Consider the following 72,089-nt stretch of genomic DNA (forward strand, 5'->3'; position numbering starts at 1 on the left):
TCCAAAGTCCAGTCTTTATGCTCCTTAGCAAAGTAAAGCCTTTTTTTCTGATGGGTCTCCCTAACATGTGTTTTTTTCAAATATATATACAGTACACACTTCTGTTAAGTTCCAATCCAGTGTGTGTGAGTATGGAAATGTTCTCACTTTCACTATTAATACTGATCTTTATATATATACTAATCCTTTTTTTTAACTATGCAACTTCGCCAAGCGTTTAAGTGATCTCCCATCACACTCATTCATTCCTTCAGCACTATCCTTTTTGGTGACCAGGAATGTTGGTTGTTGACCAGGCAGTGTATTTCCTCTTCCCTGGTGTAAAGTCCCCAAACACTACTGCTATTTAAACCTGTATGTCTGCACACCTTATATTTGCGCAGGCTATCCAGGGGCCTTCAGGTATTTTTAAAGGTCACAGATCACTGAGTTTTATTTTTAAAAATATCAATATTGACAAGTTTGTCACATGCAGGAATGCTTCTAGAGATTCTGGGGTTCTTGAACACCTAATATAATGTACTAGCCCCCTTCACAACGTTAGTCATGCCAACACTTTTTAAATTTCATTGCATTTTTGGGGGCCCCAGTCACTCAGGGGCCATTGGAATCATCTTTATTAACCACCAGGTCACATGCACCCTCAACCCTCTACTGAACTGCCTGTCCTGAAATAAGATATAAAAGTATTTACTTACTGCGGATCTGACTCAACATTTGGTGCTATCTTTTACAGAGAAATCACATACACTTCATGTTTGTGGTTTGTAAAGTTATCACATGGCATCAGGAGAATGTGTCTGTGTGTGGGTGGGGTGGAGGGGTGGTATTTTAAGTATGGTATGCGACAAACCCAATAAAAACATGACATCCTGTGAATAGTATGTTAATTTTCTAAAAATAACACAGTGTCACGTGTTTGTATGATAATCATGTGAATAATGTGATCACATGTTCATTTGTTTTTCATTGACATCATGTAAAGTTCACATGTTCGGTATGTTTTTTTACACGGGTCATCATAGGAATATTTTGTAGATTGTCTAAAAAATCATGTCGTTTTATGTGTTAATGTATTTTTTTTCACATATGATATGATGTAATTAACATAAATTGTGCGTCTTTATATGTTAATCATACACACCATCATAAGAATAATATGTGAAATTAAAATTTAAAAATCACATTATTTCATGTCTTCTTCACAAGTGACATCATGCAAATAATATTCAAAATGTGTAAAAGTATAACGATAATAACGTGAAGTGTCTGGAAATCACGTACATTTATACGTGAAATTGTACGAATTATATTTAAAATGTGTAAAAGTAGCAGAATTTTATGTAAATCATATGTAAAGCGTATGGAAATCATATACATTTATATGTACGTATATTAACATGCGAATAATATTCAAAATGTCTAAAGGTAACACAATTTCATGTGAATGACACATGATGTGTCTGGGAATCATGTGCATTAATACGTGAAATCGTGCAAATGATATTTAGAACGTCTTAAGATAATGCACAATTTTTGGTACACAATTTATATATAAATATATAAAGTGATATAAGATTATATCAATATACAAAAATACTATTAATATATCATCATCGTCCGGTCACACACACACACACACACATGTTCTTTCACACACTATGCCAATGAAACTAATCTGCATGTCTTTGGACTGTGAAAGGAAACCGGAGTACCCGAAGGAAAACCACCAAGCACAGGGAGAACATGCAAACTCCAATGTACACACAGAGCACAAGGCAGGAATCGAACCCAGAACCTGGTGGTGCAAATCACTAATAATATAGTATAATAAAAATATAAATATAATAATATATTTATAAAAATATTTAAATATATACTGTATATAAACTATAAACAATATACAGTATATATAAACAATATATATATATATATATATATATATATATAAACCATAATATAATATAAAACATAGAAATATAATATATATTATTATTTTTATACAAATATTAAATAGATAAAAAGAAAACAAAAAATATAATATCCTAATAATATAAAATACGATAATATAAAACATCAAATGTTATATATAATGATAATATAAAAAAGATAACAATATATATAATACCAATATTATAATATAATATTATGTACCAAACATATAATAATATATTTATAAAAATATGTCAAATGTCTCGAATAACTCGTATATAATCGTAATAATCGTATCGTGGAACAGGTGAAGTTCTGTTGCCCGTTTTTGTTGCCAGCGCAGGTGATTTGCGCGCGCAGCACGCCGCTCTCTGGCCACTGCGCGAGAACACACACACACACACGCAAGGACGCAAACACGAAGGTCACGTGGTCCTGCAAATAGCAGCCGAGCGCGAGTCGTTGCTGCCGCCGGTCTTGTTGTTGTTGTTGCCGGTCCTGTCTCCTGCTGGGTGTTCGCTCGATCTCGCGCGCACCGGACATGTTCGTGCTCCGGCATGTGCGCGTGGCTCTAATGGCCGCCGCCGCCGCCTTCGGAGCCGCCGTGTTTATAACCATAAACCTGTTCTACAGGAGGAGAGTGTGGGCACCGGAAAACTACTGCGCCTTTAAAGAGGTCTGTGCGCCTTACTTTATTATCACAACAACAACAACAACAATAATAATCATAATAATCATAATAATAATATGTTCTTCACTCGTATTCAAATCGCACTATTACATAATGAACTCTATGTTAACACTGTACTGTTTAAAATTTATTATGTTCTGGACATCTGTTACACTTTGGCAGGTGAGTTTCACTTTCTGACGTCATTAACGGACCCATGAAATGGCTTTGATCTTTTAAATTTAGGAACAAATTTACCTTAAGTTGAAATGAATACAATTTTACCCCCTTTCCAAATCTCGCTGTCATTTAAAAATATATGATACAAGACAGTGAAGTGGGCGGAGCTTAAGCCTTCCTCATAGTTTCAGATACTGCTGTACCTCGGCATACGAATTTGGAAATAATGTAAATGCAGATAATTTGTTCCAGCCATCCAAAAATATTTTAAGTGTTAAAAATAGTTCCAACACTATGATCATATTTTTGCATATAAAAACAATCATACCATTTAGAAAATACATGTAAATGAAGTAAAATATGAAATAAATAGACATTAAACCTCACTTAATCTTAATTTATGATTCCTCATTAAAAATCCAATACATATAGAGTGAAATAGTTCAAGCTCTTTTTTATTTCAATGATTATGGGTTACAGCTCATGAAAATAAAAAATCCACTATCTCAGAATATTAGAATACTTATCTATCATCAGTCGATTAATGATTTACAGAATACAGAAATTTTCCTTTTGCATGAATTACTGCAACAGTGCGACATGGCATGGAGGTGAAGAGCCTGAGGCAGTATTGAAGACCAGATTGCTTTGATAGCAGCCTTCAGCTCGGATGTATTGTTGGGTCGGGTGTTTTTCATCTTCGTCATGATGATGGCCCACAGATTCTCTATAGAGTTTAGGTCGGGGGAATTGGCTGGCCGAACAAGCACAGTAATATCACGGTCAGCAAACCAGTTAGTGGTAGTTTTGGCACTGGGTGCAGGTGCTAAGTCCTCCTAGAAAAGGAAATCAGAATCTTTTCAACTGATGGAAGGATAAAGTGCTCACAACAGCTGCATTGACTTTGGACTTGATAAAACACAGGGGACCAACACCAGCAGATAAGCAATTGGCTTTGCTTGACAATCTTCCCTACGGATGCAGATGAATATGCTTTGATACAGAACCTTCTGTAGCTTACCATACTTGTGCACATACTGAACCACACCAAGACACAGTACTGTCTGAAATACTGGAATTTATAGTTTTCATTAGCTTTAAACCATAATCATCAAAATAAAAAATATTTCACTTTATGGGTAGTGAATCTAGAATATATAAGTTTCACTTTTTAAATAAAATTATCAAAAGTAATTATGTTTTTCATGATATTAAAATTTTTAAAGATGCACTGTGTACATACACAACAGCCCACTGTGGATAGCTTTCCTATTACAGCATGTCATCATTGTGTTTTATTTTCTTACTTAAACAATAAAGAAATTATAGTCAAGAAAATTTTCCTGTAAAAGGCACGACAATGTCTTTACAGTGGAATAAATATCGAAGACATTAGACAAAATACTATTTTTCTGGTTTTATTAAATATGTAAATGTATGCCTATTTAATTAGATGAAGTCAGAGTCATTGGCACAGATAAATTAAATTGAAAAAAAAGTTTCAGTACAAAAATGCTTGAAGGAATATCAGCAATCAGCTGCCAAGAATAATATTGTATTTTTTAACGACCCTATTTTTACTCTTTTAATCTTGTTATAAAATCGGGCCCAGCGCTAAATTCAGCACACACTGTAATCGCTGCAGTAATTAGCTGATGAAGTGGATCAGGCATGTTAAATTCAGTAGTGTCGTGACTCTGTTCTGTAAGAGTGCATAAGAGAAAGGAGCAGTCTGTAAATGAGCTGCAGTCTGCAAAAATGAGAAATAAAAAAAACAAACAAACCAGAAAGACATATATTGTGCTTGCTTCACTTCAGGAAAGAGGAAGTGAAGTACTTGCCAGTTGTGATTGTTGAAAAACATTTGTTCTTTGTTTAACTTAAAGCGATACGTTGTTATATAAAGTAACAACCTTTTAATAAACTTGCTGAAACAGAAATTTGAAACCATACGGTTTGACAAATCTAATTTAGGATGTAAAGCTCCTACGTGTTACACAAGGGAAATAAGGCTATATACTGTAACTGCTGCTTTGCTAAATTCAGTGTGGGTTGAAAAATGCTGGATGGGAGATTTGGGAATTTGGAGAAAATAAAGATTTTACTAGATGCACATTAAGGCTGTTTGAGCCCAGACTTTGTTACGACTGCACTGTTTTGCAAGGCTGGGAAAGTTCCACAAAACAGATCACAGCTCTTTTTGAAAATGTTGGTCTTGGGTTCATTTCAAACAAACCACAGCAACATGTTCAACATTTCATAGGTCATTTCTAGCACTTGCACCAAAGGCATCCTGCAAAGTGTTTAAGTTTTGGTACAAATGATTTATTATATGTACAATTTAATATAATGTCATGTTAATTAATGTATCGTAATATAATATGATATAAGGAATATTCCATGAGAGCGAGTGCTGTTGTGCTGGATATCAGCACGGCTGTGATGCGGTCAAAGACATGAGGGCACAGCCTGAATGCTGAAGTCATCACAGCTATGGTTAGAAGCTAGTTATCTTTGTAGCTCACCTTAGGCGTTAATAATACAACATAGAGGCAATTCAGGAACGGCTAAGAAGCGATTACTGCAGAGACGGCGTGTTAAGATGACATAACGTCATCAGACATGTTTTTTTTTTTTTTTGCTGGAAGTGCTGTGACCCACAGTTTGTGTATGACTAACTGATATAGTGTAATGACAAGTGATACGTATAGTTAAACATCTCTGTGCTGATTATACGTGGAACGGCTCTTGTCCAATCAGATTACTCTGTTGCAACTAACTGTTGTAAAATATTTCTTATGCAGTACTGTTCAAAAGTATTAAGCCCCCTTTTCATTTTTCCATATTTAATTAAATGAAAGTATGTAAATTGAATTAAATAAAACGGGAACAAATGTTTTACTGTGACAGGCTGCAAAGTGCCTAAAGATACAATTTAAAAACTGGTTGTTTATGCAACAACCTCAGCCGCGACCTCATTTCCCCTCTCGTCTGGTCCAACCACTTAGCATCAGCAGTATACTAATCATCCGCCTGATCATCTGTCATCATCTTTTTTTTTTTTTAGATTTTTCCATGATTTTTTTCCCTAATTTAGTCGCGTCGTCCACTAGGGGGCTCCACATTAAGGCTACTACTACCACTCAGTCGGGAGGGCCGAAGACTGTCACATGTTTCCTCCGAACTACGTGACGCCAGCCGGCCACATCTATTCGAACAAACTCGGAGGAAAGCGCTATCCGTTTCTTCCGCTTGCGAGCTCACAGGCACTCCTGATTGGCTGTAGAGCCATGATTAATGTGGGAGCACGAAGTACCTCTCATCCCTCCCCTCTGAGAGAGATCGGCCAATCAGCTCTCTCTAGACCTCCGGCTGCGAGAGGTAACAGCGTTACCCGGGAATCGAACTCACGTGGGATGATAGGGCGAGCACTTTACCACTGCACAGAGGCCAGTTAGACAAAAACCAGACAAAAAACAGCAGTGTTCCATTTGTATATTTTTGTCCCCCAGCTTAACCAAACCTAAAATTTGTCCATATTCTGTCCACCTCTGTGCGGGTTTCCCTAATGGCTTGTTTAACGCGTGTGTGTGTAGTAAATGGGATAAAGAATGAATGAATGACTGAATAATGTTAGAGTAACTTATTCAGGAGTTTTTATTTATCTTTAAACGTGTAATCAGGAGGAAGAAGAGCGCAGACAGAGGCAGGTCCTCGTCCTCGGCTTGGACGGTGCAGGAAAGAGCAGCGTACTGCAGCAGCTAAACGGGGCGTCTAGCAAAAGAAAGTGCACCCCAACGCGTGGTTTCAACTTCATCCGCCTCCACACTCCCGCCTGCGAATTCGACTTTCTAGAGAGTACGCTTCAAGTTTGCTTAATGATCATGTCCTACACCTTTTCCTTTTCTTAAATACTTATTTTACTGATCATTAGTTGAAAGATCAGGCTTGTGTTATCTTCTCAGTTGGAGGTGGTGAGGACTTGCGTGCGTACTGGGCCGATTTCCTGAAAAGAGCACATATCTTGATGTACGTGGTGGACGCCTCGGACACAAGACGACTCCCGCTGGCTAAAAACGAACTTCATCGACTTCTCAGCATCGACGCACAGCTTCCAGTTGTAATACTGGGAAACAAACAGGTAACCAGTGCAGCAGCATCCAGCAAATGTTTACATACATCACAGGAGTCTAAGGAACTATGAGGGGCGTTCAAGTCAAAAATTTCTGGTGAATGAAGGCGTAAAATTGATTGACAGTTGACAGCAAACTATGGTGGTGAGACTCTTAGCCGCGGTAAAACATTGGAGTGGTAAAAAAGTTTCAAAGAAGGCCATACATCTGTGGATTTTACTTTCATAACTCATATTATAATCATATAAATTATACTCACTTATAACATATTTATTAGTAGACACTCCGGATCTTAGGGGGATTGTGTATTAAACAAAATCCAGAGTACAAAACACCTGTACTGTCTCCTTCAGCTGTGATTTACACCTCCAACTAAAATGATACTGATTCCTGTCATAACTCTGTGATCCTAGTTTATCAGTCACATCATCTTTCTCCTTACCATAAGTCATAGTCCTGATATTTCCAAGACAACTTTAAGGCAGCATAACTTCTTGGTTGTCCAATAACATAACTAGTTACTGTAAGTAATTCACCTAGCTAGCTACCGTACATAGTCCAATGTAGAGGAAAGTATCCACTGCCATGTTGCATGTACAGTAGTAAAGTGCATTAGGACACTTGATTATCAATATACAGTACTGTGCAAAAGTCTTAGGCACCCTATTATCTTAAGTAGGCAGGTAGGTAGTTTTAACTTTATTGTCCATGCATAGTACAGTACAGGTACTCAGCAACGAAATGCAGTTTAGCATGTACCAGTAGGTAGGTATCAGTGCAAAATACAGGCATTGTGCAAATTATAAGGTGCAGGTATGTAGATACAGCGGTACCTCTGCATACTGTACGAACTCCCCGCCTTATCAATTTTCGCAATGTTTCGCAATGTTTTCGCAATTCCATTTTTGTGTGTGATCCTTGGAAAACAATAACATTTCCCAAGGTGATCCCAAAACCCAAAAGTGATCCCAAACTTTTGAGAGGTAGTGTGTATCACACTGTGTATATATACAGGGTGGGGGAATATGAACTAGGCAATATTGAATGGCTATAGAACTTGTAGAGTCGTAATAAAAGCTTTCTTTAAATAGGACTTAAAATTTCCAGTGTCGATAGTACAGGCATCGGCAAAGATGGCCAACCGGTTGACTGTTCATGAGCGAGCTACAGTACGATCGCAGCACGTAGTGTTGCATTCTAAAAATTGTCATGCAAAGCTGATGACCACAGGTGCGTTCAACGATGCAAGAAGAAGTGGCCGCCCATTCACATTGACCTTTAAATACTTGCTTTCATTTTCCTATGTAGTAAAGTACATGTACAATTTGTTTTAATTAACTGGTATTAAACATTTTGGACTTTATTGCTAGTTACTTTTCACCCACCCTGTATGCACAGTAAATACAGATACTCCAATGGTGTTACATATGTTTATCATGTCTGCGGTAAACATAACTTTAACATAAAGATGTCAAAATAAATAACACTACAGAAGAATATTTGCATGTCTGTAAAGAAAGCAACAAACCACATGACACACCAGTTTCCAAATGGAAATTAAAAAAAAAATGTTTAATGTAATCTCCTGGGTTTTGGATGGAAAATGAATAGAGTATACTTATATAAACGAATACTTAAAAATAATCAGTGATGTTAGATCCAGATGTGTGCAGTTGTATACTGTAATTAAAACAGCTGTTAGGTTTTACTGAGTGTGCTGGAGAATATGGCAAGGTTATTTCGGTAACTTTGCGTTCTATTCTCATGCAAAACCCAGGAGCCTACATTAGTTTTTTTCCCCTGTTAAAATCTGAAAGCTGGTCTGTCATGTAACATGTTGCTTTCTTTAAAGGCATGCAATTATTCTTCTGCAATCATTGGAAACAGTAAATAACGACGCAGACACGATAAACATATATAACAATCACACGTATTTACAGTATAATAAATGAAAATAAATCTTTAATGAATATCAGACACAATAATGAATTAGGCAGCTCTTTAAAATGACCACCGTTATAGATTGTGATTTGTTCCATGAGAAAAGTTTGAAAAAAGAGAATTTCTCAGTTCCAAGCTTCTCGTCTGACGGCTCAGCCCCAAGTGATCGCCGTGTTTCCTGTCATTTCAGGACAAGTTGGACGCTGTAAGCGTGTCTAAGCTGCGTGACGCTCTCTCTCTGGGCTCCGTACCAGATCAGAGGAAGCTCTTCCTTCTCCAGCTCAGCTCTGTGGGGGAATCCTGCAGTCTCCAAGAACTTCAAGATCTGCTCATCAAATTAGAGTCTGATCAGAACTAGCCTGATCTTACGGATAAGTGTGAAGTCTCAGGATGAAGAAGCTCGTTACAATCAAAGGGTTTGATATAATGAGGACTGTGAGGAGTGAAAGCAGGAACATTTTATTGTTCTCTACACAATACTGCAAACTATTATAATCTGTGTAATCATCTTGCGTGGTGGACTGGGAAAACCCATCGGATATTGCAGTGGATAAATTTTGGAAAGATTCCAAGGCTTTTATGTTAATAATATACTTTAATGCAGTGATTTAAAAAAATATATTATTCTTGACCTTGCTAACGGTCACAAATATGGAGGCTAAAAAAAAAAAAAAAACACTGGTCACATGACTGAGACAGAGCAATACTGGTAGAATGACCTTCAAATCGCTTCATATCGGATTCCTGGCCAGAAAAAAGTCACACAGTCTAATATTTCATTCCAGCGCCTCTAGCTTTGATTTGAGAACCGCTCTTAACACTTGGAGTGCTGAAATATGGCCGTGCCATCAGGGAAGAAAAACTCTCTAGATGTGATAACCTGGTCATTTAGTACATTCAGGTGGTCAGCTGACTTCATTTTATTGCCCCATAACGTTACTGAGTCTAGACCTGAGTAACTGATCAACCCCAGATCATAACACTGTCTCCAGAGGCTTGTACAGTGGACACTATGCATGATGGGAGCATCGCTTCATGTCCTTCCCTTCTTACCCTGACACGCCCATCACTCTGGAATAGGCTCAGTCTGGACTCATCAGGTCACATGACCTTTTTCCATCACTCCAAAGTCCGATCTTCATGCTCCCTAGCTCTCAAACTACAGCCTTTTTCTGATGAGTCTTACTAACCTCTTTATTTTTATGGACACACAGCTGTTTATTCCAATCCTGCGAGTTCTCATCACATTGTGTGTGTGTGTGTATGGAACTGCTCTTACTTTCACTATTAGACATAGGTCTGAATTCTAAGAACATTTTTACCATGCGACTTCACAGTGCTAAAGTGCTTTAAGCAGTGTTGGGGCAAAATTACTGTCATTTATAAGTAATCAGTTACATTACAGCATTAACTTCTGATAAAAGTAACTAGTTTGAGTACTTTTTTCGCTGCAGAAAATTAAAACTCATGTTGTTTTAGTCAAGACCTTTATAATTATTCTACCATCATCACTCAGCGAAGTTTGGCCCATAATTTGTTAACTACTAACAGCAGGAATAAGAAAGGGGGAAGGTTATTGGGGCGGGGTTGTAGGACGACTTTTACACACACACACAGACACACACTAACGGAATGACTGCTGTCTGGCTCACGGATTACATAAATTGTCTAAATAACGGATTACATTTTTGAAAATATAACTAAATAAGTACATAAATGGCGGACCTAACGCGTTCGATTACTCGTTACATTAAAAAAGTAATCCAGGTACTCTAAGGTGTTACTTTGTAACAATTTACACCCAACACTGGTTTTAAGTGATCTCCATTCATGATTTTTCACCGACCACATTTAAATATGTTTCAGACAGTTCTCAGCTATAGTGTTGTTCTGATTTTCAGGGGATGTTTGCCTGCATGCCCCTCCCATCCTGGCACCACTCCTAATTTTGCACCATTGTCCTGCAAGTTTCCCTCTTTGGAACCTGGGTGTAATCTGATTTTATGCATAAAAAAAGACCTGTTTCAGTTCAGGGACGATTGTACAGTAGCTACTGATTTTGAAACTACAATGTACATATAGCTATATTATGGAATCTGAATATTTGAAGGGTTTTCCCAAGCTGCCACACAAACACTTCCAGTTCTGCATAGCCGTATATTACATACTACAGGATCTGCATTTGTGGGACGCTCATATATATATGCACGCTATTTTTCTAGCTAGTTTTCTAGTTTATATGTTGCACGAAATCTGTTTTCACAGTTGATACCTCAGACACCTTTCTAATCTTTACTTTTATGTCACGAAGGAGTTGCCCTATTGTACAAATACCATTTTATTATGTAAGCTATAACAACTCTCGTCACACACAGTGATGTTTACCCTTCCATAAGCACAGTACTACTGATTTACAGAAACGCTGCAATATTGACCTACTGATATTATGTTAATATTTAACCAGCTACCAGTTTAACCAGTGGAAGCTTGATGACTCACATTTTGTGTGTACTGTAAGTCACGTTTACAGTGTTATGTATGTATGTATGTATGTATGTATGAATGTATGCGTGCATGTATGTATGTGTGTTATTTAAACTTTGTGATGTTGTAAATAGTAAGCACTGTTTTTAAGACGTTTGTAAGTGAATAGAATATATTTTGGGAATGCCTGGAGTGGAGTGCAGTGATTACTGCTCATAACAGATGAAAAAGAAATCTGATATTTAGCTCATAAGCAGACACTGAGGTGCAGACATGAACACTTGCTGTTTAATGCAATCATGCAATCAGCCAATCGTGTAGCAGCTTAACACATAAAAATACAGATCTGCTGGTAATGTTCATATCAATCAGTATAATGTGTATCATTCACTCACTCATTGACTATATCGCTTTATCCTGTATACAGGGTCCAGAAGCCCATCCCAGGAGACTTAGGGCACGAGGCGGGGTATAATCTGGATGGTACGCCAATCCATAACAGGGCAGACACAGACATTTACACGCTCATTCACACACCAATTGGGAATGCCAATTAGCCTAATCATGCCGCCCAGAATATTTATGATTTTTAGAAAAAACGTACTGAGCACTTGGGTTTCTGAGACACAACAGACTTCTGTGAAGGTTCTGGTGATACCATCGTAATCTCCGGATCTCAGTATCATTGGGATGCTTTGGCGAGATCTCAAAAAGTGTGGTTTATGCCAGACAACCCCGGGTTTTATTGGACCTGGAGGGTTTTTTGCGAAGAAGACGGGACGGATTTATAAGGAAATAAAGGGTCCCATTTACAACTATTACAAAAATACCACACATCGATGCTACACTCACAGGATTATGAACTAGGGCTATGCAAACTTTTGGTGGGGATTAACTAATAACTTTCATGAATGTCATATTTTGTTAAATGATTGTCCTGTTCTGTGCTGGCTTTTGTTGGATTTGAAACTCATTAAAAACTAAAGAAATGCGTTTGGCCTGGTCGCTAGTGTTTACTTTAAAGAATGGAACATATCTTAAAAGTCTGCCAGGGTGTGTAAACTTATGAACAGAACTGTACACACACAAACGCACACGAGGCTAAAGCTTGCAGTGACAGTTACTAACCGCTAGGTGGCAAAAAAAAAAAAATCAGATACAGTTTATCATCCTGTCGCACGCTTTTAACGTCATGAAGGGAGGTCGCGTGTTGATTACGTCACTGCGCAGCAATTTTTTTCATTAGTATTTTTAAAATTGCGATTGCGTTTACAATTTAAACAAATACATTTAAACAAATTCACCAGGCAACGTAAAATACATATATATAGTGGATAGACTGCATAAGGAGTTAGGAGGATAAAACAGAAATAAATGAATTTTTAAAACAAACAGAAATATAAATGGATAAAAATATAATAAACACAATAAAACTAAAGTTCATCTAAGAGATTAAAGTGGATAATGTAAGTCAAACGTTTTTTTGTCGTTTTTTTTAAACAAGTTTACCAAAAAACAAAAAGAAATTAATACATTTCTCATTAATAAATAATTTCCATAATATGTCTCATGGCTGACCCTGCACTCGACCCAGTTATGCTGTGATATGCAAAGAAAGAATTTCACTGTGCATTAATGTATATCAAAGACAAAGGCTGAACTTAAAATGGCAAATAAAGTCTTTCGAGTTCCTTTTGCTTTTTCTATTTTAGCTTATCTACCACACGATGGCGCTGCTGTTTAAGAAAAGAACCCATGCCCTCCTGTATAACCTAGTGACGCCACCCCTGAACCACATACAGTATATCATGCACAGTTGATGCTTTTTATCAACGACAAAAAAATTTAGGGGAAAACAGTATGTGCATGGTATATGAGCAGAAGCACCAGCAGAGGTGTGGATCAAATCCCTACACAGCGCCCCTTCTGTCCAAGTCTGAAAGGAAATATACATTTCAAGAGCAGTTTGAGTAGAAGCAATGAGAGATTGTAGGAGGAGAGAGATAGTTTGGAAAAAAATAGAAAGAACAAAAAATAAATGTGAAAAAAGATAAGAAAAGAAAAGGGAAAGAGAGAGAGAGAGAGAGAGAGAAAGAAAAAAGGATAGGGGAGAGTCACTCAGGGTTAGACTGCTCCACTGTGGGGAGGAGTCAGGGAGGACACACACACACACACGCACACACACACATAGAGAGACAGTGCCAACCCGGCGACGAGGTTGGGCCTGCAGTGCCCTGCTGCAACCCAGGACTAAAAAACACACCATGGAGCTGGAGAACATCGTAGCCAACACCGTGCTGCTCAAGGCGAGAGAAGGTAGGGATGAGAACTCATCTTATTCTGGATCATTTCTACACTTTTACCCCTCGTGCACCCGACAGCAGGGGGCTCGGAAACAGCTGCAACCATATAACACCAGGGTGCCACAATTGCATTTCGGGGTTATTATATTAGATATATAGAGATCTAGACTTATAGAGATATATTTCCCCCTGAATATAACACGCATGCGCTGTACGCGCGCGCCCTAACCTTTAGGAAATTATCATCAAAAGCCTGGTTAGGTCCGAGCTCGAGCGCTTTTGCATACATGCGCACTAAACAGTACGTCAGGTCCGCGCGTTAGGATGCGCACTATTTCCCCCTGCTCTAGGTGTTAGTAAGGAAGTATGTAGTATGCATATATACACGGTCTCAGTCGGGGCCGCTTGTCAGTCAGTCACACCGCAGCGAGCTCAGTGTTCATCCCAAAAGCTCACTAAATCACCCATTAAACAAATAAGGCCCCGTTTCTGTGACACTGCTAAACCATAAAACACTTAAAATGTTGGCATAAATGACAATACGAACCCTTCCTCCGTGATAGCTTTGACATTATCTAAAACGCCGTGTTTTTTTTTTTTTTTTTTTACACAGAATGTATATATTCATATATATACACCGTTCTTATTAGATTTCCCTTCCTTTCTCATTTTATTGCCTGAAATGTCAAACTAAAACATTTGTATTTGGGCGAGGGGGGTTTATAATCATTTGAAATAGCGACAGTTGTTATTAATTATCCGTCTTTCCTGTTGTGTGGTGAACGTTATGCTAGCATCATGCTAACAGTGAACGTTACAGTACTTCTGGCTGTTTTTTTGTTTTGTTATTTTCTTTCTTTTACTCTGCCGGAAACAAGTCATTTAATTTCACTTTCACATAATTTCGTCCACTTTTACTTGTAGGTTGCTAGTTTTGGATGGTTTAAACAGATTAAAAGCGGACATCTGTCCTCAAAACTGAAACTGCTAACGGAATATTAACTAGCAATATATGATATGAAGGAACAAGCAGAAGTTCATTATCGCTTCCTGCTTTAGCCTTCAGAAAGTGTGTGTGTGTGTGTGTGAGAGAGAGAGAGAGAGAGAGAAAGAGTGTGTGTGTGAGAGAGAGAGAGAGAATGTTTTTACAACTAAGTGGGGGATCACCAAAAGGCTAGAAATATCTGAGGACATTTTCCTTGTACCTAAAAGGAAAACTATTTTTTGCCTAAGTTAATATAATTTATAAGGATATTTTTACTAATATGTTTAAATAATAATAATAATAATAATAATAAAGCTGTTTTGTCTTTCTTCCCTTCTGTAGTTTTAATTTAGTTTGTGGTGTAGCATCAACTATATTAGCATTAACCTCTGTGTTGATACAGAAAAGTCCTCAGAATGACACCTAACAGCATTTGTTTTTTCTTAAATTAATATATTAGTATGTTTTCATAAGTTTTAATTAAAAAAAGTAGGGGATATATATATATTTTTGTCTTTTTTTCCTTCTGTGGGTTAGAATTAGTTTGTTGTGTAGCATTAACTATACGCATTCATAGTTACAGTATGTCCTCACAAAAAGGTCCTCATAACTACAACTGAGTTTGTTTGTGTGTGTGTGTGTGTGTGTAGAGAGAGAGAGAGAGAGAGAGAGAGAGAGTGTTTTTCTATCTTAGTTGGGGTTTACCGAAAGGCTAAGGATATAGAACATTTTTGGCAATGTGAGGACATTTTCCTTGTTCCTACATGTAAAAACAAATCTCAAGTTAATATGATTTTTATTAACTTGATATGAGTTAATATGCTAAGTATATTTTTACAAGGATTTTTTATTTAAAAAAAGGAATTTTCTGTTCTTCCTTTTCTTCTGTGGGTTAGACTTAGTTTGTGGTGTAACATTAACTACATGCATTAACACAAAAAGGTCCTCACAAAAAGGTCCCCATAACGACACCTGAGTGTGTGTGTGTGTGTGTGTGCATGCGTGTGTGAGAGAGAGAGAGAGAGAGAAAGAGAGAGATGTTTTTAGTGGGGATCACCAAAAGACTAGGTATATCTGTCTGTTTTGGCAGTGTGAGGACGTTTTCCTTGTCCCAATAAGGAATTTTTTTTTTCTCGTAAGTTAATAAAAAAGAGTATATTTTTGGGGGAATTTATTTTATGTTCTTGTTTCCTTCTGCAGGTTAGATGTAGTTTGTGGCGTAGCATTAACTACATGCATTTATACAAAAAGGTCCTCACAAAAAGTTCCTCAGAATGACACCCGAGTGTGTGTGACCACATGATAGGGTCGAAGCGATAGAAATATCTGACAGTTCTGGCAATATGAGGACATCCTTATCCCTACTAGGAAATTTTTGTTACTTTTCTTAAGTTAAGACAATTCATTAAGTATACTTTCACAAGAGCTTTTAATAACGATAATAAAAAACTAAACTAAAAACAGCTATTTTCGTCCTACTTTCCTTCAGCAGGTTAGACTTAGTTTGTGGTGCATTAAAACAAAAAGTGCATGTTACATCTTAGTGGGGATCAGCAAAAGGCTAGTATAAGTAAATTTTTACAAACGCTTTGAATATTAATTATTGAAAAAAACAAACAACTAAAACACCCATTTCCCCCTTCTTTCCTTCTGCACGGGAGATTTAGTTTGGTGTGTGTTACATGCATTAATACTAAAAGGTCCTCACAACAACACCTTAGTATGCATCTGCTTGCATCACATCCTCTTAATTAATCCCTGTTAGAACAAGAACATGAGTAACATCCTAAACCGGATGGGTCAGGGGTTAGGTTTCGGTTAGGGTTTCGTAACTAAGAATTTGCTGTGAAAAGAATTCCTTTATTACAAAGAACCAACATTTTATTTCTTTTTAACTATTAATAATTAGTTTGTGATTACATATAAGACAAATCAATTTGAAGTGCTGTTTTGTTTTTGCTTTGGTGTTTTACATCATCGCTCATTTTGACCAGTGTTGTGACCAGGGTTTTGACCTTGGACGTGGATAAACGCAAACAAACAAAGTCTTTAAACGCTTTATTTTTATTAACTTTATCCTTAAAGCCACTCATATTGTTGCACTAGCATACATTTGAGAGATGTACTGTAAATAAGTACATATGAACAATTTGAACTGTAAAAAACGTTTCTTTTTTGATGCGCTTACCCTTTAGCTATGGATCTTATATGTAAAAACACAATAAAAAACAAAAACCAAATAACTAACAAAATAAGAGTTAATAAAACAAAAGTGCTTGTCTTGTTTCTTTGCTGGATTTGTATTAGAGGTATTATTATTTTTTTAAATATTGTACAGAATCCTAACATCAGATGAGCTGCATCTGCTTTTTTTTTTAAGGACAATCTGTGTTATCTTAGAAAAGTATATTGTATGGTAACTTATTACAATATTGGCATTTTATTATCATCTCAACCTTTTCTAGCATCGAACCAAAACAAAATATAAGTGCTGCTATAAGTGTTGCTTACATAATTACTTCTGTGATTATTTGTTTGTTTATTAACTTAGTCTTCCCTAATTTTGTCATTTTAATTTTACATATTGAAATGTTTTTGAAATGTTCTCTCTCTCTCTCGCTCTTACACAAACACACACACACACTCAGGTGTCATTATAAGGACTTTTTTTTTTTTTTATTAATGCATGTAGTTAATGCTACACCACAAGAGCAACATTTCGAAAACATACGTAAAATTGGAATGACAAAACACATAATAAACAAAAACCCCCAGGCTTGCCGAGAACAGAGCAATCCATCCCCTTCTACATACATAGATGCTTACGATTGACCAGCATCGCTTTGATTGACGGATTAGATGGAGTATGCCCCACCCGCTCACTGGGCACAGGAATCAATTTTGCTTTCTTGCCTTTTCTTTCCTGTCCACAGATGACCGTAGCATCTTTAGGATGCAAACTCATAAACTCTGTTAACTCCATGGTTGACCAAACTGTAATTAGCGTTTACGTTAATGTTTAATCCGGCCATGTCATGTTATTAAGGGTAGTACATTTTTGTGCTGGGTGTGTTTTCTTGTATTTTTCACAGGGTCGCACAGGGTCTTCACTCTATTTTTCTTTTACAAAGCATAAAATAAATTACTAAAAGTATAAAAACCAATCACCACCTCATTTATTTTCTTTGTTTGTAAATAAGAGGGGCTTTCAAATCAAATCAGGACTGGTAATGAAATTTCTGGTGAATAAAGGTGTAAAAACAATTAATATTTACAATAGACTTCAAGCACAATGCAGGGATGAGGCTCTTAGCTGCTCATAAAATATTTGAATGGTGCAAACGTTTTAAAGAAGGCCGTACGTCTGTGAATGAAGATCCCGGCCGAGGTGGTCCGGAGACCCCTGCAGCCATGAAAATCATGAACTTTAATCGAGTGGAATGCCTGATCCCTGAACATCGACTGATGACTTGTCTGCACTTTGCGGAAGAAACGCATTTGTCTGTGGAAACTGTACGCACAATCAACACCACACGTTACAGGAACTCGGCTTGGAGTTATTGCCGCGTCCTCCATACGTGTCCTCCGTACATGTCCGACCTTTTAAAGGAGTTCCTTGGAGGCCAGAGCTTATGATGTGAATCATGCAGTCCGATCAAGTCTTTGGCGTACTGAGAAAACTTTCCACCTTGATGGTGTCCAAGCACGAGTGAAACACTGGGAAAGGTGCAATAGTGTAGCAGGAGATTATATAGAGAAATAAAGAGTTTTCACTCTAAGAACTGTGTTGTTATTCTGTACAATCAAAAGTCCTAGTTTGTCCTGAACGCCTCTCATCATTTCATCGTTGATAATTAGATTTTCTAAAACACGCTTCTCGCATACAGCCTCATGTTCCGAGTGCTCGATGTGGAGACGCTTTCCTTATTTAATCCGGTTTCTTAGCATGCGTAAGCAGCCCACGTTATTTGCATTATTGTCCATACTTTCCATAATGACATATGCGTGTGTCATTAGAATATTTTTGATGCGGACCATATTTTTTGAATTGCAAACCTCACACAGCATGGCATGTTCATCTGAATGATTTTCATAGCGCTTTATTTTGCATGGGTGGTTTTTGTTTTTTGGGCTTCATCTTCAGTTAGGGCTGCATGTGAATACGATATACAAAGGGTTACATTGTAAGATTGTACTGGGAAGCCGTAATTGGTGCGCCATCATCAATCTGACCAAAAATATTTGTTTGTCGTATCATGTGAGTCCGGTGATTCATCAAACACCCACAAAACACTCATCAGGAACATCTGAGATGCTCACAGCTCATAATGAAAACATTTTGTGATTGGTTAGGGGGGATATTTGCATATTGTAAATACGTCCATGAAGACCAATATTGCAAAAACGGTTCGAGTGATAGAGGATTATGTGCACTTTGAAGGATTATCCTCTTACTCTGGTTTTCCTGCAACGTATGCGAACACTTCCTTGTTTCCATCAGATCCCTTTTTTTTTTAGTTACAAGGCTTTTCTTTTGTCACGCACAAGCAACAACAACAGGGAAAATAGTAAACCCTTTTCCCAGAATGCATTCAAGCTCCAGGGCTAAATCGTAAAATATCACACACTCAGTAATGAGCTCTAATCTTACAAGGATTGTGCATGACTTTGACTTATTCATGTGATTTCCACTGAAAACTTCACGATGCTATTCAGGACATAACCTAAACTGATAAACCATTTTAACGTACTCTTTAGCACCGTACTAATGTGTGGTTTGGGACGAAGCCCCTGACCCTGTTTTTCCCTCTCATGCCTTGATGACAGGCATTTTTCCTCATGACAAGGCCACCGTGTCCTGCACCTGGACTGGTCATTTAAAAAGTTAGGAAAGGGATCTATGTGAAGAGTAAAAATCTTTCTTTTTTTTTTTTCCCTCTTTGAAGTAACCTCGATAAGATCCTTGGCTTCGATCTGCATAAGGTTTGCATCTGATGGGAAGTCTGAGGTGTGTGTGTGTGTGTGTGGAGTCGATCGCGGGTAACCCTAATCGACAACAAAATGACGTGACGGTTAAACAGTTAAACTGCTATCGCGGAGGAATAATTAATCCGATCGCATCGACTAGTTCGTTTGTAACGTGATTGTTAGGTTTGTAAGACTTAGTGCTGCGCGATTAATCGCAGAAAAATGTGCTATATGAACCTGGACAATAATTTAATCGCAAAAGGCTGCAATTTATTACAGGTGATATACACATAGTCAGGAGTTTATGGACATTTTGTCAATAATTTTGAGATAATAAAAAAATATATTGGCAAATATCCCCATAATGAGGATAATAATTTATCTAATTAATAATTTATCCACCTATTTGGTGTCAGCCTAGATAAACATGTTTGAATTCCAGATGGTACATTTAATAGTTAAAGATTACAGTATGTAAAACGTAATAAAAAAATGTTAAATCATGCAACCCTATTATTAATACATTCATTTTAACCCGTTAACTTTCTGTAGTAACAATACATTCATTCTTATACGTAATCAAATGTAATGTAGCTTTATTTAACATCTATGGAGTTGGTTTCTAGCACTTTGCAGCAGTAGGTAAGTTCATAGTTTTGTAAGCGATAACAGGAGATAACTTGTTCTATTGATGTTGTAAAACCTTAAAAGGGTTTAAAACCTAAATAATTAAATTGTTGTAATTTTCATCTTGTAAATTTGTTTTAATTTTTAGATTTGTATTAGGGCTGTACAAATGTACTCGGGCCAACCGGAAATAATTGGACAAATCTCACTATGAGGATAATTTTGACAATATTATATATATTTATCACCGCAAATTTATTTTACGAAATAAACAAACGCTTAAATTGTTGACTAACTCTACATAAATTTTGATCAGAAAGATTATAAAAAATAAAAAAGCTCAACCTGAAATGCGATACATAAAGAGTTATGGAAAAACACAACATTGGATGTTTAGGATTTTTTTCACAGCGACCACAAAAAACATTCATGTACTTTTCAAACTTTCCGTATTTAGCTAGGTTAATACGTTACTGTTACGTTTGTTTCGATTAGCTTGCAGTGTGGAGTTTATCTTATTCGCTACTGGCTGTGGCGTAAAAGCAGCCGAGCACGTCGACCTGCAGTCACTCTGACTTCCTGTTTCAAAAGGAAATGCATCAGCAGACAGATTTCACTCGTTCTGTATAAAAAAAGGATGCCCGTATATTCTCCGTTCAGTCTGTACAAATTACATATCATTTCTTCAGCTCAACCTTACGGTTGTCTAAGCAATCACGGGTCGAGTTTCGCAACACAAAGATCATTGTTACGTCGAACGCTTTGATCTTAGGCTTTCACAAAGCCTCCGGGGAAACGAGTTCGACCGAATCGCTCTGACTGGAGGAGATCATCAGAGGCTCAACAGGGGAACAATTACATTTCTATAGTCAGGGTGGTGTGGTACTGAAAAGATTTTGGAACGGTATTGTTTAAAGGTTCTTTGCTGTGGTTTGATGGAGAATGGGTTAAAATTAGTAACACGATGTCGTGTTAAATACGGGCTTTAAACCAAACTTGCTTGGTGCTCCAGGGTTCGATTATTCCTGAGCTCGGATTATCGTCTCTCTGGAGTTCCCCCAAGTTTTCCCCCGTGCCAGGTCGGGTTTTCTACCAGGTTCTCCTGTTTCCTTTATCCTTCCGTAAATATTCAATTAGACACTAAATTGCTTTATTCTAATCTATATTCTATTATAGTATGTCTAAGACAGATGTTTAGTCAGACAATAAGCTTTGTAGCAGTTTCAGCTTCAGAGGCTCCGCCCACAGTTTATTCTCAGACCTTTATTTGTCAATACATTACTACATCTGAGATTCTCGTGTCTGTTTCAAATCAAGTCCCGAACCGCGCCTGTCTTTCTCATCTGTATTTGTTAGTTGGTTTAATTTAAATAATGCATTCGTATTTAAATCAGACTTTTGTGCGTCACCAGGCTTCGGGTCAGCGCCGATTGGGTGGGTTGAGGGGCGTGTCCTGTTGTAAGGCTTAAAACATATAGTTTATCAGTTATAGAAATACAAACCACTTTGTCTTGTTTTAAGTCCTCTTATCTTGTGGTATTGTCTAAATTTTTCCCCCAAAGTCTATTGTTGCATGATTGTTTAAGATTATTTTACTTTTAAATTAAAAAAATACTTTTTATCTAGAAAACCAGCTTGCAGACTTAAGGGGTGGAGTAGGAGAGGTTGAGTCTGACTCTTTAATCCCGTCTGATTATTTATCCGCTTCTAGCAACCAGTCCACCCTGAGAGAAATTTCCAAATACAAAACAATAATAACTGTACCTGCAATTTATGCAAATGCTGTATATAAGAAATAGTTTTTATTTTTTATCAGCAATATAAACATAAACAGTTTAATGAAATCAATATCGCAATAAATTCGGCTATGTAATGCTTTTCTGTGATATTGTCAATATTGCAATGTTTTTTGTTTAATGTAATTGTGAAAATAATAAAGCTTTTTTATGAGCAGCTTGTTAGATGTTAAAAAATGTTTACAAATAAAAAAAAATAATTATATTCTTTTTTAAATTTGGGGACCAAAAATATCAAAATGATAAGAGTTTTTAGATTATATATAATTTTTTATATATATTTACATACATATTTTTATGTAATATAAGACAATTAAATTAATATATTTGATTTCATTATCAATAATGATATTTAAAATCATTTAATTGTTTTAATGTTTTTAGTGTACATTTATAAACTTTTATTAATGTGTATTGTACTACGTATGTAATGTTTTTTTTTTATTTAGTATTTTTTTTTTAATAAACACCTTTAAGAAACTTCTCATCCCCCCCAGCTCTAGCCTGAACGCTCTCCAGATTTAAAAGTTCTCAACGTTTTCACGTCCAGACCTCACCTAGACGTTTTGATGCCTGACGCCCCACTCACGTGTACCATCCTTGTATATGCATCGGCAAGGAAAAAGTCGACAGGGTGTTTTCCGAGGCCAAGTTCTCCTTCTCTAAACATCAGTGACATACACCGTGCCCTGTTGCGTTCGTGTTCCTGGAAACACGTGAATTATTTATGTGCAGCCAGCGCAGACAGTTGAATCACTTAGACGGCCTCGCTCAGACCGACGCGATGTTCCTCTGCATCGTCCTAATAACAGCTAGCTACACTTAACACGCTCCTGAATTCAATTATAGGCAGAACTGAATTGGAGCTGGAATTATGATTTGATCTAAAGGGGGTTGGGTCTGGCAGAAAACACGTGCGGGGCTAGTGTCGAAATTTGATGATGTCATAAAGATCAAAATCCTGCCTAGGACAAAAATGTATAATAATTATTATTAGTTTTTTCATATGATGGCACTAAATGCATGCAAAGAAAATCTGTGTATTAATTATTTACTTTAAAAAGTTTTTATTTATTTTAATGAATGCATTAAAAAATACATCTTTACCTAGGTTATGTTATTTACTATTCTGATTTTCTATTTATATTATTTTTATATAATATTCTTTAATTCGATTGCTTTTTTAAGTGCTCTACTCAGGATTTTTTTAATTATTATTATTTATTAATTAATTAATTTATTTATTAATTTATTAGATCACTCAACTGCCGCTCCTAATGACGGATATCATATAGTGGATTTATTGATTTTTATTTATGGTAATTTGTTTGTTTAGAAAAATTATAAGAAAAAGAAAGAATTTATTTTAATGAATTAATTTCTTTTAATTGAATAATAATAAATTATTTAATGTAAGTGTCATTTTGAATTGTAATTCATTTTTATTCTTTTAATTCTCAGTGTTTTATTATTTTCAGTTTAATATTGAGTGTATTTTTATTAATTGTTCTTTAATTTTATTTATTTTTGGTACACTGCTTAGAAAAATTGTGTTTATTTAATTTATTTAATTAATTAATATTTTAAAAAATTATTCTCGCTTTACCATAACAGGAAGTAAATTTTAAATAATAATTTTAAATTATTTCATATTAGAGGCAGGCTAATTCTCTTTACTGCTGCTAACGATATCTCAATTTATTAAATAGTGATTTTTTTTTTTTTTTGCTATTTATTTTTTGTTTTTTTTAAAACGCACCATCGAATAAATTACTGTATCAGGAAGTATACAGTACTTGTGTCGGGACTGTAAACATCAATACACTCTTTCCATCCAGTGTCTAACGATTTTAGATGTTTTCACGTCCGGGATCGCCATCGCGCTGTTACTTTGCTCACTACAGACGGTTCTCTTTTTTTTATTATTATTATTTCCGTCCGTTCCCGAGGCCGGTCGAACCTCTCCTCCGCTCCTAATGGCGGGCGGCCCGCAGTGCTGCACTATATTGTTCCTACTTACAGTAATATACACTACCAGGAAGTGCACATAGGCTGAAGTGTATTGATACGAGCCTCACCTCTGAATTCAACCCCCCTGCTGTAATTTCTTTGAAATGCGTTTTCTATTTCTAATCTAATAGTCTTTTACAGCCTATATAGTTCCTGTGTTTAATTTGATCTTTTGCTCTTTGCAGGAGGGGGCGGAAACCGAAAAGGCAAGAGCAAGAAGTGGAAACAGATGCTTCAGTTCCCTCACATAAGTCTGTGCGAGGAGCTCCGCCAAACTATAGGTAAAAACAGGCTTCCCTCAACGTCATGAACATGAAGATGAGCCGCGATTTTATCCGAATAATGACTCTTTACGGACGCGCGAGCAGAAAAGCATCTCCGATTTCTGTCCACTCGGATTCCTCTTTACGGCTGACGCTCAGAGGAATCCGATGCGGCCTGATTTTTCTGCCCACGACGGTGGTAAAGTCGTATAAAATCGTCCATATAAATCATCTTCATCTTTAAAGTCCGCTTCATCCGTCCTGCCTTGATGATGCTGTGACCCCGTGACCCCTGCAGCTTCAGGTTCTCAACTGTTCTTAACTGACAGATGTCTGTCTCGCCGTGTCCCGCCCGCCTTGTGGTTTCACGAGGATGCTTTTCTGCTCAGCACGGATGTACAGAGTGGTTCTTCAAGTGGTTAATGTGGCCATGCTTCTTGAGCCAGTCCTTCTTCTGACTCTGATTCTGGTTCATCACGAGCCAGGCCGTGACCCGTTTCTGCCTGATTATCACGCTGGCTGATTGGGTCGTCTTCAGGACTGTCTATAAGCTGCAGATCCTCACTCACGAATACAGTGTGATTAAACGTCCTGCTGCGTCGACGTTCGTACAAGTGTCGGTTTTTGTTATTTTAGGCACCGAGACGAAAAAAAATAAAGCGCGCACAGCGGTGCACACATGCACCGTCTCGTTATCTCTCTCTCTCTCTCTCTCTCCCTCTCTCTCTCTCTGAGGTTACAGCTTCATCACGCTCAGTTTTGCAACTCTGCACTGCCTTACTCAGGAAGATGGAAACTTTTTTTTTTTTTTTTTTTCTCAAGTCTTAAATGACTTTGTTATGATATGGAGACTTCAGATCTGTTTTTTTAATCATAATTTTTTGGGGAAAAAACAAGCAGGTTGTCTTGGGGTTAGCTGCAGGAAAAGACGTTTGTGGTTTTCTAACTGGTGGTGTGTAACGGCGAGCATGACATGATGTCTCTCAGCACCTGAAAATCCCTTCCGGCTGAAGTTTCCTCCATCCAAAAACAAAAAACAAAAAAAGAGAGAGATGGCACTGATATGATATCTGGTATCCGAGCCGGAAGAAAATCCTGGATTGTGTTATACTAGAAGGAAAAAAATAAAAATAAAAAACAGCGTATAACTTTAAGTGACATGAAGCTGTAGGGTTTGTAAATTTTCCATTCACGTGGGATGATACAAAGGATTTCTATGAGTCTGTGCGGGTGAACGCCGCTCTCCGAGTGCTCCAATGTAAATGTCCTGAACCCCAAAGCATTTACATTAAATATTAATAGATCATCATTTACATAACTCCTTGACGTCGTTGCGGTCAGACACTGACGTGTTTTTTGTTTTTTTTATTTTTAATTTTTTGGAACAAAGATCCAAACCAGATATTAAAGATTCGGGAACTGATAGCAACGACGAACTACTGTATGTACTTTTGAACGGTTTAAAAAAAACAACTCCACTCCGTATGCTGTGACAGCTCAAGTCTGCTTTAGTTACATGGAGAGGAAACTGCGGCGAGGCCGAAAAGAGGAAGTCGTGCACGATGCTGTTCGCTCTGCTGCTTGCAAGACATCATCACAGTTCTTCGCATGTGGAAATGAAAGTGAATATTTTGCATTGGCTTTCAATGGAGGCCTGGAACGGTTCCATGAATGGATGGCGCAGGTGCGGCGCAAAATACAAAAACCAAATCGAGTAGGAAAAACCCCGAACCACCTGTTTTGTTTTGAACAGACCTCAATCGATCTTCAGATTGGTTTATATCAAATTCATCGGCGCGCGCGATATCGAAGCGCGTTTCCGATCTAGAGCGTCGGCCGTCCGAGATCAAGAGACTCTTGATTAAACCAAGAGTGGTGAGAGGAAGTTTGTGGAAGAGGAGGTCGGTTACGTTTTCACAAGCGCTTCCTTGCCGTTAGTGTGTTTCTGTATGAATCATAGGACCCAGTGTGTGTGTGTGTGTGTGTGCACAAAGGGTCTGGGGTTTTCTTGAAAAAGTGAACTCCTAGAAAGAGGGCATGCCTTGTGTGTGTGTGTGTGTGTGTGTGTGTGTGAGAGTGTGAGAAAGAATATAAGGCTGGGTGCTGAGTATCATGATTGGATGTCTTTACTTCAAGTTATTTCCAGTTACAGGTTAAAGAAGGTACTCAGTCTCGGCGAGTTTCTTAAAAACAGGTCGTGTGTGTGTGAGCGAGTGAGCAGCCTGCAGAGACGTACAGAGATGTTCTATTTGAAGTAAAAAAAAAAACATGATGATGATGATGATGAAATAGACCCATAAAGTTCATAAAGTTCAGCCAATCACTTGAGCTGTCCGGTTGGGTGATCATGTGTTCGTGGTTGCCTCAGTTTCCTGTTCTTGTTTGAGAGGATTGTTTCCCGATGTCCGAGACCATCTCCAAAAGCACTTGTAGCCCACCGCCTGAATGTTTTTTAATTATTTTTGTAATAACTTCTTGAGATGCTTTTCTGCTCACCACAGATGTAAAGAGTGGTTACCTAAGAAGTTCTGTAATCTTAAGTAATTATATTCATATACCCGAGTATGCAGAACGAAAATAATGTGCAGGGAAAGTACAGAGGGCGCGGTGCAATTTAATCACGTTCAGTGTAAAAACACCTTAAATATACTGCAGGGTTACTTGCACTAAGAACCTGTTCCAGCATAATATAAAACCAGATAAGTGAATTTTGGCATTTATTACGTCTCGTGAATTTTCGCATTGAGAACTGACGGGTTTTGCTAGAAATTTTGCCTCGGTATACAAGCGTCGGCTAAGTTGCGCGTACGTCCGAGAGCTGTTTAAAACTTGTTCGCGTCAGTGGAAACCCTCGAGAAGCGAGTTTACATGTTTTTTTTGTGCATTTTGTGTAAGATTTAGTGAAGATGCAGTACCACGGGTCCCAAGTATGTTAGCAAGGAGGGTAGCAAAAGAAAAAGTAGTTTAGTTTGGTTTTTAAAGCAGCCGGTGTGAAGAGGAATCATAAATTGAGGTTAAGTGAGGTTTAATGTCTGTTTATTTCATATTTTACTTTATATTTGACTTTTCTGTTTGCCACGGATGTAAAGATCGGGTATTCGAGGGGCTAATATGGCCTTTGTGTCCGCTTAAGCCAGTCTTTTTTTCTTTTTTCTTTTCTGACCTGATTCATCGTCGAGATGTTCTGAGTTCTACGTGGACGTCTTTTATAAACGTCTTGATTGTTTTTATATGCAAAAACATGTTTATAGTGTTGTAAATCGGTAATATTGGTAATATTTTTGGGTGGCTGGAACGGATTGTCTGCATTTACATTATTTCCTATGGGAAAATGCGTTTCACAATACAAATTAAATAACATATTAAATCCGTATCCCGAGGTTCCGCTGTAGCTGCCAACTGTTTTAACTTTTTGTTATAATCGCAGATTTTGCTTATACTGAGACCTTCAACTTCTAGATTGTTTAAATTAGTGTTTAAGAGTGTGTAAGTACTGTATGAAGTAAAGAGGAATGGTGTGTGTGTGTGTAAGTGGAAAAAATGAAGGAGCTGTGTGTGTATTTGAGCAGAAAGCCTGAGGGGCGGCTGAAACATCCCTGTTAAAGTTAAATCTCCATCATATGATTTCCTCTAAATGGGAGTCGGGTTTATCTGGGAGGCGCACGGTGCGAACAGGACACGGGGTTTAGATGTGTATCGGCCCTCAAACGTCGCTCCTTCGCCACAGAACAAAAACGTGTTTTTAAAAAAAAAATTTTTTATTGTATCCGAATGAATGGAGTGCATTGATGTGGGAGATGAAAGGCCGAGGGCATGACCGAGTTCGAGTCTGGGGGCGGAGCTACACCCATGCAGCCGTTTATGCCAACCTTAAAGCGAAGTCTGGAAGTCAGCGGAAGCAGGAAGTGAAAACCAAAAGTGTGTCACTTACTGAGTAGACTGTAGAGTGTACTCGTTTCTGTTTTGCAGTTTTCGTTCAGCAGGGCTCTGAAGTGGAAAGTTTATTTTTGCGTTCCCTGTAATACCACAGCAGTGATGAATCCTTAAATCTGATTGGTCAGAAGTTGTTCCCCTTTTAAACATATCTAGTTATCGTGTGTATTAACTTATTCACAGGGACGTGAAGCTAAAACCTACAGAATTAAAATGTAAACTTTCTGTATGAAAGTGTTCAGTTAAGTCAATGTAAGGAGTCTCCATTGCGAACACTTTGTAACAGTCAGAACAGCCACATCGAACAAGTCGAATTTATGAAATTTATGTTTTATCAACAAAAAAAGGAAAGACTTTTTATAGCTGCTATAAAGTAAACTAATAAATGTTAATGTTTAACTTTTGTTTATATCCATAAAAATATGTTGTTTATTGATGACTAAAGCGATTGTAGCCTAATTTTCAAGATCTAAGAGATTCCGAGGAATCATATCACACCACCGCATTATCTTTTATTTTTATTTTTAAGCACGCTTTGTTGCGTTTAATTACTTGCAGTTATCCGTGCAGGTCTGTTCTTGCATTCCTCGCTCTCTCTAAGTATTAGTTTCACTTGAGCTACCTAGTAACAAACACCATTTCCTGTTAAGTGACTGAAAAGGAATACGTGTATAATAATGCAGGGTTCGACTTAACCCGGAACTGTTAACTCATGTTAACTGTTATTAATTTATTTAAAGTCATATTAGAGCCACAGAGTTGGAAAAGTTTGGACACCTCCATTAAGGCGTACGATTTGCTAGCAGTGATCATGTGCTACTTCAGTACAGTTGGCGTTATAGAATATATAACCAGATGATGTGTCTGTTGTAATGTCTTGATCCATCTAAAGTACTTGTAAACGTCTATTAATGTGTAAAGCGATGTCATATTTGCTGTTTGTCGTGCCGAAACGAAGTCAAAGTCGAGTCTCTGGACACAGGGTTGAGTGAGCCTTCTGGATTCTAGGAGTTAGTGGAAAGTTGGAAAATTTTGAGTTGGAAAGTTTAAGTCGAATGCCTCATACAGAGGAACCTCGGCCAGCGAAAGCTCCCATAATGAGTTTTTGCCTTAAGCCTTGAAATTTGCCTTACAGATCGTTTTTGGCATATGCGCGAACGAACGAACCGAATCGAACGACGGCTAAGTCGCGCGTACGTCCGGAAGCCGTTTAAAACCTGTTTGCGTCAGTGAAACGCGAAGCATGTTTATGAATTTAATGTTTTTGTTTTTTTTTTCAGTCTGCAAAAGCTATTTTAAAAAAGTCAACCTGCGATACCAGCGTTGTCTCCGACATGCGTTTAAAAGGTTTTTGTAATATTCATAATATTCATAATATTTTTGGGTGCCATTAGTTTCGCCTTAAGAACTCGCCTCCAGAATGAATCACATTTGTATGCCGAGGTTCCGCTGTAATACGACTCACCTTGAAAGTATAACAGGACTTACCTTGGAAATGGGAAGTCATAGTTTGGAAGTTCCTTCTCGTTTCAAATCCGACTTGAGAAGGTGATTGAACATCTGGAGCTGTTTTTCTAGTAGGAATTCATTTTTTTTTTTTACAACACCATGGAGCTGGCTGTTTGATTGAAGGCCAGGAACTGTTAGTTGACCCAGTTCCCACTTTCAGTTCAGTTCATTCTAAGTTTTTTTTTGTTTTTTGTTTGTTGCATATTGCTACAAATACGCATCATGAGTTTTGAGTCGAGACGAGTGACTTGTAGCTACTTGTGTTGTTTACACATCCCACTTGGTTTATTCGAGGTCTTCCGTAGGTGTTCGTACTGTAGTTGATCAAAGGGCTGCTGATACCCACTGAGATCTACAGTACATCTACGGCAAAGCGGAAGTAACCAGGAACTGGGGGAAAATTAAATGCAAAGTAGCACAAACATCAAAACAAAAGTGCATTGTAACACCAAAGTTGAAAAAAAAAATAAAGAAAGAAATGTAGTGCCAACGAGACGGAAACGGCTACGGAAAGCTACGAATGCCATTGGCAGCCGCCGTATGGGCAACATGTCACATGACGGGTTCGTAAGCAGCAGGATTGTGGATTTTTCATTTGGTTGTCATAGGCCGCGCCCTAGGGATAAGGAGCTGTGGAGCCTTGTAGCACATCATAGAGATATTTATAATTAAAGTTACGTTACTTGTAGCCTTACAGAACCAATGTTTCTCCATATTTTACCTTAACTCTGCTTTAGCTCTGCCAAAATTTAATAGTGTGTTAGAGCCATGGCAAGCTACAATTTTTAAACCTTAGCCATGAGGGACGGGAATCACCACGGACGCCCCGGTACGATATCACGATTCCGATTCGATTTGTATTGCGATTTTTTAAATAGACATTATGCTATAATAAACTTTTTTTTTTCCCAGATTTTGTTACAATTCCAAACAAACTTGGCAAATAATTCACTTCTATCACACAGGAATCTGTGCTGCCCGGCAACATGTGAACGGTTTACAGGGCACCCCCTGTAGGATCACAGAGGAACTGCACCTCAAATGCAAACGCATTTTAATGTAAACATGAAAGAATTGTAACTGAAGTATATATATTTTTTTCTCCAACATGTCTCTAACAGGCAGTCATAGCTAAGAGTGTAAAAGTGGGAACTGTGCATGATGTTGAAAGCAGAATAACTTTATGGGTTAAAACCGTACAGCTATTTAAAGTAAAATCAGGTCACTTTAATCGGATAAATCACCCGCCCGGGAGGATAGTTCATATCCCCCTCTTTCAAATTCCTCTCTCATGTCACTTTTTATCGTAAAACTTCAAAAAAAACAAACTACTAATACAGTACTATTATTTTTTCCGTGTCACGGACGTCAAATGGCTATCTCCACAATCAGGACTTTGTTAGTAGGAGTCGACCCTCTGGAGTCTCGGCGCTTTGACAGCGCCACTATATCAAACTTTTTCCTTCTGGATAAGAGCGTCCCTAATTAGCTCGACTAGGGCGCAGAGTGAACCTCGCGGAGGGCTTGGTGTCACGGCCCGAAGGGAGTTGAAATGTAATACTGTTTTAAAAATAATTTTTTTAATTTTATTTATATAATTATTTTTTATTGCGAACATAAAAACAGGCTATAAATATAACTTTATTTGACATTTGTTAGTAAAAGTGTGACGCGTTATAAAAGCGTGATTGTTTAGTAAAACAGAGAGGTTTTTTATTTCCTGTGCTCCAGAACGGATGAGTGATTTCGACTTTGTTTCGACACTTTTCTCTGTATAGTCGTCTTCCTGTGTTACAGTATGTGGCATAACACTAGGAAATTCCTGATAAGGTTTGTGCAATAAATGGACCTGGTCAGCGATTTTGCCCATTAATGGGTTTTCCTTCGTCCTGTTTACGCTGACCGACACATTTCCTCCTTCTACTCTTTTGGCACTAGTGTAAAATTTAGGATTAACATTAAGTACTGTGGAGAAATCTAAGAAACCCTCCCTTTATTTTATAAATAAATAAATAATGTTTCTTTTTTTATACATATATATATAAGGCCTACTACTTGAGAGAGAGCTTGCTGCAGTTCCCAGAAATCTCTCGGACTGCGTTCTCTAAAACTCGCTAAAGTAAACTTTCTTTATTGCAAAGCCTTTTTTTTTTCTTTTTCTCTTTTATAATGGATTTGAATATAAACAAGCTCAAGCAATCAAAGAGAACAAAGAGACGGATTGTTTACAGTCGGTTATGAGATGCTGTTCTGTATCAGCGGGTAGAAACAGAAGCACAATCATAACCGTGTCTCAGGTCGAGGGCGATTACATGCAGGAGGAAACGCATCAGTCGCTTCAAGAACAAAGTCACCAAATCACCAAAGTCACCAAACTGCCAGGACTGTGCTGCGGATCTCATGAACCATCTTTTTGTCAGTCAGTCAGTCAGTCGGGCAATAAATTAGTTTCCTAATCGGTCAGTAAGTCAGTCTGTCTGTCTGTCTGTCATTAAGACAGTTATTAAACTGGTGCTGGGATTCGACCCCACGACCTTTCGATCAGTAACCCAGAGCCTTAACCGTTTGAACTTCAGTCAGCGGGTTTGTCATTACTCCGCCGAGTCAGTAGGTCAGTGAGTTAAATCATAAAACATATTGTGGGATGTTTTAAGATTTTACAACATTACAGCTGTTTATTGGAGCCAGAGAACCCGCTTTTACAGTGCAGACGACGGTAACAAAAGCAGACACTCGCAGGCCCTCGGACGTCTCCGCACCGTACCTGAGAGAAGGACGAGTTTTAAATGCAAAAAGCAACATTTTGGCGTGATTTCATTTTAATATTTTTGTTGATGTTTGTTTGATTTAATTAGAATCATCGCTCCATATAGTAACTGTTTAGATACTTAGTAGATCCCCTTATTATCTTTTAACACTTTTTTTTTTTTTTTTTTTAATTAAAAATATTTGACGTAAAATCTCTAGGTTTACACACGGCCCTGTTTATCAGCAAAGAGCAAATTGCATTTTAGTGTTATAGTTATTGTTTTTTTCTTGTTTTGTATATTTTTCAAACTCCATAAAGTCACATTTATCATCAGACTTTAACGGGTGAATCCCTGTGATTTAATACAGTGTACGGATTATACATACAGAATACAGCTTGACATAACCACGATGCAGGATGCATACAGGATAAAAAAAAACAAGTAATAATAATAATAATGATGATAATAATAATAAAAAAAAAACATTTTTTTGTAAACTGGGAATTTTTACAAATGTAAAACAAATTCAGGATTTTTTTTTTTCTTTTCATCACTTATTTTTTAAATATTTGTAATCTACATTTTTTTATCAAAGAAGTGTGAAATCTGTTATTTATTATCTTATTTTCCCATTTCTATTTGGATTTCCACTGAACCACTACAGTCCTGAGGTTCTTCAGAAACATCCCGGCCACTCAGGCACTAAACCGAGTCACTGCTGACCTTTTTTTTTTTTTTCTGTTTTTTTTTCCGTCTGTTATGAACAGATTAAATTTCCTCCATAAAAGGCCCTCGGCTTCCAGCGAGGGCCCGAGTTCCGGCTCCTTCAGTCAATGTGTCTGTTGTACACTGTGACCCTTTAATGAGACTTTGATTTGTCGTCATCATCATACTGTTTTTTTAGTTTGTTTTTCCCCCGCCTGCAGCAGATTTGATTTTATGGTCATACAGTCAGACAGAGAAACAGATACACAGATTTTTACATGTTAAAGCAGTGTGTATATATAAGTAATATTTAGTTTTATATGATTTCCTTATTCAATAAGTGCAGAGGCGTCGTGTCTTTAATCGCCAGGATCTGCTTTCCAGAAATCCCCCTAAATCGAGTAAACCTGCGTCCTGATGTTGGTGTCGTGGAGGGGAAACCAAAAAAAAAAAAACATGCACCTGTAGATGTTCTAGCTGAGCAGGAAGAGCTGAAGAGCTTTCGACATATTTATGCAGCGCTGCTATCAATACCAGCCTCCCACACACGGCCGCTTGAGCTGATGTAGGCCCACACACATTCCCATTTGCCTCTGTAAAACCCTGGAACCTTTCACCGTCCACCTGAGCAGCGCATGCAAATCCGCCTCCAGCCCCTGATCCCATGCGTGCCGCTCTCTCTCTCTCTCTCTCTCTCTCTCTCTCTCCGCAAGGACCACCGGAGTGTCTCTGAGCTCGGTGTTAAAGTGTGTACTCGCAAGGTACACACTGACTGATGTTCTGGTTAAAAAAAAAAAAAAAAGTCAGGTGCTAATATTAACAACCATACGTTCGCGCTGTCCATTTTACGCTAACATCCGTGAGCTTGGAGACGGCCTGCGGAAGGATGTTGATGGTGATGGTGATGCTGTTGCTCACATCCGTTTTTTTTTTTTTCCCTTCTTCATTCGGAGACGTGTAATGGTCGTGTCCCTGAGGTTTCTTTTACAGGCAGAGAGAGAGAGAGGAAGAGAGGAGAGTGCTATTGATTTTTATTGCGTTCATCGACTGGCTGCGATGATATTTACTCATTTGCTTTGTGCATCTTTATACTACATACACTACCATAACTTGTGTGTGTGTGTGTGTGTGTTCGTGCGTGTCTAATAAAGCCTCCCTTTTAACATGCTTACTCACCCGTCCCCATCATGTTCCACTTCCTGCAGAAAAAGACTACAACAGCCAGTGCGAGAGGCAGCCGATCGGACGCATGCTCTTCCGCCAGTTCTGCGATACCAGACCGGAGCTGAGACGCTGCGTCAAGTTTCTGGATGCCGTGGTAAGACCGTGATCTTTGAAGTTTTTTTTAGAATGTCGGACGCAGATCTAAGAAAAGCATGAAGATTTAACAGTCCTGATGAAAAAAGAATGTTCATGTCAATGTCACGGTCGCCATTAACACGAAGGCCGAAGCTGTCTACAGGAAAATTTGTTTCAAAATTAAAATTGTTTCTAGATTACTTACAAAGCTAGTTATGCATCATCGGGCTGTATTAACATTTGTGTTTATTTTATTTAATAATAAACATTTCTATTTACAGCAGAACCTCAGCATGCAAATTTAATCCGATCAGGGGGCGAGTTCTTCTTAAGGTTATTAAAGTTCGTATTGTGAAACGCATTGTCCCATAGGAAATAATGTAAATGCGGTTAATCCGTTCCAGCCACCCAAAAATACAACCAATATTACCAATTTCCAACACTATAATCGTATTTTTATTGCACATACAAACAGTCAAAACATTTAGAGAAGACGTGTAAATGAAATAAATAGACATTAAAGCTTGCTAAATTTTAATTTATGATTCCTCTCGGGATCCGCTGCTTTAAAAACCAAACTGAAAGCGGCTCACTTTTCTTCTTGCTAACATTCTTAAGACCCGTGGTGCGGGGTCTTTACTAAATCTTAAACAAAATGCAAGAAACACCACACGCAAATATGTAAACTCACTTTGCTCGGCTTTTTACTGACGCTGACACGTTTCGTTTGGCTCCCGGACGTAGCCGGCGTTTGGTTCTGCTCGGTTCGTTCGCTCGTACGCCAAAAATGCTTCGTATGCAAAAGCTTTTTTTTTTGTTTTTAAGGCTTAAATTCTTAAGATGTGGCATTTGCATGCTGAGATACCACCGTACACACACACACACACACACACACACACCTTGCCTGGTCAGTTCATGTGGGAAAGTGATTCCTCAAGCTTCCAGAAGCACTCCCTCACAATGGCAAACCTCCACAGATGTGATAAACCTGGTCATTCAGTACATTCGTCAGCTGACTTTATTTTTTGTCACATCTCCGATCGCAGTCATTTTTACATTTCCTCTGTGAAGGTTGACTTTTCTTAGCTCTTAGCTTTTAACAATGCGTTGAGCAGATAATCAACTCCAATCAAGTTTCTAAATCTTCTTAAAAACTCCTTTTAGAAGGTTTAGTTTTGGCCCGGCGGTGTGTATTCCAGATCCTATGACTGGTAACATGACGTGATATGAAGCCAATGCATCTTGAGTTTCTCTAAGCCCATGTAGGGAATAACGCACAACTTTGATAAATGCCGTAATGATACAAAGCAGAATATCAGCACGTCTCAAATTTGAAGTTTTCGTCTTTTTAAACCAAACAAAAAACAAGACGACCACTTTTTATATTATTTGTTTAATTATGATTGGTCTTGGAATACTCTGCGTGTTCGGCTTTTAAGCCCTCGAGTCGGCATCGTGCTTGATTTCCGTAAAAAGTTAACGCAACTAAAAAAGCATGACGTGTCAGTTTATTAATAAATCTTAAAAATATTAATGTGATGAAGGACAGTAACAGGCTTTGTGTTCGGGCGTATCACACCACAGTTTACCAGCACAGCCTGAAGTGTGTTATTGTCACGCTGCCCAGCCCCAGGCGAGAGCTGAAGCAGGTCTGTCTCTTCTGCACTACATCTGTATATAAAGATCATCTTTTTGCCCGCTAGCTAACACCCACTCACAAACCACCGCTGTCGCGTTTCACTCCTTCCAAAGTGTAGCTGCCAGTTAGCGATAAGAAACCGGGTTAGCTGCAACAGTAAACATGTTATGAACAATGAAAAGTAGGGCTTTCTACAGTAGATGACTCTCCAACCCGATCCAACAGTGAAGCTCTTCAGTTCAGGCTCAGATTGATTTGATTTGAGTCTGGATGTCTTGAAGGTACGGCCGAGCTCGAGCATGTGTTTCTTTTTGCGGACAAATCTGGCTTTGTTGTGGTCGGGCGTGTGCGAGCGTTGTCGAGTTTTCGGTTGTAGTCAGCGGGTGAGGAAGTTGTAACGCCACGTTGACATTATGTGCAGGAAATGAGAAAGAATGTAGAAGACAAAGTAGGGCTGAGGGACACGAGAAAAGAGATGACATGCTGACACCCCGAAGGAAGTTCAACAATATTATGTTGGCAGAATTTCTTTTTTTTTTTTTTTTTAAGAAAAATTTTTACGGAAAGAAATGCATGTAAAAAAATTGACTTTAAATTAGTTGTGTCCAATCAGAAAATGTTTAAAAACAATGTTTTAAATAAAAGGAATTTCTTTCTCCAGTCGATCACAGATGGCTGATGTGTAAGAGGGCGGATAGCGCTTTGGTCAGAGTGTGCCACTCTTCTCTTTGATCGAGCGTCTCAGAGTTAACACATCTCCTCTTGCACTCTCTCAGTTCAGTAGCTGTGGGAAGAGATCTCAGGAAAGTGCATCATCACACAGTTGATGACCATATCCGTACGTCGTCGTTATTATATTCCCAAGCCGTAGTGCAGACATGTTTCAGGTCTGCGTCACGTTTCGTCTTTGTGAGGACTCCAAAACTGCAAAAATACTTTCTGTTGTTGTTTTTAAAGACATGTTCTAGTATAATGTCCCTGAAAGTGCACGTGAAAATATCTTTAAAAACATAAAAAAAAAAAAAAAAAAGTCTTTTGGCTGTTTTGTAGCACTCAATGTTCTTGATGTTCATGATGTTCTTGTTATCTTGTTAACTGTGAAGGTGTTTCTGGCGCACGGCACATTTCAACTCTTTCTGTGTCATTTGTAGGCTGAATATGAAGTAACCCCGGACGAAAAGAGGAAGGTGTGCGGACAGGAGCTTCTTGAAAAGTATTTAAATCCAAAGGTATTTCTTTATCAGTCCAATAAACTCAATATAAAGTGTAAAGTGGGGACTTTTGGCCGGTGCTCATGAGGAAAAGTACTTTTCTCATTTCATGTAAAAAAAAAAAAAAAAGTCTTATTAGAATTAGTCTTATAAAGAAAGAAAAAGCTTTTAGTTTTATTGCTTTGGATTTAAACACAGCTGCATTCTATGGACGGTCCTCATAATGTAAATCAAACCTGCCGTGTGTGTGTGTTTACAGTCAGAGGACCATGTCCCCGAGGTGGTGGAGGAGATGGTGTCTAAATGTGCCGAGCGCTTGGAACAGGAGCCGTGTAAAGAACTCTTTATGGAGTGCACCAAGTGAGTCCGGTACAAGAAGAAGAAGAAAACACCTTTAATGATAATGACCTTTTTAAATGATACCACATCTTGTGTGTTTGTGTGTGTTTGCGCTTTAGACTGATCCATGACTACCTGAGCGTGGCCCCTTTCGCAGACTACCTCGACAGCATCTTCTTCAACCGCTTCCTCCAGTGGAAATGGCTCGAGAGGTACAGCCTTCACCATGAAAAAGAAAAACGCAGAAATAAAACCTAATTCCCTTCGGCCGGCAGAATTCTCCGCGGAAAAACATCTTTGTTTCGTGTGTGTGTGTGTGGTACAAATGGAAATGATGTGACGCTAATTTCTCCTAATGTTCCTGAGAAGCTCTAAAAGAATTCCTCGGAGGTTTAGGCTGAAGTTTATTTACAAAGCCGACGTTCATGCAAGCCAGATGTGAACCCTGCACCCTGCTGTTTATTTGTTTTTTGTTTCCTCTGAAAGAAATCTTGAAGCTGGAATAAAGCGAGAGCGAGTCCTGGACGAAATCCAACCTGAAACGTTAACGAGGAAGAAAAATAGAGCTCAAACCTTAGCTTGGCTTTCCTGAAATGCAATTTCCGTACAGATTCGATGCACACGTGATGATCATGATAACGCCTGTTATATGATATCGAGTGAAAGCTCGAGTGCTGATGTCTTTTCTCTCTCTCTTTAACAGACAGCCTGTTACAAAAAACACATTCCGTCAGTACAGGGTATTGGGAAAGGGCGGGTTTGGCGAGGTGAGTTTCACTTCTTTATTTACACAACTGTTAAGTGTTTGATCTATAGGAAGCTCATGTATATCTCGTGCATGAAGCTGGAAGTGACACCTAATCACACTGTAATATCATGATTATTATTTTGGTAACACTTTATAATAACTACACCCTATGAATCATTAGTTAAGCATTGGTAAATAGTTAATCCATCATTTATAAAGCATTGTTCCTGCATTAATAGACATTAGTAAGCAGTTTATAAATACAGCTATACATGCTTTATTCTTGCTTTATAAGCATCTATATAATATGCTTAATAATTGTATTTTCATACTTTATTAAGGATCTGTTAATCATTTCTAAATTAAGCATTACATTATTTAAAAACCGATTAGTTAGTAATTGTAAGTGGTTCATGAGATCATTTAGAACGTGTTAGTAAATGATTCATAAACCATTTGAATGCACATTTATACATCTTATTATTCAGACATATATTAACAGTTTGTCAGTGTGTTAATAAATGCTTTATTAACACACATTCCTACTGTAACTCATAATTAATTTAGGTAGTTATAAAACATTTACTAGCTGTCAGTTAATGGTTTTTGTGAGCTCATCTAAAGTGAGGACTATTTATGCCTTGTAAAGGGTTTACAAATGAGATTTAAACCCACATTTATCTCCTAACAGAAAAAGGAAAACACAACACAGAGGGAAACATAGAAATATTTATTTCAAGATGCAAAAAAATAAATAAACCATACAACTGTACATATAAATTAATATAAAATAATTTGATATAATATGAAAAATAAACCTCTGTAAAAATGAAACTACAAATATGCACTTGATGAATGTTTGAATGAAATAAAATTTAAAATATACTTCTGCAGTGTCAGATATAAAATAGAAAAATTAACTAAATAAGCAACAAAAGTAACTAAATTAACAACAACAACAACAAAAAAGTTTGTTTCATGGCTGGGTGATTGTGCAAACAGTGAATCACAAAGAAGTGGCAAAAAAGCCACACAAAATTTTGATAAAAGCAAAAAAAAAAAATAAAAAAATAAAAATCTACATTTCAAACTATTACATTTCACTACTTGTACTTCCTTGAAATGTCATGAATCAATCTGCCAAATGCACCATCAGAGTGTTTCTTTGCCAGCCATTCATTCCACTCAATCACTGCAAGGTGGTCAGAAAGCAAACTCTCTGTGCGATTTCCTCTAAGCCTCCAAATCTGCTCCTTGTAGGATCTCCAGGCCCTCTCAATATGTTGGGTATGGGCACCAGTGTGGGGATCTACATACCACCTGCTGTGGTTGACAGTGTGATGGTTGTACCCTAGTTCAGGGAGTATGCGATAAGCACGCCACTCGTCACTGATAATTGATGACCCAGGCCTCACATGATGCGCAACCAAGGGCACTAGATCTCTTCGAGTTCTCCTCTCCAGAAGACGTAGGATAGGTTTTCTAGATTTTTGCTGCTGATGATATTTCACACCTAACATCCCAAAAACCCACTTCTTTCTTTTCCACCCTCCAGCCATTCTTCCTTTACCATACTAATGGAGAAAAAACACAACAAATACAGACATAAAAAAATAGCCATTTTACACATTTATTTACATTAACTATTGCTATAACATACCTTTCTTTTGTGACGAAAATGGCTTTCGTCGATCACAACAAACTCCCTTCTTCCACCGATTTGCTGGCCTGTACGCCTTCTCATCCTTTCAACTGCTGTGACACAGACCTCCCTTATTTTCTTTGCCATTTTAGTAAGAGTAGCTGAACTACTTGCAATTCTGTCATCCATCATGTCTATCTGGCGTAACCGTAGACCCTGACAAAACCTTTATGGGCAAATAGAACATGTAATGTAAATGAATGCCTTTATGTAAAATAATTGACATTATACGCATTATACAAATGTTTCTTCTTATTATTATTACAGAGATATTATTATATTATTATAGATAATATTATTCTATTAAGAGAATGGCAACAAAGCGAGTTTATGATATGCAGTGGTGGCCAAAATTATTTGACCACTAGCATTTTAACCAGCTAAAATGGTTTAAGGTCAGTTATTTGTATTGTTTGCTGTAGTGTGTCAGTAGGAAATATCAGATTACATTTCCAAACATTTATTCTGCCATTAATTGTAATAATCCAGTGTGATTTTTGTTTGCACAAAGAGTTTGACAACAGCCACACAGGATCTGTTCTCATTATCATCCAGAACAGAACAAACTGTATTTAGTCTGAACAAAAGACAGACTAAATCCAGAAGAACTGTGGCAATGTCTCCAAGATGCTTTAAGAGACCTACCTGCTAAGGCAAAAGTTGTTTTAAATGAATGAATGAAAAAAAAATTGCATAAAACTGTTAACAGTACTGCAGTATGCAGGTAGGTTTCTTGAAGCATCTTGGCGACATTGTCACAGTTCTTCTGGGTTTAGTCTGTCTCAGTTTGTTCTGTTTCTTCATGTAATTCCTGAAGGACTGGAAAATGATGATGATGGGATAAGATCTCTGAGTGGAGCACTGGCTGCTGTCAGACAAAACAAAAATGGATGGATCACTGGATTATTACAATCAATGGCAAAATTAATGTTTGGAAATGTAAACTGAAATTTCCATCTGACACTATTTTTTAGCTGGTAAAAAAACTATGGTTCTAATAATTTTGGCCATCATTGTACATATTTATATTACTACCTGTACATGAACTGCATCCACTTGCTAAAGGAGATCTTTGATCCACTGAAGATTGATTTGTGCCTGACAGACATTTGTTTTGCCCTTCCCTCATGTACTGCTTGTTGACAAATCCTATTGTAAACAATTAAATAAATATTGACATAATTAATAATTAATAAACTGTATATATATATATAATAAACTGTATAATAATTAATATATAATATTTAATAAACTAATATATATATATAATCCAAAAACCCACTTTTCTAGGGCTACCATGTGATATATATATATATATATATATATATATATATATATATATATTTTTTTTTTTTTTTTTTTTTACTTACCAAGCATGTTGATCTCCACTGTTAGCCCTTTTCTTCATTTTCATGTTCTGATGGCATATTCTGCATTTCATTTTTGTTTTTAGCAGTTTCCTTCTCTGAAGCCACTTAATAAGCTTCAGAGTGTTTTTTATAGAGCTGGGTTTGTTAATAAGCTTCTTCAGCCGGGTGAATCTGCTCATTTTTTTTATTATTATTATTATTATTATTATTATTATTATTATTATTATTATTAATTAAACGATTACTTTAGAAAGTGGTGAATGTAGAGCAATAGCTATTTTTTGATCTGACGGAGCGGGAGAAATTGCGCTCCCGCTTTCATGCGTAATCAATACGGGACAAGGGAAAAGTTCCGTGTTCACACGTCATCAACGGGGGACAAAGGAATTGTGCAGCAGCAGTGTTTTAACTAACATGGAGAACTCCGACAAAAGTCGAAAAGGCGTGCGGACCCGGGGCAAAAAGAATGACAACGTGGAGATGGATGCATTGGAGAAGACGTGCGTCAGTGGCACTAGTGGTGAGTATGTTACTCTGTTTACTGGCACACATTATTGATGGCTAGCAAGCTATGGCTAGATGCCGGTGTTATGCGCTAAAATGCCCCCCTGCCACGGATTGCCCCCCTACATAACCCTAGGCACGTGACAGCCGTCGAGACGATTAATACAAATCCCCAAAAATGATTATTTTATGGCACATTTCTTTTGTAGGGGTTTGTCAATGTACAAATAACAAATTATTTATTACAATTTACACTAAATAAATATTGTTTGTGGTGAAAAATGACAGGAACAAAAACAATTTTTATTATAAAATAAGCAATATAAAAATATACATTTTGTATATGAAAAAATATATCATTTATGTATTTTTCCCCTATACACATTTTTTTTATATTGCTTATTTTATAATTAAATTCGTTTGTTATCATTCGTAATTTGTAAACCACAAACCTATTAATTAATGTTCTAATATAATATTTAAAAAAGTGTGTGTGTGTGTGTGTGTGTGTGTGTGGCAGGGGGGGCATTTTAAAGCATAACACCGGGCTTGCAGGGGGATATTTTAAAAGGATATTTTAAAGAGTATTATAATTAAAAACTGTTATTGTTAAATTGTAATAATATTTATTTCTGCATTTTTGATCAAATTAATGCAGCCATAATGAGCATAAGAGACTTATTTAAGAAAATAAAATACAGTCTTACTGCTCCCAATTTTTTAATGGCAGTGTATTTTTGCTGTACAATTGTTTCTCTTGGCTGGTTCCAATAAAAATAAAAATTGCATTGGGGATTTAGAGGAATAACCTGGAAGACCATCTACATAAGCTTTAACACTTTTTGTTTTGTTAAATCCTTGTAAAAGACTTAAAACAAATTAGAGGTGCATTTTTATATATAATATAAAAATATTAGCTGCATTTACTGCATTAAATTATAATTTCATAAGGAACCAGTTACTTCACTCTGGAAGAACATACAGTAAACTACATAAAACAAATGCCTTTAAGAGAAGTATTCTTTGGTTAGCTAAAGCACTGTGTAAAAAATAAATCAGATCCACATATCAAAATTTGATCCCAAATAAAAAATAATACTATTACTGCATGCCGGTATAATAAACAACTTTGTGTCATAATGGAGATTGAAATAATTCATGAGTCAGGTGTGTGAGTGTGTCAATTGTTGTGTAAGAATATCAAAACCAAATACTAACAATAATTTTGTGTTCTCTGAATTACAGCTCAAACACCACAGCAGGTGGTGTCCCGTTACAAAAAAATTCTTCGGCACTTCAGTAAAGGAGGGACCATGTCAGCTGCTTTCAAACGTGTTGGCGTGGACCGGAACACAGTAGCAGTCAATGCTCCAATCGCAGAGCTATACATTGCTGCACCTGACAAATTTAAGGATCTTCTTAAAAACCACAGCAGTCAGGTTAAACTAAGTGCATTTGCCACACAGTGTGCTGCCGCAATTAATGATAATTCAGCAATTGAGGATAGAATTAAAGCCCTTAAGGCTTCTGGTAAGCTGTTGCCCCTTAAACGGAAGTGAACTCACCAAAATTATGTACGGTCTGCACTGCTGTTCGCTGATGTTTAAAAGTTAATACTAAAGTAGTTTTTTCAAGTTTTGAAATATTTTATATAATCATTATTTTTTATAAAAATATTATTTGTTGTATTTTATAATCTATTGTTGGTACTGATTGTTGATACAGTTGTACGGTTTCATTTCTTTTGCATCTTGAAATAAATATTTTTATGTTTCCCTCTGTGTTGTGTTTTCATTTTTCTGTTAGGAGATAAATGTGGGTTTAAATCTCATTTGTAAACCCTTTACAAGGCATAAATAGTCCTCACTTTAGATGAGCTCACAAAAACCATTAACTGACAGCTAGTAAATGTTTTATAACTACCTAAATTAATTATGAGTTACAGTAGGAATGTGTGTTAATAAAGCATTTATTAACACACTGACAAACTGTTAATATATGTCTGAATAATAAGATGTATAAATGTGCATTGAAATGGTTTATGAATCATTTACTAACACGTTCTAAATGATCTCATGAACCACTTACAATTACTAACTAATCGGTTTTTAAATAATGTAATGCTTAATTTAGAAATGATTAACAGATCCTTAATAAAGTATGAAAATACAATTATTAAGCATATTATATAGATGCTTATAAAGCAAGAATAAAGCATGTATAGCTGTATTTATAAACTGCTTACTAATGTCTATTAATGCAGGAACAATGCTTTATAAATGATTGATTAACTATTTACCAATGCTTAACTAATGATTCATAGGGTGTAGTTATTATAAAGTGTTACCTATATTTTTATTTTTTTGGTTGTTTCTCCATTAATATCTTTCGAGAGAGATGTAATCTGGACATTTCCTAGTGCATACACACAGTCGAAATGGCACTACGCTGAAATATTTTCCCCTCCACGCCACGCGTAGCCGTGAGCCGTTTCCTGTGTTGATGCGCTCCTACTCTCACTTTGTTTAAAGAACTTGGACAGACCCTAATGACCATAAAAGAGCATCTCTAGAAGAAACTTTCCAAAGCATGAACTCCTCATCCGCTTCCCTTTCATGTCTTTTTCGCGCTCCAAGGTCTGCGCCTGCCAGGTGCGGGCGACGGGGAAGATGTACGCCTGCAAGAAGTTAGAGAAGAAGCGCATCAAAAAGAGAAAAGGCGAATCCATGGCGCTGAACGAGAAGCAAATTCTCGAAAAAGTCAACAGCCGGTTTGTCGTAAGTATTTCTTTAGTTACTTTGGGGATTCGCTTTGACCACTTAAGGGGGACGTATCATGTAGAACCCACGTTGTCATCATGATGAGAAATTCGGGCAGGTCTCCAGTGTGTGTGTGTGTACCAAAAAAAACTTTTTTTGTTTGTTTGTTTGTTGTCATTTTTTTTCACCTTTTTGTATTTGCTGGATTTTAAACAAGATAAGATTTGTGACCTCATACCTGTAGAGCCCCTCCCACCAGGGGCGTGGCTTAGTGGGAGCTCATTTACATAGACACTGAAATGGTGCGTTCAGAGTAGGAGTGAAATTTGAAGTATGAAGTATTTCAGCTAGAGCATTAACACACACACACACACTTTGGGACCTGTTAGCTTTGTTTAACATGCATTTAAAAAAAAAAAAGAAAAAAAAACCACAACAAGTTCTAACTAGAATTTATCTTATCATGACTGCAGGAAGAAATAAGATTAAAGTTAACGTTTAATGATTAACTTTTTATAATGTAATTAAGCTGGACAATCTTCTCATCTTTATTTCATGATTTGTGTATCTTTTGTTCCTTTCCAGATCATTTGCTTTTATAACTTGACATAAAAAGAAAATCGAATAAAAAAAAAAACGTCTCCGATCTCGGGTGAAAAGTAAACCGTTCTCATTTCGAAGATACGTGCACTAATCCAAAAAGTCTGCGCCCCCCTCCTGACCGTGACGTCTTCCTCGAACCGTTGCGACAAGTCGTACCATAGATAATTGTCTAGCGTATATTTGTTTGCTCTAGTGTTAATGTTAACGTTTCCCTCGGAACCAAAAGGAGAAACCTGTTCCGGGTTGTCGGTGCAGCTGTGTACAAAGTGTGTGTGTGTGTGTGTGTGTGTGTGTGTGTGTGTGTGTGTGTGTGTGTGTGTAGTGTGTGTGTAGATCTCGAGCGCCCTCATACGCAGAGCCTTGAGTGTGAAGCATCACCTTCTGGATGAACCCGAGCCTCCTCACCATCAGTGCCTGAGCTCGCTAATGCTCTTGTAGTCGAACTGAACGAACGCTAATCCCCCACAGCCACGCCCCAGAATCTAATGGAAGGCCTTCTCAGAAGAGTAGCAGGCAGCAGACGTTAATGCATATCCGTCCAGTATAGGTTTCATTATATAACAGGGTGAGGATCTCCAGCAAAACACCAGGGTTTGATAGAAAAACCTGTGAGATCATCGATAAGATGAGTTTACTGCTGGACTGATTTTTTTGTTCTTATGTTGTTGTTTTTTTTGTTCCACCGTTGAAGGAAGCAAACGGGACGTGTCGCAAACGGGACGTCTTGTGGCTTTTTTTCAACAACTTTTAAAATTGTGAAAAGTTTACTGAGTGTGAATACTTTTGCAGCTCCCTGTAGCTGTGTGCTGTGGGTGTGTGGGAGGGGCATACTGCTTCTCCCTTGTCAATCACAGCAACATTAACCAACCGTATGTGGAAGACGGCAGATAGCACTTTCTTTGAAGTGCCTTATGAGCGGAAGCTTGAAAGACTAATGCGTCTCACAGGAAGGAAGCGTCTCACAAGTTTCGTCTTTTGTTTTGTTTTTGTTTTTTCTTAAACAAAGGTGAGTCTAGCGTACGCCTACGAGACGAAAGACGCACTGTGCCTGGTTCTGACGCTGATGAACGGAGGAGATCTGAAGTTTCACATCTACCACATGGGAGAAGCCGGGTTCGACGAGAAGAGAGCCGTGTTCTACGCCGCCGAGATCTGCTGCGGCCTGGAGGACCTGCACCGAGAGAGGATAGTCTACAGGTCAGGCGCGGCTTCATCCTCTAAACCTATTCATTTCAGGGAAATATATATTATAACCTGCCTTTTTTTTTTGATGCTTTCCAGGGATTTGAAGCCAGAAAACATCCTGCTGGATGACCACGGTGAATATTCATCCCTTTCTCTTATTTATGACTTTAGATCTTGTGTGTACATACGTACTTCATCTATTAAAAGAAAGATTTAAAGAAGAGCGCCTATTACAGTATCTGTTCCAATCCAATCAGTTACTCGAACACACCACTAGAGGGAGTAGAGTACACTGCATTTCACCCTCGGTCCTGTTTAACCGATGTAGGTCCGTGAGCGCTCGTCCAGGACCGAGCAGACAGCACAGCACAGCACGCGTCCCCTGTCCTTGGCCGTCACGGTGTCCGTCTCACGGGACGTCTCTGAAGATCAGTTTCCAACATCCGATCCTCCGTGTGGACAGTCAAGCAGGGACGCAGCTAAAAAGGGGAACGTTGTGACCTCTTTGGAAGCAGTCTATGCCGTTTTGTCTATGAATACGATTCCGCGGGCAGTATTTGCGTACTCGTTACGTCACGGTGGATTTATTTTGGACAGAAGTGCTCGATAAGGATACGATCAGGTTGCAGTTATCCGTAGTGTGTACAGTACAGTACAGTCCAGCCCCATTCACAGATCCCGATACGGACCCGAGCACGATCTCGGTACAAATACCTACCCGGCGTTTATGATTTGCCAGGAGATCAACGCAATAACGTGAATGACTCAAATAAAACTTGAGGTTTGGAACAGGAAGGATTGAGAAAGTTCTTATGTCATGATGTTTATCATGTACTGGCACATCTGACACTTCTGTTTTTTGTGTGTGTGTGTGTGTTTGTTTTTCTCCCCCCAGGTCACATTCGTATATCAGACCTGGGCCTGGCTGTGCACGTACCAGAGGGCCAGACAATCAAAGGGCGTGTTGGCACCGTGGGGTACATGGGTAAGAACAGGTTACTTAAAATTTTTATTTAAATCAGACATGTCTAATGTGCAAGGGGCGTTCAAGTCAAACCGGGACTTTAACTTTCTGGTGAATGGAGGCACAAAATTGATTGGCAGATGACCTCGAGTACAGTACTTTTAGCATATGAACGTTTTAAAGAAGGCGGTACGTCCGTGAATATGTTCCCTTGAACTATTAGAGGGTGGAACGTCGATGCCGCCGACTTGCACAAGAGATGCATCTGTGTGTGGGAACTGTACACACAATCATTCACCAACACCGCTCGCACATTACAGAAACCCGGTGGTTACAGAAATGGTTTGGGCCATTAAAGGAGTTCCTGGGAGGCCGGCGTTTCAGACGTGAATCAGACAGGCAGTCCGATCATGGTGAAAATAAGTGCATCAATGTAGCAGGAGATTATACAGAGAAATACTCTCAGATCTGTGTTCTGTTGTTTTCTGGATTGAAAGATTCCGGGGCTGTTATTCCACTTGGGGGCAAAATAGAGCCATAAACTCAATTCAGCTGCTGATACGAATCTGTGATTTCTTCATGAGCAAGTTTGACTCTGTAAACGTGTCTTATTCCCAAAAGTAATACGCTTTTACAGCAGGAGTTGTGAATACTTGTGCAATCAAAACTTCTTTACTTCTTACCTGGCAGACGAGGGCAGAAAAGTGAAGACTTTTTTTTTTTTTTTTTTTTTTTAATGCTTTAACGGTGTGTTTTTGCCAGGCCCGGTTTGCCAGGTTTTCACTTCTGCTTGTTTAGATCATGATGCAACCCAAATTGCACAATGATTACATTACAATACGTTACAGACTTGTGCAAGGACATTTCCATCCCTGCGTCTTACACATCCTCTGCCATGTTTTTTTTTCCTTTTTTTCTTTATTTTTGGTCTCATTAAATGTGTTCTAAATAAAAATCTTATTTATATTAATTGAGAATATTATTGTAATAAAAATCAGGGTTAATCTTGAATTAGGTACAGACATAAAAAAAAAAAAGTCTAAAATGCGTAAATATTATTTAAATATCTTTTAATTAATTTTTACATTTAAGTGTAGTAAAAAAAAGAAAAAGAAAAAAGCTGAGTGCCTGCTGCTTTCACCGTGAAGACGTGGAGGTATTTTTAATGTATAAAGCAATTTGTGGCAGACTTCCTTTCTACCTGTTTATATCTTTGCAAAAAAATAATAAACGCCCATGCCATTTCCGTTCATAAAGTCATATTTAGTTTCAGTTATCATCTAAAAAAACATCACGTGCTACTGTACCTAATCTTATTCGTCTCTTCAAAGGTCATCAAATTTCATTCTGTTGATGAGGAATTTTTTCCCTCTGTTACATGAATTAAAATAAAACTCAAGATTGCAGTCCAGTATTATATTATAGTACCCATATTTTCCCATATTGTACTATGTCCTTCTGGAATTTCCGTCAGGATCCATAAAGTATCTATCTATTGCTCTATCTATTGCTCTGTCCTTTAAACTCGCTCTGTTGCACTCCTCTTCCAAACATGCCGTTTCAGTGTTCATGTAAATGACCGAACAGCAAAGCTGAGACGAACTGGGCGGAGCTGAGCAACAACCAACAACCTGGGGAAGGTCTCCTCTCATATGAGGTCACAATAGGGGGAAAAATCTAATACGCTTGTTAAAGCTTATGTAAATATAAAAGGGACAAACAGGGAATGCTTTTCTCACAGTTTTTGGTGGGTACACTTACACTGAGACCAATGTAAAGGAAGACGCCCAAACACAGTTTCCTGTCCTTTGAAGTATTATTATTATTATTATGCCTGTTGACAGGTTTGTTGCGCTTAATTTTTTTGGAAAATAATATACACACAAGCTGTATGTTGTAAAAAAAAAAATGCTGTAAAGAAATTTAATTTAGAAGCCTGGAGAATTAAAGAAGAAATTAAAAACAAATAACAAACCTGACAACTTTTTTTTAATATACTTTTTGTTTGGTGGTTTGGAGACCCTGTGAAATTTGTCCTGTTCTGAATGTAACCTGAACGTCATCAAGCGTTAATGCATCAACTGCATCTATCAGTTATTCCAAAGTAATCAGTTCACATAAAAATGCAGCTTCCTACAGTAAATATCTTTGGACAGGAAACGGAGGTGTATTCTAGCGCCAAAGGGTTTAATGTTAAACTATATTAAGGATATCACACATACACACACATGCACGCACACACACCAGTCTCCTGATTAAATGTGCACTTTGCTGTCTACCTACTAACGACTTTGTCCTGCTCCTCAGCCCCAGAGGTGGTGAAGAACGAGCGGTACACCTTCAGTCCGGACTGGTGGGCTCTGGGCTGTCTGCTGTACGAGATGATCGAAGGCCAGTCGCCTTTCCAGCAGCGTAAGAAGAAGATCAAGCGCGAGGAAGTGGAGCGACTCGTCAAAGAGGTGGCCGAGGAGTACTCCAGCAAGTTCTCGGAGGACGCCAAGTCCCTCTGCCAAATGGTCAGCAGCTCCCCAGTCACTCCTTATACTGTACACCTCGCTTAGGATAAAATTTTCTTTAAAAGAAAGCAGCATGGATATTAAAATGACATTTAAAATGATCGCTGATGTGCAACGTGAGCAAGGAGGGGGAAAAAAAGTAAAGTAGAAACCTCGAGGAACCGGACACACAAAAAAAAAATGGAACTTCGATTCTTCTCGTTAACCAGATCCATCACTCGAAAAAGAAGTGTTAATAAAAAAAAAGTCTTTGCGCTTCCCCTTGATTACTGAAGTCCTTTTGTTTTAAGAAAGAAATCACACGGAGCCCTTCTAGACCATTTCGGCGCGTGATTGCCGGGCCCTCATGCTGGCACGCTGCTGATTGTTATGGCCTGAAAATAATTTCAGAGCTGGCAGCTAATCAGCTAGTAGCTAGGTGCATTTTTATTCAAATTGTCAGAGAGAAAGAGAAGAGGAGGGGAAAGAGATTGGGGAGGGGGGGGGAATGTGTACAGGAAATGTAGAACTGATCACGCTAATGAGAGTTTAAATTCGTAATTAGATTAATCGGAATAGAAAGGTGGTTAATAAAAAAAAAAGTGTCTGCTCATATCTTTGATCTTATCACAGCTTCTGGCCAAAGACCCAAACGAGAGGCTGGGCTGTCAGGAAGGCGCCTCGGAGGTGAAGGCGCACCCCATCTTCCGCTCCATCAACTTCAAACGCCTGGAAGCCGGCATGCTGGAAGCCCCTTTCATCCCTGATGTAAGTCTCTCATGGACAGAGCGCTTGAATAAGGGCTGGGGACCTTAGTGATGCTCGAATGAAATAGATTTTAGTTGTTTCACTCATCAGTGACCATTCTTTCAGTTTTATATCTTATTGTTTTTTTTTTGTTGTTTGTTTTTTTACATATCTTAAAAGATGTCTCTAGTGACAAAGTGGATCAGAAACCCAAACAGCATATACTAGATCTTTTTTTTTTTTTTTTTAAGCTTTCTTTTCAGCTGTCCATTCTGGTCGTAGCAGTGCTAGCAGGGTTTATTTCCCTTTTGGAAATGAACGTGGTCTTATTCATATTACTATTATTATTATTATTATTACAGTGCCTGTTAGTGATGGTATAAATCTCAGATCAGTTACAAATGTAGCTCTTGTCTCATTATGATCCTATCTATAAATATTATTTTGTTGCTAGACAATACACCAACCTGCCGCTGCTCTGGTTATTTGAGGTGTTCCTCAGGGATCAGTCCTTGGCCTGCTTCTTTTTTTCATTTCCCTAGCCTTGTTTCATACGTGGTTACAAAATCACTGATTACTCAAAAGTTTACTTTATCATTTTGACAGACTGTAATTTAAACTGTTGTATTTGCTCCAGTATTGGTTAAAACCGATGCTCTATACCCTATTGTAAGAACTTTCATTTGCTTCTGAGACCTACATTGAAAAATCTGCAGTTATATTTATATTTCTGGTAACACTTTGTCCCTTTCGCACCTCCAGCCTCAGGCCATCTACTGTAAGGACGTGCTGGACATCGAGCAGTTCTCCACGGTGAAAGGGGTGGAGCTTGAGCCCAAAGATGACTCCTTCTACAGCAAAGTGTCCACAGGAAGTGTCCCCATTCCCTGGCAAAATGAGGTGAGAGCTCCCAAAGTCCTTCTGCTAATGTGTTATCAGCTCTTGGCGATACTTCTAGTCAATATTTTTCTTCCTTCCTGATGGCACGCCCATGTTCCAGGACTCAAAGTGCGAAAGTGTGGTTCTGGGATCATGAGGAATGCCAAATATTTTGTTTTAATCCGCACACACACACACACACACGCACACACACATGCTGCAAAAAATGGGAAATGATATTCAAAAGTTCTCATTTCTAAGACTATTATATTTTTTAAAAAACAAAACCTTATTTCTAGACGTTTGCACAATTTCATGCTTAAAACGATCTTATTCTATTTATATATTTCAATTCTTTTATCCATTTGAAAAATAAACATTTAAAAGAAGCTAAATTATCTTGCAATAGAATGTCAAACATTTGAGCTTCCTGAAGTAGGTCTCATAATCATTTATTTGGTTTAAAGAGAAATATTACTTGGAGACTTGCGTGTATTTTCACAAGTCCTCCAGAAAAAAAATTATATAAAAAAGTACCATCTAGTGTTTTTGGATCAAAGCCTTGAACAACACCCAGTAATGAGCTCCAAGTCATTGCTGTTCACACCAAAATTCTGTGCTGAGACAAACAAAGGACTTTTTGACCCAGAAAAATAGCCCAGAGTAAAAGACGCGCACATTCCTCACGCTTCCAGTTGTCTGCTAGAACTGGGCAGAAACTGTAAAGACGATCACAGGCCACGGGATCATCATGAAATTCATGTTTCTTATGGTTTGCCATAAAAAACAAAAAAACAAGTCACATCACTTTTCGTGTGTACGTGTGCCTCCTTTCAGATGATAGAGACCGAGTGTTTCAAAGAACTGAACGTGTTGGCTCTAGACGGCTCCGTGCCTCCGGATCTGGACTGGAGAGGACAGCCGTCTCCTCCGCCCAAACAGGGTCTGCTCCAGAGACTCTTTGGGAGACAGGTGAGCACTGCGACGTCATAAACATCGACATCATCGAATAAAAAATATTGTGATTAAAGAAGTGCTGTCCATATTAACAGAGGCCTCACGATATGATTGCTGCTACAAGGAGTTTATCAATCGAGATGTATTCATTTTACATTGGTTAAAGGTTAATGTTTAAGATATTATAAAACTGCGTAATCTGTTTCCTTCAACCAGTTTCTCATGCATTTCTTTATTCCAACATTGCACGTTTGAATAAAGAAATGCAAAAAAAAAATGTAATTATGATTAATCACAGATTAACCAGATTAAATAGTTTTATCGACTGACAGCACTCGGTTAAAGACGAGTCAGAAACAGTAGCGTCGTGCTACTTGTTGTCCAGAGCACACCTTCGATGCGCATCCATGTACATGGTTTAAGTCATGCCATGTTTTCATACACACTGTTTCTACATACGTTAGTCATCTAGTGTATAACTGACCACATGATCAAACGTTATTAGTCCGGCATTATAAATAGTTTTATTATATTAAGAATATCACACAGCCGCAGGCCAGACGTCTCGATTAGCGAAGGAAGCTGCCGTACAGGCAGAGGTCATGCTCGGGTTATGGCTACGATATGAAAACTCAGCGCATGCTTTCATTTCCTGTGGAAACTTTCACACAGTACTAAAAAAAAAAACTTTGTCAAAATCTTGAGCCCCTAAAGGTCTGATTTAAACACTGGTCGGATTTTCAAGATCTTACAAAAATGTGTATGAAGTTCACGAATATAATTTTTTTCCCTTCACCTGGAGAAAAAAAAGGTGTCAGAGCGCCGTTGCGGTGTCTGTACAGTAGCTTCAGTCAGGAAAGTGTGGATCGGCGTGGGTGGAATGTAGTGTAACAGCAAGGCTAGGCCCGGAGTTCTGGAGTTCTGACAAGTTGTGCGGAATATCCGGCTGTAGCGTGAACTGATGGAAGTAAAAAAAAGTTTGAAAAGTCAAAACATTGTGGTGAAGAGATAAAGGCGAAATGTATAAGGTAGCATCTGTAGTGCGATCGGATAGGTAGCATGTTTCGACAGAACACAAAAGCCGTAGGTTAAAGATGCCACATTATATTCGGTTTTAAACTTCAAGTGTTCGAGGTCTTCAGATTGTTTCTGATAAAGTTTCAGCAGAAATATCACTGAGATTACGCAGAATCTGGCCTCCCTAGAACCCCCCCCCCCCTCCCCCCCACCAACACACACACACACACACGCTTCATTTGAGGAAGTGCATGTTTCTAGCCAATCAGGGAACAGGAAATGAGACTTTCATATAAACAATGCGCAGTACTCAAGCTAGAGGCGGGGATTTGCATTTTTTTTTTTTTTTTTTGGTCTGGACAAACTTTATGGACAGAAATTGAAAAAAGAAGAAACACTGGACACCTGTGCGAATGTTCATGGTCATAAAAAAGTAAAGAAATTTTTTTTAGATGCTTGTTTATATTAAAATGTGTATTCTAATGTTATCAAAATCCTACTTTTAAAAAACATTTCTGTAGCTACGATACGCGTGAAATACGTCTGACTTTTTTCTGTGTCCTGCTCCCCCTTCAGGACTGCTGTGGGAACTGCAGCGACAGCGATGAGGAGCCTACGCGGCTCTGAGGGCGTGGCCAGCCCCAGGCTCCTCCCCCCTGCCACCGGAGGATCTCATTTTGTTTACAACTTTTGCACATTTGTATTTTTAGGATAGCTCTATATAAACATTGGAATGTATATTTTCACTATATAGCCATGCGGTCGATGTTATTTAAAGTCAGCGAAACAACTGGGGGAAAAAACGGATCAGCGTCCATCATTACAGCAGAGTATTTCATCGACACGAAGGCTGACCGACCCACGCAGCCCTGTCTCGTCTAATCAGCCTGCCCACCGCCTCCTCGCGCCTTTTTTTATCATTTATATATTGTGTTTTTTTTTTTTTTTTATTCTTTAAGCAAACCACAAACATGTACAGTGTTCCGTGCTCGGCCAAATTATTTCAAATAAGAAAGAAAAGAAGGAAATTCAGTTCACAGATATTTTTATATTTATATATATATATCTATATATATATATGTTTGATGTTGTTGTTTTTTTTGTTTTGTTTTTTTTTCTTCTTGTGGTAATCTTGACAATCAAATGACATGAAATTTGTACAAACCTTTTGACACGTATGGGTTCAAATCACAGCGACGACACGTTCCTGTTTAGGCCGCCGTCTCCATCCGAGGTCTCAGACGTACGTACTTGTAAGGGTTCCTTAGCTAAACACAGACACCTAGTAAAGCCAATAGACGAAAAAGTTTCCAAGTACACGTATTCGTCCAAAAACGTATTAGGTTGTAAATAAGCGACACTCATCTGTAAAGCCCTCGGTGTGTCTTCCTGCTGATTTTTCTCTCCGGATGTTTGGAGAAATGATCATAAATTAGTGTTCTAGGTGTTTAGTATGTTGCATGGTGAGTCTATGCATTAAACCATCTTGCATTTATAATGCATTTATAACGCATCGTTCCTTATGTAGTCCGACAACCGCGTCATCGTAGCTCATAACTAACTCGTCCTACAATGCGTTGTCATCGTGATTTTGTACATACAAGTAGATTTGTTATGCATTACGTCATGGGCTGTTTAAAGGGTTATTGCTGCTTTTTCCCCAAAATTTGGGTCAAAACCACAAAACAAAACAAAAAAAATCTCTATTACTTGCCAAAAAAAAAAAAGCAACAATAAAAAAAATAAATAAATAAAAAATCGTACATGTATCAGTCAGGTTAAGGCGTTTTAACTCATATGGACGGCCTCGTATAGATTTAAACCTGTCGATGCACTTAAGACCAAACCACTTTAGTTTAGTCCTCCATCTCCATGGAAGGTGCCTTTAATGTTTTAAGGTACTCGTGTAATTACTGCGTGTTTTTCTATGGAATTGTGATGATGTTCTTGTTTGTGTGGCTTCGCTTTTTTTCTCTTTTCTTTCTTTCCTTTTTTTTTTTGCCCACATGATGTACACTTTCTTCCTGCGCTCTTCATTTTACCTCATCTGTGTCCGTGTGGATGTGCGTTTTTCTGCCAGCTCTTTCCTTTTTTTCCTTTTGCGTTTCTTTTTTTTTTTTTTTGGACTTTCGGACACACGATCTCAATCACGATCTCTCAAGACACGAGGGAAAGACGGCTTTTCGACCTCGGGATCGTAACTTGAACTCTTTTCAGCCTACCTGTCCATCGAACCCGGAGGTCTTTGTCCATCAGCGTTCCCTCGGTTCACCTTTCTGCTCGAAACTCAAGTACATTCCAGTCTCTACCGTACTGTACAGATGTAAAATTGATTTAAGATGTTTGGGTTTTTTTTATTTTATATTTGTTTGTTTTCTGTTTAATTTAGCAATAACAGGATTTTATAAATGTACCTACCACATAACCATGTATAAAGCGAACGACACCGCAAGACTGAACTCCAGCTGACTCTCGTCGATGTGTCCCTGAGCCAGGCTTCAACACTGTGAAGGAGGAGATTTGCTAATTTCTATCACAGTTGTACAATTTTTTTTTTCATTCATTCATTCATTTGTTTTTGTTTGTTTGTTTGTTTTTTTTCTCGTACGCAATGCACTGATGTATTTTTATGTGTACATATAAAGTGTTTATGTATGTGGGTTTGCCTAAACGCTGTGTGTGTATCTGGATGTGTGTGTGTGTGTGTGTGTGTGTGTGTGTGTGTGTGTGCGCGCTTGTCGTTGTTGTTTGTTTGTTTTGTTTTTTTTCATTATTATTTTGCACTGCATGTGCCCATATTGTTGCCCATAACCACTATGCCATTGTGTTAATTCCTGTATGATCGGGAAATGTTACCATACCACTGCAACGACAGCTGTGAGTCATATATTGCTTTCAAGAAATGTAAATTGGCCATATGGTAATACTCATCGTTTCAAATATCTTTTACGTATATATATATATATATACGCACATATTTCATTTTTACCTCATTTGGAAGTGGCGGAAGTGCAACCGATCGAAAATGCTGAAAATAAAGACTCCTCCTTGAACCAATACTTAAACACGACACACTGGTGCTCATTTAAATAGTCTCGGTGAGTCTTTTTTTTTTTTTTTCTCCTTTCTTTCTTAGGCTGTTTTTTTTTGAGCCAGAATAAAAAAAAACAAACATGCTATACACACTTCCTTTTTTTATATATTTCATTAGAATTTTGGTTATGCTGATGTACTATAATGTATAGTGAATGACACCTGGATAACTGATGTGCAAACAACGTCGTGAGGGTTCAGGAGATCCCGAGGACCCTGGGAACGACGCTGGAGGATGCTCGGAGACGCTTGCCGCCCGCGCACTCTTGCAAAGGCTCATGTTGAACTTGTAAAAGCCTGAGAAGGTTCATGGAGACCAAGGTTCTGGATTAGAAACAACACGGGTCCAAGGTTCATAATGAGAGATTTGCTTTTACAAAAGGATTCCTTTTAATCCGTGGATTGATCCGTATGTCAGATTTGTGTATGCAGGTTTATAAAATGGTAGGTTCATCTGTGTGTGTCTTTTGTGTGTGTGTGTGTGGTGCTTTTACCTTCTCAAAAAGAGCCGTGTTGGTGTTTTAAGCCATGGACTTTGTCACATGGCATGTGACAAAACTCTCACTAATGCTCTCATCGAAAAGGTGAGATAACTATTATAAAAATCTGGGTTTATCTGACGAGCTTAAACGCTTCATGCAATGTAACAAAGTCTTGGGTAAAGATGCAAATGTGGAGGTGATGCATCACAAATCTCTGCCAACTAATCATCTAATTAACAACCTTTCCTGAACTTAAGTGTGTAACAAAGCAGGGATAAGGACAGACGCTAAGAACCGGCATGGTGAAGTGAAAACATCCAACTAATTTTCGGTTATTCTCAGAAAGTCCAGTGGTTGGTCCTGGTGGTACGTACTGTAACATTCAGGGGGAAACATACTGGTGACCAAATTCAGGATTTGTAGTCCAGAACTGGTGCTGAGTATCAGGTGATTCTCCATGTGCGTATCCAGTTTTGTTGGAAAATATGTCTCATGTGTATATATATATATATATATATGTGTGTGTGTGTGCGTTACATGACCATAAAAAAAGTGTCGAGTCTATTTCTAAAGAAGCTTTGGTGACATTCAGGCCCTGGGTTTTATGACACTGCAGTGACTTTATTGTGATTCTTTCTTGTTCCGCTTCCATACAGTTTATTGTTACGGAAGTGGTTTAACTATTGATTTTCAAACTGGCTTCTTTCCTCTCCTCCCCGCCATGCTCTGTTCTGGAATAAAAGTCCTGGAGGCTCAGACTGGAAGATTTCCAACAGTTTCAGAAATGTTAAATTATTTCCTATTTTACTGTGATGAATGCCAATAACGAGTTTTACGTGTTTTGCAGCCTTATATTTTTACATTAGGGGAAACAGGACATGATTGTAAAATCAGAGTTCTTCAGCATGGAGAGATTATTTTTCTCCCAGAATGACAATTTAGATATATATTTTTACATTTTTTGACATTAAAATGTTCCTTAGTAAGTAATTATCAACTTAATTATGGGGGAAAATTGTGGGGCATTTTGGTAAAATTATTATAAATATTCTTAATAAGAAAATCTTTCTTTGTATTATTGTGATTATATTTATTTTGTAATTTTTTTGCCAAAAGAATATTTTGTAAAACAAGCAAATATTTTTTTTACTCTTTACACCAGTCCTTTTCTTACTTTTTTTTCTTTCTTTCTTTAGTTTCTTTCATTTCTTTTATTATTATAATTAGTTTTTTAAAGTTTAATTTAAGTTACTATTATTATTATTATTATTATCATACAAAAAATACAGTGAACCATTTTTACCTAACATTCCTGTGCTTTCCCCATTCACATCCATCTAAATCACATAAACCTCCTTTAATCCGTTAATAAAATGCTAATATAAAATGTCCCGATGCTGTCGAAAACATTTACCTACACAGAATTATTCATACAATACAACATTTCACCTGAATTCAACTAACAAAAAACAAAAAAAAAAAACAATGTACAACCCCTTCATATCTGGTCACATCATGTCCAATTAACCCTAACCCTAAATACACACTTTTTTAAAGGGTCCTGCAAGTTAAATCAAGACTTTTGATTGTGCAGAATAACAGAATAACATTTCTGAGAGTAAAAACTCCCTTTATTTCTCTATATAATCCCCTGATACACTACTGCACTTATGTTTCACTAGAGCTTGGACACCATCAAGGTAGAAAATTAATGACAGGACTTCCTGATTCACGTCTGAAACACCGGCCTCCCAGGAACTCCTTTAATGGCCCGAACATGTGGAAATGGCTTCGAGTGAGGTCGGGACTATACGGGAGTTGTAGCGATAACTCCCAGCTGAGTTCCTGTAATGTGCAAATGGTGTTGGTGCATGATTGTGTGTACAGTTCACATAGACAGATTCGTCTCTTCCACAAGTTGGTGACTAAATATCCACTGATTTTCAAGGATCAGATGTTCATGGGGACGCCGGCAGTGGGCTCCAAGCCTTACTGCGGCTAGAGTCTCTTCATAGTACTGTGGCGATCACTTTTATGCCTCCATCCACCAGAAATTTCATCATGTCCCGGTTAGACTTGAACATAATTCAAATTAAGCTTAGTTTTACTTATCATGTATAGACCTAATGTATAAAATAGTTTATTTACTTTACGCCTCGATATCTGATTTCTTTTTTGGAGTTTATTAGACCAGGCTTGTTCTTTGTGCTCCTAGTTAATTTTCTTCATCACTAATTGCCACACATTACAGTATCACACTTTAATAGAAACTCATTCTGCATTCTGAAGTACACTGCTGGCCTGTAAGACAACAATCCAGTGAATAGTAGGTTGTTTTGTTTGTGTAATTTTCGAATGCTCTAATTGACCTTTTCCATGTCTGTCCACACACACACACACACACACACACACACAAATGTTGATTGTCATAAACTGTTCTGAAACTTTTTCCATAAGAACAGGGCAATTGAAGTACTGATGAAGAGGATGATAAATGTCAGTGTCAATTAATGTCAGTTTTTCTCACTTTTTTCCTTATTTTACAATTCTTGTTTGTTTTCAAGCATTTTTTTTTTCACGAGCTCACGTAGCTTTTCCAAAATGCTGCCTTTTTTGGAAATGTTTCTCAAAGGAATTTCTGGCTGAGCTCTTGTGCAAAAATTCCTAAAGTACTCCTAACTTTCAGATTATTTAAAAACATATTTGGACACACACACACACACACAAAATAGACATAACCATATTTAGACATACACTATGTCATGGCTTTTAAACTTTTCTTTCTCATGAATGCTTTCCTTTTTTAACACCCTGTAAAGTCTGTGTGTGCTGAATATATTTATCATCTAATCAGCAAATTAGCTGCATACCAACTGGAGTGTTAGAGCGTAAGATAATTATCAAGCAGAACTATGCATCTCCTGTATGGATAAAAGTATTTGTCCAAACCTGTTAAGTATTGAATTCAGGTGTTTTTATCAATCCCCAATGAAGAGCAATCCTTGAGCATACCATGACATCTTGGACAATGCTACGCTTCTATGCAACTTTGTGGCATCAGTTTGGTGTTTTTTTTGTTGTTAGTTTTTTCTTAGATTTTCTCCTGTTCAATTCCTCCCCGTCACTAGGGGGCTCACACGTCAAGGCTACTACTACCACTCAATCAGGAGGGCCGAATCAGTTGTTTCCTTCAAACCATGTGACGCCAGCCAACCGCATCTTTTCGAACCGCTTGCTCACGAACCGTTGGTGGCGGCGTATCACACGAGCTCACCGACGCTGATTGGCTGTAGAGCCGTGATCGAAGTACTTCTCATCCCTCCCGGCCAATCAGCTCTCTCTAGACCTCCGGCTGTGAGAGGTTACAGCATCACTGGAATCGAACTAGCGATCTCCGGATGATAAGGCGTGCACTTTACCACTGCCCCACTTGGAGGTCTGGGCCGTTTCTATTCCAACACGACTCTGCCCCAATGCTCAAAGCAAGGACTATAAAGACATGGTTTAATAAGTTCGAGCCCGGCCCGAACACAGAGCCCTGACCTCAACCCCATCGAGCAGCTTTGGGATGAACTGGAACGGAGATTGTGAGCCATCAGTGCCTGACCTCATAAATGCTCTACAGAATGAGCGAACAAGAATTTCCACAGAAACATTCCAACATCTTGTGGGACGGCCTTCCAAGAAGAGTGGACGCTGTTATAGCTACTGTACAAAACCTCATATTTAAGTGTATGTATTTAGATACAATTTCACTGCAGATTTGGCCAAATACTTTTGTCCATATAGTGTTGCTAGAAAAATCAGCTTTTAACATTTTCAGACATCTTAATACAAATTCTACTTCAGTAAAAATGCAGATAGTGCGTCAAAGTCTTACTCGGTTACTCGAAAAAAGTGTAAAAATCCTGAAATCATTTTTAGCTTATGCAATTAATTTTGTAAAAAGTAACTTTTATTATGTCGTTAAACTGACATTTTCATTTAGAGTCTGTACGTTTCTGGGCTCAGGTGCATAGCTAATGCTACATAGCTTGCTAATGTACTATTATATTGTGTAAATCCATCCATCCACCTACAGTTTTTCCAAACAGGGACCGTTGAGACCAATGGTGACCGTTGTATTTATTCCCATTTTTACGACTGTGGTCGGACATATTGTATTGTGTAAAGCAACCAATATTTGCTATTATCTACCAGTCTGGAGAGCCCAATCTACTGGATGCTACAGTAGTTTACCATGGAATTAGCAAAAGAAACATGCTAACTAGCTGTTAGCAAAACATATCCTAATATGCTAGACCAGAAGCGCTCATCGTCATCTTTAACACTGCAGGCTAGTGAATTATCCATCTTCAGATGCACAGGGATTAGCTATAGTGCTAGCTATGTTTTGTAGCCTCGCATTGCTGTGAGTATTGCAGGTGTATTGATCGATACTTCTAGCTGGTTCTAGCCATAAATAGCTGATTAGCCCAACTGTGTGCATGTTAACATTTAAAGTGTGTTTGATTCGCGGTTAACTTAGGCTTTACTCAGGGCTTTGATTTGAAATTGTGTGTTTAGTTTTATAGTGGGTATTAGCGTTAATATTCAGATGCTAAGCTTTGCAGGGCTTGTGGCGTTCAGCATGGCCTCACGTCTAGTGCTAATATAAAACATTTTCACAATATACTGATATTCTACGTACAGCGCAGTCTGTCAGGCGCCATTTCAGGCTTTGCTCTCGGCAGGCCGTGCTCTAAGCTGTGTTTTTCCTCACCCTCCTCACACCATGTCTCTCTGTTCCTGCTGTCTCTCTCCCTCGCACCTCTCCCGCTTTCCCTCTCTCTCTCTCTCTCTCTGCTATCGGTTGCCCAGCAACGCTCTTTAGAAGGAATTTTAAAAAGAAATAAAGTAACGGCGCAAGCATATTCTTTTCAGTTTTTGAACCTGGAACGAGAAGAAAGAGCATGCGCGTCGACTGTGCTGATGTACGCACACACATACGCGCGCGAGCAGTGATTTTAGCCTTAGAGACCGCACACCTCTTCACGCTTAAGTGTCTTTCCGTCTTACACACACTCGATAGCGCATACTGTGAAGCGCCTCGTAAAGAGCTTGGTAGGTTGGTGACGATTTGTATGGAAGTATTGTGGAACATTGCCATTCTCTTTCTGTTTATTTGCACCTGGCGTTACTCATAGGAGGACCGTACAAGAAAATGCGAGGACAGTGGACACTACGGCATATAGTCAACCTTGTGAGCATGTACTGTATATATCCAGCAGAGTCATGAAGCAGCTGAACAATGCGTAAAATCATTCAGATACAGGTGAAGACCTTCAAATAAAATCAACATTTAGTATAGGAAGTAAAGAAAAATGTCAACTGTTTGACTTGGACTTGCTCGATGGTGTTAGATGGGCGGGTTTGGGTATTTTAGGTGTGGAAAACCAGACCACACTCAATAACATCATGTCTGCTACAGAAGTTTTCTACTGTGATGTTAAACTGGGAAACTATTTAGATTGCATTCTAGCTAGTTATACTAGCACTAACTATTTGGCGACTACTCACTCATTGTCTATACCGCATTATCCTGTGTACAGGGTCGCGGGGGGCGTGGAGCCTATCCCAGGAGATTTAGGGCACGAGGTGGGGTACACTTTGGACGGGATGCAAACTCCATGCACTTAGACCAAGGCGGCAATGAAACCCGCGCAAAGCGCCAGTGCTAACCACTACGCCACCGTGCAGCCCATAGCTAGTTCGGTACAACATTAAAAACAATTTGTCAATGTACCTACCTCTGAATGGTTTGTATCCTCCACTGACATCACGCAAAGGTGATAGAAAGCTGTGAAATGGATGTTTTACCTTTTTCAGCTAATTTTATTATCTTCTTGGGCTCAAATATGTTTGATGTTTGTCTATATTTCAATAAAAAAAGATTAAAAATATAAATAGTAATTAATGCAATTAAATACAATTTTCTGTGGTATTTGATAAATTAACATTTTTGCAATTTTTTTTTCTGTTTTGACCTGAAATTTGCCTTTAAAAAACATATGATCTGAAAAGACAGAATTTACAACCTTACAAACAAATCTTCTGGGATTTCCAGTTGACATTTTCAGACTTGCTCGATGGTTCTAGACGGGCTGGTTTGGATATTTTAGGTGTAAAAAACCAAACCACACTTATTAACATCATATCTGCACAAGAAAACACCTTGATGAGATGATGAGAGAGGTCAGAGGCAAACAGCCAGACATGTTCTAGTTGATATGAAGCCCAAAGTAACTCAAACAGCCACTCTTTACAGCCACGATGAGCAGAAAAGCGTAATTTAAGTAACTGGAGCGAGTTCAGTGCGGTGAGTTTTGTAGGTGATGTGTTTCTTCTCTCTCTCTCTCTCTCTCTCTCTCTTTTTTTAGATTCCTAAGGCAGATTGATAAGCATGCTTATTTATTTATTTATTTATTTATTTTTTGCAATTGGACTGAGTGTAACGCTACTCATTGTCTAAAGCAAGGTGACACCTCTGATCCTGACACAAGCCAGAACAACACCATTAACTATATTTCAAACTTTTACCACCACATTATTAATGCATGTGGCAAAAACACAAAGAAAGAATGCCAGTGGAATAAGTGGAAATGAACAGATGATGGTGGTACAATTTACAGGCACAAATCATTTGAGTCAGATGCATGATTATTTATTTATAATTTTGAATTCTTTTGAAATACAGACAATCTTGTGCTGCTGTGTGCAAATAGACACTTATTTAAAAATAGAGCAACCCAGGGATGATGGAGGACGGTGGTCACAGGGCGCGTGACGCATTTTGTACTCACAAATGATTTCTCATCTTCATCACGCACGCATATAGAGAGAGTCTGAGTTTGGCACTTACTCACTTACACAAAAGCTCTTCTTGTCTCGAGTGTGTCGCGCTGCGTCACCTATTGTATCTGAAGTACAATGTCATGAAATTTGAGTATTTCACTACATGTCACAGTGAGAGAGGGGTTAGTAATGTCTGGTTACACCTCAACAAATCCGGTGTTAACTGGAAACCAGTTGGGTGAAACTGTGCATTCAGGTCCTTGTCGAATTTGTAAGATTTGTCTGTGAAAATATATTGTGTGAGCTTGTTTGTACTCGGCACTTGGCAGTCGATCACACACAGGGGAGGGGCGTGGCCTTCTGCGTTCGCTTGACGAAACAACGGGTCACATTTTCCTGAGTCACACAAGGTTTTCATTCAGACTGAGTCATGTTCATGTAACATGCAGCGGCTGGGGAAAATCCTTCATATGCTCAAATTTGGACATTTTCTCCTCTTATGAAGTTATGAACAGGACCGAATTTCCTGGACTGGAATCTGTTTGACTTTTGCACATATACCAATGAAAAGACACATCATACGCATCATACATAAAAATCACATTATATGAAATTTATAATAAGTGATAAATATATATTAAATATGACCTAAATATTAAACTCAAAATTTCCAATCACAAAAATGTCCTACATGATGTAAATCCCATGTACAGGATTCCTGGTAAATAGTTTCAGAGTAATCAGATTTTTACATGCTGTTCAAATAGCAGGTTTTCTAATGTGATAACTGTTTAGCTAGCACTAGTCAGCTAGCTGCTAAATAAAACATGAAAAAAAAATCTATTTACCTAAGGTAATGATTTAGCTAATTATTTAGCTAGCCAGACTATGCTAACAAATGTTAACAAGACATTTAGCTGTTTCAGTAGTATATTCAGAAACAATCCTGAATGCTTCACTTTTTGGTCTAATTTATAGATTTATAATTGAATAATAAATAAATAAATAAATAGATTTAAGGGTTCACATTTTTTTAAAATCTCAAAATTACCTTTTATTGAATACATTTAAATGATATGACTTTAAACACAAATCTTTCCCTTAGCAAGTTAAGTTCTAAACAAAAGAAAAAAAAACATTTTAACAAATAAATAATTGCATTAAATGCCACAGAGAAGATAAAGTGTGACATCATTGATTTAAATTTGTGAAATTAATCTTTAAATAACTTTGTCATCTTTCAACGCTGTGGCTTACTGGTTAGCATTGACACCTTGCACATTCAGGGTACGGGTTCGCTTCCCATCTCAGGGTCTCTGTGTATGGAGTTTGCATGTTCTCCTCGTGCTTGGTTGGTTTCCTCCAGGTTCTACGGTTTCCTCCGACAGTCCAAAGACATGCAGATTAATCTAACTGATGTTCCCAAATTGCCCGTAGTGTGTGAATGTGTTCTGCGATGGATTGGTGTACTCCGCCTCGTGCTCTAAGTCACCTGGGATAGATTCCACGCTCCCCGCGACCCTGTACACAGGATAAAGCCGTATACCGCAGATGATGATGGTGATGAACTTTCAAGCAAAACTAATTTCCAGTTTTTATTAGGTCAGATATTTTACACATTTGTCACTTATCTTTTGTACAGCACGTACTGTATATACAGTACACTCTTGTATATTTTGAGGACAATGTCACAGCATATGAGCACATTATGGACATTTTAACAGGTACCTGATTAAATCAATCAATTGCACTAGATACTTTAACTTTGCCAAAATAAATTGCATTAAGGCTTTCAACATCCTTAAACTGTGTTTACTGCTGCTCTTCTTAAACATATCACGATCTTATCATGATCTTAGCAGCCTAGGCAAGATTATGTAATTCATTTATAAAACATTTCCATGTTGACTAGTTGCTAGGTCAAGACATTATTATAGGCAGAGAAACCCTAAGACCCATTGGACTCATTTGACATCTGATGGGATTTCCCAGAGCATCACACATAATCAAATCATTCCCAATCTTTTTCCTGGGGGAGCAAATATCTTGATCTCCCATCAGTTCTGGAAATGTTAGGAAATTCAGCTGGCACAGTGGAAAATCTCATGACGTGTGCTCCGGGTTAAAAAAAATCCTCCACTGCTTCAGGACGTAGTAGATGTGCAACAACTTCCCCATTAACCTCAGCCCCAGCAAAGATATTGGCAATATTTTTTGGCCTTAATTCTGGATACAAATCTTCTTGAAATGGGGAGATATTGGTAGGTAACACCGCTCCAGGGTTTTTACAGTTTAATCCTGAGGTTGGGTTTATTGTCTGGGTGAAGTTTCACATGTTCTTTGCTTGTTTTTTCTAGGTTTCCTCTGTGATCTCCAGTTCCCCCCCCCCAACGACATGCCTCGCGGCTAAATTGCCACCAGATGTGAATAGCTCTGTAAATGTGTGTGCGCGTGTGTTTGTGTGTTCATGGTGCCCTGTGATGACTGGGTGGAATCTCTCTCCTTAAGCCTGGTGTTTCTGATATCCAACACTGCTACGTTACTGAAGACGAATGAAAGATTATACTGTATTAGTAGCTGTATTTGGCTGTAGTACTCCTACTCTTGAGAACAAAAGCAGCAGAAATAAGAATGCACCAGAGGAAAAAAAACTGAAGTGGAACAAAAAAAAAATCCAGGTTCTTATATTCTTTGAACATAAAAGATTTCTGTTCCAAAAAGGAACTCAGGATTGAGCCACTTTTTACCTCTAAACCACGAGAGAGAGAGAGAGAGAGAGAGAGAGAGAAAAGGAAATCAAAACAACCAGAGGGAACAAAAGAGCTCAGTGAAGTGAATATTCTTACAGTGCATGTGAAGAGCCACTACTCTTGGTATCTACTGGGAAATAATCATACACACACACACACACACACACACATACTCAAGCACACTCACAAAACAGCTCTCCATGACTTGCTGTAAATTAATACATGAGTTGGGCCAAAGAAACCTGAGGTTTTCTGCTTCATAACCAGAGCTCAAAACATAAACAATGTTTAATATTTGAATGTTTAATGAACTCTGATGTAAAGCTTTTCCAAAGCATGATTTGTTTTGACGGATTGGACCGGGTAAACAGGCTGAACTTTTAATTACGAGTTTCATTCGTGAATAAGGCAGATGTTTGTCTGTTGCAGTCTGGAACAGTTTGTGTTATTATCTCCATGCTCTTATTTGCTTATTAGTGCATCATGATTAATCGAATCGAGCTGAAATGCGTCTCACAGACTCGTTCTAATCATCAGCTCGGTGATGATAAACGTTGCTAAGGTCACGGAAAAAAGCACTATTTTTCGTGTACTCTTTCGATAAAGGGTTGTCATGACAAAGCTTTTCAGGACATTCAATAAAAGTAGCAACTCATGTGTGCTTCAGTTTAGAAGCACATTTTGGACTACCTTGATGTTTGCTAAGATTCTGGCCTAAGTGTGATTTTCATGAGTCACGTGTACACCCACGTGTGCTAGCAAACACAGTTTAGTAATAACACATGCAAAACATTGCATCTAGACCTCCCAGAGTGAGCAGGATGTACGCATGGGACTCAGGAAGAGGTACGAGCATTGCACGGCGGCTGTTTTCAGGGTGGAGCTGACACAGAAACGAAACAGGAAACAAGTGAACGTTTTGCATTTTTACAAATCCTCCACAATGCAAAATTGCCAAGCCATTATCAAACTCAGCAGAGAAAGAGACCAACCATCAACTGTTTGCCCTACTCAAAGTACTAAAACCAAATTAGCCACAGGAATATAATAGTGTACATAATATAATGCTAAATGGATCAAATGTGCTTTCTTTCTCTCGTACAGGGCATCCTAGAGGGCACTTTATCGTATTTTGGTCTACAGTAAGGTCATCATAAAGGACACGACACCTTTTCCTACAGTAATGCCATACTAGATGTCACTTTATACTTCTTTATCTACCATTTGAGCCCTAGAGGGCACATCATGTCTTCTCCACTGAATGGCATTTCATTATGTTTAATATTCTTTGTCACATTTTATTAACGCCAAGGCCACATTATTACTTATTCTGCACTGTGGGCACTGTTTTATCATGTTTTATCAACAGTGGGGTCATGTTAGAGAGCACCAATTCAAGGGCACCCTAAAGGGGACTTCATCAAAAGTCAGATGTTGCAACATGAATGCCTTTTTTTCCTTCATGTTTTCTCCACGTTTAGTGTACTGTATCATGTTTTATGTATAATAGGACACCCTAGAAGGCATTTCATCACATTTGTCTACAGTGTGGGCACTATAGTGTGCCCATCACTATATTTTCTTCACTGCACTACAGTATATTATTTTTTCTCTTTTTTTACAGTAGGCCTCGCCTTTAGGGCACTTAGTCACATCGTTTTCTAAAATCTTACTGTATATTTACCTTTGGGGCACCCTATAGGGTACTTTATCTATTTTATTTATATTTGAGGCACCCTATAGGGAATTATCACATTTTACTTACCTTTGAGGCACCCTATAGGGAATTATCACATTTTATTTACATTTGGGCATTTATGGGGAATTATATTACTATTTATTTATATCTGGGGCACGCTATGGGGTTCTTTATCCATTAGCACGTTTTATTTACAGTCAGATATGTAGAAGAACCATGGAAGACTCAATCGTATTTTATTTACAGCTAAGACACCATAGGCAGCATATTATATCAATAAGTGGGGCACCCTACTGGCCACTTAACACATTCTATTTACATTTAGTGCACCCTATAGGGCACTTAAAAAATGTTTTAGCTACAGTAAGATATCCTGGAGGGCACTTATGTTTTTCTCCACTGTGAGAGCACCTTTTTAACAGTCAGCCTATAAGGCACATTGTCACATTTCAACCACAGATTATACTAAGGCTTTTCATTAGGTCGTCTACACTGCACAGACATCCTACAGGGTATTTATTGATGCATTATTTAGTGTTGGGTCCCTTGAGGGCACATCACATTTTACTGATAGTAAGTACACCTTAAAAGGCACACCACATTACTGTATATCCATGTAAAAGTTACTCTGAAGGGCACTTTATTATGTTCTCACTATTACAAAGGCACCCTTGTTTTAGCTACAGTCAGATACATACAGTAGAAGAAGCTTAGAGGACACTATCATATTTTATATACAGATCACATTAAACTGTATCTATGGGCAGGGCACCCTAGTGGGTACTTTATTGCATTTTAGCTACAGTAAGATATCCCAGAGGGCACTTTATCATGTTTTCTCCACTGTAAACGCACTGTTTCTTTTTTTTTTAACAGTCACCCTATAGAGTGCTTTGTTATCTATAGTTATTTTATCTATAGTAAGATTATACTAAGGCATATCATTATATTGTCTCCACTGCAAGGACACCCTACAAGGTATTTTATGATTCTTTATCTGTAATTGGGTGCCTGCCTTTCAGGCTTCTTTGTCACATTTTACTGATAGTAAAGGCATCATAGAAGACACACCACAATCTCTCCTTTGAAATGGCATTCTGAAGGGCACTTTATCATTTTCTCTCCATTGAAAGGGAACCTACAAGGCATTTTATCATGTTTTATCTACAATCAGATACGCAGAGGAACCTTAGTTAGTGCCTAGACTGGGCACCCTCATGGGCACTTTATCACGTGGTATTTACATTTGGGGCACCCTATAGGGCTTTTTATTACATATTATCTAGAGAAGATGCTCCTCATGACATTTTTGACCGGGGTGGCACCAGTGAGTCTGCCACCGTTCATAAGTTTGTCTCTGGATCTGCAACTAAGATGAATGAATGATTAAATAATAATTAATGAACATAATTAAACCCCTTTCCCAAAATAACAGAAAAATGCAGGTAAATAAGAGGAAGAGAAACAGGTGACTCCTTCTCTTGGGTGATGGAAGTCCTTGATGGGAGGTGTGGATTTATTTTTGAACATAAATATTTGTCTCATGAATTGCCTTGTCCGTGTTCCTGACTGACTCACGCTCGTTCGGAGAAACCGTGACAGAACCATAATAGTTTTTTTTTTTTGGAATGATTTAAAAAAAAAAGAGAGAGAGAGAGAGATGAAAGAAAAGGAGGAGCCTGAGGGAAGTTGATGTGGTTTGGGAGAATTGAAAGCGCACGCGCGCTGCCCCACACACACCAACACACACACACATAGGCACGCACGCGCGCGCGCGCAGGCAGGCAGGCAGGCAGGGCGCGCGCAGCACGACGCTCTCGGCTCGTGACAGCGCCGTGGAGCGGGTGCGCTTTAATCCGCGGCTCGCGCCGAGTCACGCAGGTAACATGTCGGACCTCTAAAAAACGACGAGTGCATCAAGGTAAATATGGGCGTGAGTGTTTTTTTTTTGTTTGTTTTTGTGATAACCTTAAAACGTGAGCAACTTCAGTCTGATGGGTCTGATGTCCTCTGACAGGTGAGACGCTGGAAATAAGTGCACACGTGACATAAATAAGAGGGAACAGGTGTGGGATCAGCTCTGTCTCTGGGGTGATGCGCAGACGTGATTGTGATGTGATGTATGGCAACCATGATGATGGAATATTTTATAGTGTACACTATGCCTTATCCCTGACAAGATGATGATGATGATGATGATCAAATCAAATCTTACATCCTTACAGGATTTACAGGATCAAATCTCATTAATTATACCAAAACAAACCACTACACCCTACCTTATTGTACTGTTAAATGCACTCTGTGTTTAGTGCAGTGCATGTCCTGGAGGCTCTTATCTTAAAGAATATATATATTTTCAAGCACTGCTACTGTATATTCATACTAATTGATAAGAGAATTGGTTTGTTTTAGTTAACCTCTCGTTAACAATTGTACTGTATTGTCTTTTACCGTGTTAAATCTGATTGGTCAGGAGATGCTGATTAATTTCCTCTAACACTAGCTCCGAGGTAGCTTAATATTAATGCATCATTTCTATAGTAACGGCTCATTTATGTTTATAATTATATTTGTATAAGTAAACATTTTGTTTAAAATGTATGAACACTGAAAAATGTTCAAGTATGGTAAAAGGAAAAAAAAAAAGGTGTTTATTTAGGATGCACGGAAGAATGCACTGTCGCCTTGCACCTCCTGGTCCAGGTCCGTGTGCATGGAGTTTGCATGTTCACTCCGTGCTTGGTGGGTTTCATCCGTGTACTCCGGTTTCCTCCCAAATTGGTCGTAGAGCGTGTAGGCTCCAGGCCCCCCATGACCCTGTATACAGGATAAAGTGGGATAGACGAGTGAGTGAGGAAGTCCAGTGTCAGACTTTTTTGGGACATATACATAGTATATATATATATATATATATATATATATATATATATATATATATATATATATATATAGGAGGGGCGTTCACGTCAAACTGGGATTTGTGATGAAATTTCCAGTAAATAAAGGTCTAAAAGCGATTGACATTTACAGAACACGTCATGCACAGTACAGTGATGAGGATCTTAGCCGCAGTAAAGTACTTAAATGGTGCAAGACCATACGTCTATAAATGATGACGCCGGCTAATGTGGCTCGGAGCCCACTGCCTTTGTTCCTGTGTACATTCAGAGAGTGGAACACCTGATCCTTCAAAAACGACGGATACAGTATCATGTCGCCAACTTGCATAAGAAACACATCTGTCTGTGGGAACTGTACACACAAACATTCACCAACACCACTTAAACATTACAGGAACTCGGCTGGGAGGTATTCCCACGTCCCCCATACAGTCCTGACCTCACTCCAAGCCATTTTCATGTGTTTGAAAAGCCATAAAAGGAGTTCCTGGGAGGCCGGCATTTCAGACATGAAGCAGGCAGTCCGATCATGGCTCTGGCGTACTGAGAAATCTTTCTATCTTGAGAAACCTTGCATTAGTGCATTTCTACCTTGCATTAGTGTAGTAGGGGATTATATGGAAAATTAAATTGAGTTTTTACTCTCATAAGTGTTCTGTTATTTTGCGCAATCAAAAGTCCTGTTTTGACTCGAACGCCCAACTTTGTAAAACTTGTGTAT

General features: G+C 38.2%; 4 protein-coding genes across 6 annotated transcripts in view; 3 read left to right on the top strand and 1 right to left on the bottom strand.

The window, feature by feature from the left end:
* The first annotated feature begins 2,374 nt into the window (after positions 1 to 2,374).
* On the top strand, positions 2,375 to 12,333 carry arl10 (ADP-ribosylation factor-like 10). 2 transcript variants are annotated; one of them, XR_008355785.1, is made up of 5 exons: positions 2,375 to 2,608; positions 6,466 to 6,640; positions 6,748 to 6,923; positions 9,047 to 9,956; positions 10,022 to 12,333. XR_008355785.1 is itself a non-coding variant. In XM_053477776.1 (4 exons), the coding sequence occupies exons 1-4, from the start codon at positions 2,474 to 2,476 to the stop codon at positions 9,212 to 9,214; spliced, it is 654 nt and encodes a 217-aa protein (XP_053333751.1). In that variant the 5' UTR covers positions 2,375 to 2,473; the 3' UTR covers positions 9,215 to 12,333. The 2 variants fall into 2 exon arrangements, 1 of the variants encoding a protein (XP_053333751.1); XM_053477776.1 differs by having other exon boundaries at positions 9,047 to 12,333.
* Positions 12,334 to 13,499: 1,166 nt separating this feature from the next.
* Positions 13,500 to 56,666, top strand: grk6 (G protein-coupled receptor kinase 6). Its single transcript, XM_053478272.1, has 16 exons — positions 13,500 to 13,656; positions 24,215 to 24,310; positions 34,395 to 34,507; positions 37,279 to 37,356; positions 37,598 to 37,698; positions 37,797 to 37,889; positions 38,381 to 38,444; positions 44,638 to 44,778; positions 46,370 to 46,560; positions 46,645 to 46,682; positions 47,444 to 47,533; positions 49,820 to 50,028; positions 50,641 to 50,775; positions 51,517 to 51,654; positions 52,471 to 52,605; positions 54,184 to 56,666. The coding sequence occupies exons 1-16, from the start codon at positions 13,605 to 13,607 to the stop codon at positions 54,232 to 54,234; spliced, it is 1,725 nt and encodes a 574-aa protein (XP_053334247.1). The 5' UTR covers positions 13,500 to 13,604; the 3' UTR covers positions 54,235 to 56,666.
* LOC128507401 (uncharacterized) lies at positions 39,517 to 41,691 on the bottom strand. Of its 2 annotated transcripts, XM_053478273.1 has the most exons (4): positions 41,498 to 41,691; positions 41,163 to 41,276; positions 40,086 to 40,293; positions 39,517 to 39,999 (listed from the first exon to the last, which is right to left on the bottom strand). In XM_053478273.1, exons 1-4 carry the CDS (start codon positions 41,674 to 41,676, stop codon positions 39,529 to 39,531), a joined length of 972 nt encoding a protein of 323 aa, XP_053334248.1. In that variant the 5' UTR covers positions 41,677 to 41,691; the 3' UTR covers positions 39,517 to 39,528. The 2 variants fall into 2 exon arrangements, with proteins under 2 accessions (XP_053334248.1, XP_053334249.1); XM_053478274.1 differs by lacking the exons at positions 41,163 to 41,276; positions 41,498 to 41,691 and adding an exon at positions 40,840 to 40,917.
* Positions 56,667 to 70,246: 13,580 nt separating the features above from the next.
* The window catches only part of LOC128507749 (proline-rich protein 7), a 10,180-nt gene continuing 8,337 nt past the window's right edge, over positions 70,247 to 72,089 (top strand). Inside the window, exon 1 of the mRNA XM_053478822.1 lies at positions 70,247 to 70,386. The gene's annotated coding sequence lies outside the window, so the exon portion shown is untranslated. The remainder of the gene's footprint in view (positions 70,387 to 72,089) is intronic.

The sequence above is a fragment of the Clarias gariepinus genome, chromosome 19, assembly GCF_024256425.1.
Source record: "Clarias gariepinus isolate MV-2021 ecotype Netherlands chromosome 19, CGAR_prim_01v2, whole genome shotgun sequence".
Taxonomy (NCBI): domain Eukaryota; kingdom Metazoa; phylum Chordata; class Actinopteri; order Siluriformes; family Clariidae; genus Clarias; species Clarias gariepinus.

Bases quoted from the DNA above. Each gene is read 5' to 3' on its own strand.
- grk6 (XM_053478272.1), top strand. From the start codon at position 13,605: ATGGAGCTGGAGAACATCGTAGCCAACACCGTGCTGCTCAAGGCGAGA. The intron at 37,357-37,597 runs GTATTTCTTTAT...GTGTGTTTACAG, and splicing joins AAAAGTATTTAAATCCAAAG to TCAGAGGACCATGTCCCCGA. The intron at 52,606-54,183 runs GTGAGCACTGCG...CTCCCCCTTCAG, and splicing joins AGAGACTCTTTGGGAGACAG to GACTGCTGTGGGAACTGCAG.
- LOC128507401 (XM_053478273.1), bottom strand. From the start codon at position 41,676: ATGAGCAGATTCACCCGGCTGAAGAAGCTTATTAACAAACCCAGCTCT. The intron at 40,294-41,162 runs GTAGTAATATAA...TTGCCCATAAAG, and splicing joins TGGATGCAGTTCATGTACAG to GTTTTGTCAGGGTCTACGGT. The intron at 40,000-40,085 runs GTATGTTATAGC...TTTCTCCATTAG, and splicing joins ATTTTCGTCACAAAAGAAAG to TATGGTAAAGGAAGAATGGC.
- arl10 (XM_053477776.1), top strand. From the start codon at position 2,474: ATGTTCGTGCTCCGGCATGTGCGCGTGGCTCTAATGGCCGCCGCCGCC. The intron at 2,609-6,465 runs GTCTGTGCGCCT...ACGTGTAATCAG, and splicing joins ACTACTGCGCCTTTAAAGAG to GAGGAAGAAGAGCGCAGACA. The intron at 6,641-6,747 runs GTACGCTTCAAG...TTATCTTCTCAG, and splicing joins CGAATTCGACTTTCTAGAGA to TTGGAGGTGGTGAGGACTTG.